Source organism: Hippichthys cyanospilos, chromosome 5 (assembly GCF_059441005.1).
Source record: "Hippichthys cyanospilos isolate Australia breed blue-spotted pipefish chromosome 5, RoL_Hcya_1.0, whole genome shotgun sequence".
Lineage (NCBI taxonomy): Eukaryota > Metazoa > Chordata > Actinopteri > Syngnathiformes > Syngnathidae > Hippichthys > Hippichthys cyanospilos.
Genome location: NC_142373.1, coordinates 16,102,893 through 16,167,654, shown reverse-complemented (window position 1 = coordinate 16,167,654; position 64,762 = coordinate 16,102,893). Strand labels below are relative to the sequence as shown.

Sequence of the window (64,762 nt, the reverse complement as noted above, 5' to 3'; positions counted from 1 at the left end):
TGTTTAGTTTGGCCATTTTTAGAGCATCGCTTAGCCCAGCACTTGAAAATTTTTGAAAAAATACAATTCCAACTCGTACAGTTGGATGAGTTAATCGTCCATACTTTGCCTTTTTGCTTTCTTCTATGTGTGTCTTTTGTTGTGGTGTTTTTTTTTTATTATTTGTTGTTAATAAGTCATACTAAAGCCCAGAGCAAACGAGCAGCACCTGTTCATACATCACACTGACACAAGAGGAAAATAGCAGGCGCTGCAACATCAATCATAAAGATATGCTTTGATAAATCATAGCGCGCTTGTTCCGGTTGCAGCGTTGAGGCTCTGCTCAATATTTAGAGCAGCTCCTGACACGCAAAAAAAAAAAAAAAAAAAGGAAGCTGCACGTTTTTATGCTAGCAGGCACATTTAATGCCTGCCTGACTGTAAGCCAGCGCCATATGAGAAAAAAAGAAAGAATTGAGTGCTTTTTTTCTTTGTCATTGTGCCCCACTTTTTTCTTCTGTTGTCTTAAGGCGGACATGAGAGCGTAGAGCCTCATCTTGCAGTAGCATTGTCTTCTGCGCCACTATTAAATGCCTCGGCGCCATGGAGCGACTTGAACAAATAAATGCCTCACCTCAAATAACCATCCAAGAGAGCAACAGGCTTCTTCTGCCTCTACCTCTGTGACAAATGTTGTGACAGTCATTTTTTCAACTATGAATTACTTCCGGACGCTTTAATATTAATATTTTTTAATATTTCCCACAATACTTTGCAATTAACATGGCGGAAATTGTCCTTTTTTTCCACTTTTACAGAGCCACGGCCTTGTAACTGAAATGAAAAGTCCGTTGTCAAATATCTACTGACAGAGGATAAATTTGCATGTAAGTAATCAACATTCATTTTTTTTCTTTTTTTTCTTACCAAAGGGAATAAATGCCTCGCCTCAAATTAAAGCCTGCGTGTCTCCACTGAAGCAATCAGTCTAACTCAATCTCTGTAAATGGACATGAACTCCAGCAAATAATGCCTCACCTTGAATAAACGTCAACATCCCTCAATTTTATATTTGATGTAATGTCAAGAGTTATGTGTTCCGCTATAATATTATTGATGTTTTTTTATATGTCGCGTAAAGTGCTTTGTTACAAGCTGTTGTGAAAGCACTCTATAAATAAACATTGGCCAACATCTCCCATTAAAGCGTGACAAAAATTGTTAAAGATTGTTAAATGCCTCGCCTCAAATAACCTCAATAAATGTGACTAATGCCACCCTTTGATGCCACGATAATAAATTACATCCTTTGATTAATCCCTTTTTACAAAAAAAAAATCAAATAAACACCTCACCCCAAATACACATATACAGAGCTCCACTTTGTACCGATGATCAACAATAATGTTAAATTTATTAAGTGAAAAATTATTCAGCATGGTACCTAATTGTCTCCACTTTGGAGACAATTAGTACTTAAGTACCTAAAGCGATTGATGACATTTCATATTTTAGTACCTAAAGTAATCAATTACCAAGCATCGAGTAGTTCATTACTTTAGTACCTAATTGATCACCTAAAGTACTTAGTTTCTTTCATCATTTCATACTAAAGTCAATCACTTTCGGGTTAGCAATCGATTGCTTTTGTACCTAAAGTCATCAATTTCTTAACCAGTTTAGTTCTGAAAGTAATCAATTTCGTACTTAATTAGCTAAAGAAATTCATGACTTGGTTAACTAAATTGTTCAATTACTTATCGACTTGATTACCTAAATTAAACAATTACTGTAGCACTTATTCACCTAATGTAGTTACTCAATTTCTAAAGTCAATTACTTTTGGGTTAATTGCTTCAGTACCTAAAATAATCAATTAGTAAACCTAGAGTAATTGATTTCTTCAGCGGTTGATTACTGAAGATTACTGAAAGTAATCATTCGCAATTAGTACTTCATTTCATAAAGTATTCAATTCCTTTGATTACCTAAAGTAATCAATTAGTAACCCTAAAGTAATAATTTTCCTTCACAATTATGGAAAGTAAGCCATTTTGTATTTCATTAGCCAAAGAAATCAATGACTTAGTTACATCTTTTTTTTCCATGTTTTGAAACTTAAAAAAATATAGTTATTGAATTTCAAGTGAATTGAAATGGATTTTCATTACATTACAGTACAAACATTATATTCATGCAATTAAAATTTAATATAATTATTGACCATTGTAATTACAGCCCAATTGTCACCCTAAAATATGAAAATTCAATTTTTGAACTTATTTTAGCCCAAGCCAACAGAATAACCACCTTGTATTGTATTGTCATGCATTTCCCAATCAGGACTAGCAAAACGGAGCCGGCGTATCCCAAGGTCAAAGCTATTCCCCACATCTCCACTTATTGCATCAACAAAATCCCCCACATCGTCAGCCTCTTCCAAAAATGCGCACTTTCAGTCGAACCCCCCCCCCCAAAAAAAAAAAAAAAAAAAAAAAACCAGAGCGCTCCAGCTTTGCTCTCAGCTGCGTCTGACTTTCAAACAACAACAAAAAACATCAATGGTCTCCCAGCATCTTTTATGCATTCAAAACATGCACAAACATGCAACATTTACCAACAAACTAAAACACTCTCTCTCCATTCATAATTGATAGCGCTAAATATGCTTGTGTGTACGTCGGAGAGGGATTAACCTGCCAAGGTTGTGACATTTACCCCCCCCTCACCCCCCCACCCCACCTGTGTTCCCCGAAGTCTCTCGATTGAGCTGTAGAGCTAATTAACTTCCAGGCTTTCAATGTTCTTTTTGCTTTGAGGACACACAAAGGCTCCATAGCAGCTAATAGGTGAAATTACCTCAGAGAGCACAATGTCATTTATTTAGATGAGGCTTTTTTTCAGGAGGGGGGAGGAGGGGGGTGTCACTTGATAAACAAACAGGGAGAAAAAAATCACTTTGTGGATTTTTGATTGCTACATAAAACATCTGCAGTTACGGTCCACTTGCGTCATTGGCCATCCGGCTACCAATTTGCGGTACAAGCGAGGAAAATATAGCTTCAAAGATACTGCTGTTTTGGTTAGCAAAGAAAAGGTTTTACTATTCAGAATTGACTGTTAAATGTATGGGCCGCGGGCCGGATGCGGCCCGCAAGGAGGTGCAATTCGGCCCTCGAAATATTTTTGTGAAGCAACAAAAAACATGAATAGGACCAAAATCATTAGTCTATAAACAGACAAAAACTCTTGGCCAGATGAGCATTTTATTTTACAAGCGTAATTTGACACAAAGCGGAACATTAACATTAGCATTGTTGGGCTACTGCCCAGCGCAGCTAAAATCCTTTGATCGCCCCAAGAGATTCACAATGGGTACAGATCGACATTAGGGCTGATGTCCAATATTTGGCTTTGCTCCAACTTGGAGCCTCCATTTTGGATTACAATCATTCACATTTTTTTTTTTCACAATTTACACCTCAGCAGTTAGCTGTTAGCTACGGGCGGGGGGTGTGATGCGAACCCAGGTAACAGGCATTATTTTTGTGTATAGTGTAATTGCACAACAATGGCACAAGGTGGTGCAGCTGTCAAAGTTTGTGCAGGAATTAAACTTCTTGCTGTCGACATCGTGTTCTTTCAAAATCACATGTGATTTAGACAACGATCAACACAATGTTTTATACCTTTTTCGTCAAGTTAAAATGTTTAAGATATTGGTGCTCCTGTGTTGAAGTTCCTGATCAATTTACAATAATTACTATTCAGCATTTTTTTTTCAGCATCAAACAGTTAAGTTGGTCAAAAAGATTTTCTAGCTTAGATACAAAATGGATTCTTAATTTCAGGCACTGATGCACTTTTTAAGTTTTTTTTCTGCTTCAGACTAACTTGTAACCCTGTAAAAAACGCATTTCTTTTGTAAAGAATTTGAAGTATATACTGATAATGATCTTATTTATAGTCGCTGCTGCAAGTGGGGGGGTTGAAATGTTTTCTCTTTCCTGAGAAAGGGGGGGGGGGCATTGCAAAAATCACTGCTGTCATACAATTACACAATCCATGGCAGATTTCATCGCTTCCACCATTTCTCGGCCTCGGGGCGAGAGAACGGGTCGTTTGTCGTGAATTATGAGCGCCTGGTATTTTGATGGTTAATACGCAACAAGCGACAACAACGAGGGCGGCGGCGGCGGCCCGTCGCCTCCTCTGGGAGTCCAAGTAATTATGACGGAGAAAGCCGAGGCAAAGACTCGCCTGATGTTCTTTTAGCGCTGGAGAAGCCCGTATTTCATAGAACGGCGGAACGAAATGAAGACGGCTGAAAGGGAACGCACGCGAGAGGGAATTGAAACGAAAAGTGTCAGAGAGCAAAGAGAAGACGAAGATGCAGTGAGTCTTTCCTCCTGGGAGGCCACGCTACTTCAAACCGCCTCCTTTCTATAGTGCGCTCGTAATTTGGCGAATCGCCTTTGATTGCGCAGGTCAATTGCGCTGGTGCGTTTGCAAGTTCGACGGACTCGCTTGTTTTTCGGGATCACACGAGGAGATTTTCGCCGCCATTGATTTATTATTCAAAGACTTGATGTAGGAGGACACGAGCCACTGGCGTTTCGTAGAACGGCGCATCCTGAGGGACGCAATCAAATTCGAGTGACGTCATCTTCTGCATTGTTTGACACAACAAAATCGCAATAAAAGATGAATTCTAACACTTAAAAAAAAGTAATTCAGTGTATGCATTTAATAAGAAATGAAGACCTTTTTTCATTGTTCATTATTTTTTAAGGCTTTTTTTTTTTTACCTCAGTTACATCGTACATACTTAATTGGTAATTACACTACCAGGCCACTAGTTCAACAAGTTTAAAAATAATATCATCTTAAAATAGGCCAATGTTGTATATCTATTTCAAGAACCTGTTTATTTATTGTTGCATACCTGTGTTCTGTTATATAATATCAACAGAAAAATATCAACAGTAATGTTTATATAAGATTTATTAGACTTTACACGATCAGACTGTTTTGGGGCTGTCGCAATCCATTATTAGTGGGTTTAACCCTTGTGGCATTATGTTCAAAATTATGGAAATTCCTTTGATATTTTTGTATCATAAACAAATTTAAAAAAAACACTGGGGAGCTGAAAATTACAGCAGATGAATACAAATTTAACATTTAAAAGTGCACAATTCTGACATTTCTATGCGATTGCAGCTGGACGTGCGAGATTCTGTGTACAAAAATAACCATTGTCCAAATTTTGGACCATATCAAATCATTATGATTACAATTTTTGAGATGCATTTTATTAGGATGTATGACATTGATTTTCTTGCAATTTTTGCAACATTCCATTGAGCGGAAGTAAAACTATGTCAGCAAACAGCAAACTCTGATGACTTATGTTTCACATCAAGACAGTAGGTGGCGGTAGAGAGCAGTTAATGGCTATGTCTTAAAAGTTTCATCATCACGTGACAGACTACGAAGACACCATACCATTTTTCAATTTTTTTGTGGGTGTTAGTAAATTGAACCTACATATGTATGGAATGATCCCGATCACAGATCGAGTTTAACGATAACCCGCCCGATTGCAAGATGGCGCAATAATTACTGCATGTATTATGTATTATTCATTAGACTTGTCATTTTTTCATTCTAACAAAGAGGCACTTACAGTTTTGTCTTTTGTACAGAAAATATGGATTATAATGATTTAAAAAAAAAAGTTTTTCTGCCAGTTTTTCTGTGGTATGACTCATGAAGAATCAATACTTGTGTCTCTGGCTTGGAAGCACATTTCTTTCCAGTAAAGGCACTCTAACTGAGAGTCGTCGGAGTAATATCATTCATAATATAATGGCGCTAAGCAGAGAGCGTCATTAGCAAACTTTTCCACTGTGTCTCTTTCTCATCAAACTTGGTGTGGCAGCTCTTTTTTGCGAGGCCCACTCTGCCAGACTCCATTAAGTGACACGCATTGAGACGTGCCACTAAATCCGTCCGCGCGGCCGTGCGCCGACATTAGCAGCGCCGTTACGTGACGGAATAAGGCTCCTACTTTATGTGAGGTTTTTTTTGGGGGGGTTGGGGGGTAGACCTCTGACGACCTCTGCCAAACTCTTGAAAAAAATCTGTCAAAAATTTGTGCGTAGTCCTATTTGTGTTGCTGAACATAAGCCGCCGCCTACTTCCTGTTTGACAAAAAACAATAAATTCCCTGATCCAGATCCACACTTAAACCGCGCGGAACCGCTTTCCAACAGTTTGATGGCTAATGTTGTCTCGTGGCTTTATTCCAGTAAAGGAATAACTTAATTCTTGTAAAAATTACGACTGACTCATCAAATTATGATTTGATCCTGAAGAAAATTAGATCTCATGCTTGTAAAATTCTGGCTAGCCTCGTATATAATCAGATTGTTTTTTTTTTAAATGGTATTCTCATAAAAGATTTAATTTTATAGTTGTCCAAACTTTTTAATTTGGAAACATTTTTAACTTTCATAGGAAAAATTCAATACATAGAAGCTTCACGAAACACTTGTGATATTTTTGATTCCTCCAGAGGGCACTTTTGATTAAAAGTTGTAATTCAATAAAGTTCCTCTTTGCTAGTTTTTATCTTTAAACCAATTCCATCTAGAGAGGTGAAAAAACATCACAAGTGCTTCATGAAGCTTCATTATACCTTCGCTGGTGTCTTTATTGACTGTGGAAAATTAAAGTGCTGGATGTATGTGCAAAAAACGGAAACTGTGGATGCGGTTGCCATGGCAGCCGAGCAGGATTTTTTTTTTTTCTGCGACTCCCAGGTCCAAGTGTGACTCGGTCGGGCTGTTGACATTTGCATGCGCGTCAGTAGCGATCAAGAAAGGAAGCAGCCATGTTAGCTGAACTCGAGCGGACGTATGCATGTAAATGATGGAAGGAGTTTGTGTAGGCGCCGACGGCCGCTTCGCCGCCTGCGCTTTCCGAACATGCATCGCCATGCATTAGTCACGCGCTCGCCGGCGTGCCAATTCTACTTGAAATATTCACAAACGTAACGTACAAATATGTAATGACGAGGAACACTTTCAGCTGATGGCATGTGACTAAGACAAGAAGAAAAAAAAAGATTTAAGCATCAATAATTGAAAGGTCTGTGATTTGCCTCACAGAAGCCTCGTTGCATTATTGAGCGCCAGCTTGAAATGCGTCGCCGGTGATTCTCATTGACAGGCACCACGCAAAGCTCATATAGGCTCAAAAGTTTGGCACTTGAAGAAAATCCAAATTGAAACTGAGAATCGATATATATATATATATATATATATATATATATATATATATATATATATATATATATGTATGTATATATACATGTATATATATATATATATATATATATATATATATATATATATATATATATATATATATATATATATATATATATATATTAGGCCAATTATGACATTTATGCAGGGGCGAAAAAAGCCAATTATTACATTTATGCAGCAGGGAGAAAAAAAATTCTCAAGTCATATTTCTTTGGAACTTGTGACTATTATGCCTTTTTTTTCTCCCTAATTTGCCATCGCTTGTATGCAAATGGGCTGTGTTTTTGTTTGAATGGCTTCTTTGCTGTGGATTTAAAACACTGCTGTCAAATTCCACAAGGAAAAAAAAAAAAACAACGCACACATGAAAATGACATTTAAGGGTTTTTAATGAACAAAAGCAACTCCCACAGATGTCTGCCCGAATGTGTGTGCGTAATATACACAGTATATAGAAAAAGCTTTTTGGATCATTTCCTTTCCGAGTAGGAAAACGATTTTCAGGAATGTTTTGGCGTCCGGCTTCTCGCGCGTCATTGCGACGTCGGCTCTCAGGTGGTGAAAAGGTCACCTCAGCGGTCCAGCGAGCGTTTCTGGATGGCTTCGGCCACCACGGTGCGCAGGAGGGCGATGACGGAACGCGGGTCGTCACTGCCGATCACGGCGCTGCCCGACACGATCATGTTGGCGCCGGCCTGCGAGCGGCGGCGCGCCGTTAAGATTCGGGATTCTTGGGGTCGGGGGTGCGCTCGCTCACCTCGGCACACTTGTAAATGGAGTCGGGGCCGACGCCGCCGTCGACCTCGATGTCCAGCGAGGGGAATTGACGCCTCAGCGTGCTCACCTGTGCATACGCATTTTTTTCCCCCAAATGGTGAGACAATAACTGTATGTTTTTTTTCTGTGTTGCTGAAGTTACCTTGGGCATCATGTCCTCCATAAACTTCTGTCCTCCAAAGCCAGGTTCAACGGTCATGACCAGAGCCATGTCAATCTGGTTGGCCCACGGCGCCAGCATTTCAACAGTAGTACCAGGCTTTATGGCTAAACCCACCTACACATAGTCACCAACACATATTAATTTTTTGATTTTTTGTCCTAGCTTTGCCACATTGTTGCCTCTCACCTTCATGCCACTCTCACGGATGAGTTTGATGAGGTTGCCAGGGTTGCTAGTGGCCTCCAGATGGAAGGTGTACTGGTTAGCTCCTGCAGCAGCCATAGACATCACCCACTGCTCAGGTCTTGAGACCATCATGTGCATGTCTGCACACAATTAGGATCATGCGCTTACAAGATGAATGAACGATGAGAGTTAAAAGATTTAAAGGGATAATCTGCTTATTCGGACATTTTAGCGGTAAAAAATGTTATTGTCTATGATTAATTTGACGACTAAATTTACTTGGATGCGCAATTAAAAATACAAACAAAATCAACACGCATTTGCTGCGTGGTGACGACTGAAATTTATCACGTGACCAACAGGCGAGCCGTCATGAGTTGCTACACAAGTCTTGAGCACAGTAAGTGGAAAAATCTTTTATAAGGTATTCCGTTCATTACAAACAAAACTTTTTACTTCTCCTTTTCAAATATTCTTACCAAAGAAAGGGTCTTTGCCGACTGATTTTCGCAAGCATTTCACCATGGGGTGCCCAAACGTTATGTTGGGGACAAAATGCCTGCAAAAAAGAGAAGTTAAAAAGACAATTAAAAAGGAAACAAAGACTAAACAAATAAACGTGAGGATTATTTTTTATTGAGAAAAACATTTCTTTAAAAAAACATTAATTTGTTGGATGTTGCTCACAAGAGGCGAGTTCACTTTTTATTTCGCATCTGTTGCCCTCGTGCAATGGACTTCGGGTTAGCTGTTAGCATGCTAGCCAAACTGGAAGTAAACAAGTAAAAAAGCTGACCCGTCCATGACGTCGAGGTGCAAATAGTCTGCGCCACACTCCATCATTCGCACACACTCGCTGCCCAGACATGACAGATCGCTGCTGAGGATGGACGGCCCGATTTTAGCACTGTACGACATGATAACACTAAGCGTCACCGATCACAGGCTCACACGCTGGTGAGTTGAAAAGATTTGCTCGCACACGATCAAAAGCTACTTCCGGTTGTGCCCTTTTAATACGTTTGTAGTTTATTTTTTGCCCCAAGATTTTCCATTTTTTTAAATAATTGTCAATGAAATAATTACCTTGTATGTTTTTAAAAGTTATATTATTTCATATGTAGAAAATGAAAACAAATATGTCGCGCAGAAAGACTTTTATTTTTACTTTACAAAGCAAATGCTCCCAAAGCAGGAAATGCAAGTTAGTGTCAATGGGTAACTTGAGAAACCAAAACAGAACCCGGCCACAGTGCTTTACTTCCGTCTTCAAAATAAGATAGTAACAGTTTCTTGACGCTTGAGGGCGCATTATTCCTGAGGAAAAATATAAATAGACCTCATGCATGGTCAGTGTCATGTTTATAGTAGCCTTTGAATCTACATTTATTTGTTTATTTATTCGTTTTTAAGGTCAGATCAAACCATCATTCGTAAAGCGATGCCATACCAGTTCGAGACAGATTATTCATGGTCTAATCAAAAATTATAGTACACTTTCCACACTCTATTATTTGTGTTGTTATAATTATTATTTGTTTTTGTAGGGGCCAGCTAATGTGCATGAAAACAGGCACTCCATGACAACAAACAAATCAAATTTGCCATAATATGTTCCCTTCTGGTCTTATCTGCATCAGAAATAACTGTTATTTCAAATAGGCATGGATTGATTTAATTAATCCCCTTCTAGAGAAAGACTCCACTAGCTTTTTCTCTTTTTTGAAGCATTTGAATTCATCTCCAAAACACATGTTGTCTGTTTTGATTCAGACAGAAAGCTGCTGAGCCTTTTCAGTTTTGTTTTGTTGTTGATTTATTTATTTTTTTAGAACGCCTTCATGCTCTTTCCCATGCTGGATAAACACAATGTGACATTTATGAGTTTTACCCGCCTTTTGCATTACCGCCGCAGTGGTGGGAAACACACGGTGGCACGCGAGAGGGGATCTTTCAAACTGGGCGAGAGCAGAATTGGGATAGGTTGGCGACAACCAAGATGGGCCTCAAGAGTCATAAATAACCCGCATTGGGGAACTGTTGAGGGCGTTTTAAGCACAGGACAAACAAAGAAAAAAGCTTCCATGGAAGGTTTTACACTAGATGTTTGGAGATGTGGAAATTTTCCTCCGCCGGTGAAATCAGAGGTCACTAATGTTGAGCTTGACTCACCATCTCTATTCCGGTTCATCCTAAAGGTGTGTCTCGTTCGGTTCCTCTGCACCAAAGGGATTTCCAACAATGCATGATGCACATTAGAAATGAAGAATTTTAGACGGGCATATCATTCTGAACCATGTTTGTTGACTGAAAGCTAGTTTTTATTTCTCAAGATGCTGCACCTCGCCTGAAGACCTCGAGTAGCCTGTGTCCCAATACTTTTGCCCATTCGTCTATTTTCCGCAACACTTTTCTGGTCACATTGAAAGAAAAATCAAATAAACAGCGCCAATCAGCTGAGTAGTCCCAAAAAATGCATCGGATTGCATGTAAGCATTGCAAGCCTTTTATCTAATCTTAACACATTCCTCACCTTTTACACACAATATCCGCAATCTAATTCAAACTTTTTCCTTTGCCTTTAACTCATTCACTCCCAAAGACGCATTTTGTTTATCTTTTTTTCAAGCATTTTCAGGTTTTGGCTAAAGGAGCATCCTAAAATGCCTGCTACTAATTTAAGTACTACTAATGATTTAAGTAATCAATTACTTTATGACTAATGTACTTAAAGTAACTGATTACCTATAGTGTTAAATACTTGATTACTAAAGTAATCAATTACTATTGATTGATTTTTACGACTAAAAAAATATATCTCTTTGAGTTCATCTTATATTCGCACTTTCTTTCCTTTTTATCCCCTTTCTATTATTATGATTATTGTTACTGTCTGTATTATTATTATTATTTTTATTATTATTATTATTATTATCATCATCATCATAATAAGGAAGGAGGTTAGAGCAGGACACAAAGCGGCGCTTTCAGGATGCGGACAGCCTATTTTTTATTGCTCATTGTTAAATGCGATTTCCTGCGGAGACTGTACGCTCAACATTGAAAAAATACACAGACGCAAAATGTGATTGAAAGTTTAAACACATGTAATAAACTTGAAAGTGCGCAATATGCACACACGCATAATTCACATTGCCATTGGTGTGATTTACAAGGTTAGCGTTGTGAAATGAGATGTTGACTTTGTAATAAAAAAAAAATGCAGGAGAATTAAGAGGTCAGGCGGGCTCGGTGCAAATGGAAGATCGGAATTTATTTGCTTCATTAAGGTGCGCAGGAGTTTGAATGTTAGGTGTAAATTCTCCTTTTCACGCCTTGTGAAATATATAGACGCTCGGATTGATCCTAATGAGCCGACGGATGAAAGATTTCTCGTTAAATGTGTGCCTGCTACTCGGTCATCTGAACAGGTCGTTTCTTTGAGTTCTTTTCAATGAGTCATACCCTAGCAGATGAGTATTTTTTTCCACTTTTTTTTTTTGGTTAAATATATATTATTTGATGGAGTAAGACATATTGTGGCAGCCCAATGAAACTCTTGCTTATATGTTTTTGAAACACTTCTCTGAGGAGTTCTTTGTCCACGAGTTGCTATCGAAAATTCGAGTTCTTGAGTTGCTAACAGGAGTTAGCTAGCTTGCTAGCTAACTCGTAAATCAAGGCAAAGAAATCATCTTGAAAACAAGAATTTCACTGCTATTGTTACTGTCTCATAACTGGCTAGCTGTGTTGACTGCTAATTTCACAAAAAGAAGCAGTTTGTCTAATACAGTAAAGAACAAGTCTGTAAAAATTTAACACTTGCGTACTATGAAATAACTGGATAAACTAGATAAAAAGAATAAAAAAAATCAGTGTTGAGCAACTTAAAGTTACAGGTTTCTGAGAGATTTCTTTGTCTTGAGTTGCTAACAGAAAAGTTTGCTTGCTAGCTAACACAAAATGGTGTTAGCAAATCAAGGGATCATCTTAAAAACAAATTGCTCTCAGCTAATTATTATTAGTATTATTATTATCTGGCTGGCTAGCTATGGTGATAACCTCACAAAAAGAAGCAGCTTAGCATACAAAGGTAAGAAAACATCTTTAAAAATGTAAAGTTGCATATTATAAAGAAAATGGACAAAATAGAAGTTAAAAACAATAAATCAGCGTGGAGCAACCTAAAAAAGTAAACCAGTTTACAATTTTTGAGACATGGATCATTTCTTTGTCTTGAGTTGCTAGCAGAAATTAGCTTGCTAGCTAACTTAAAATTTGTCAGTAAATCAAGGCAAAGAAATTACATAAAAAACAAGTTGCTCACAACTAATTATTATTATTATTGTTATTTTTATTAATATTTACTGGCTAGCTATGGTGACGGCTAAACCTCACAAAAAGAAGCAGTTTGGTATACATGGTATAGAACAGGTCTAAAAATGTAACACTTCTGTATTATGACTATAACAGGACAAAATAGAAGTTATAAAAATGAATTAGTGGTGAGTAACTTAAAAGAGTAACCCAGTTTACCGGTTTTTGAGAAATGAACGATTTTTTTTTTTTTTTTTTGCTAACAAAAATCCAGAGTTCTTGAGTTTAAATTAGCATTAGCTAGCTAGCTAACTCTAACTTTTGTAAACAAATCAAGACAAATAAATAATCCGAGCAGCATTTGTATCTCAAAAACTTATACCATCGTCAAACATCATTCTTTGCAACATGAAAGACGATTTGAAATAGGAGTCTTCACAATGAGGTCGCGAGAAATCTAAACTTATATTACAAAATATTTTGACGAGCGGAAAAATCGCGCGAGATATTTTTGACGCTTTTCTTTGCAATTCTGCAATGAGCAATTCTTTTTTTCATGCATAAAAAACCTTGTGTGGTTTACCACGATCAGGGGACAGAAAAATAGGACAGTAAGAGCAAGTACTTTAATTTCCCTGCTATGTGACCCTCCATTTTTTTTATAATGTCGCTTTTCCTTCTATAGAAGTAAATGAGTGGTCAATCGATGGCAGGCTGAGTTCCTTCTCAAAAAAAAAAACGTCAAGCAATCAATTGCAGCTTCGCTGATTCCACGGAGGAAGGAATTCCTTTGTACGGCAAGCGCGCATTTGACCCGTCACCTTCGCAGTAGAAGGACAGGACACCGTTGTTTTCTCCTTCCTGCAACGGGCGATTATGAAGAGTTTGGTCCGGTTCCAACTCGGGACGCATTATCTTGACGAGTGTTTTCACCTGTTTCCTGCCTCCGAGCCAAAGCTCGGTGCTTGTGATGCTCGCAACGTGTGTCCTTGCAGCGTTGAACTTCCTGGCTCTTAGATGTCACATACTTGAATGGGGAACGATGGGAAAAGGTGTGTGTGTGTGTGTGCGTGTGTGTGTGCGCAATGTGGAGACTCCTTCGGGATGCGTTTGAGTCACGGCAAATGTTCAAGACGATTACGTTTGAAAAATGACAGGTGGGAATCAGAAATGAAAATAATGAACGTGGATCAGTGTCCTTCACCCTTGTATGACTTTTGACTTGGAGCCTTCTGCCTCAGGTTGCCATGGAAACCGCAGATTGGGCGTGGATTGCATTTTTTTTTTCCATGACTGTCTGGTTTACTTCATTTAGGTTCGAGCGGAAAGGACATCACCGGTAGAGCTCTTGCTATTGAATATTTTTTAGAATCCATTATTCCATCGATTATTCCATCGATGAATCGAAGAAGATCGTAAGTTGTATAAGAGTGTATGAAAAACATTTTTAGATTCCTGTAAATTTGGTACTATACATTTCAAATTTTCTGATGAATATAAATTGTTGAATTGATGATTTCTTCGATTAACGGAATAAAATTGTAAGCTGTATGAATGAATGTATTTTTTTTCATATTTTTTGCTTCAATTCAATCACCGCTTTTGGTGTGCGTGCCTCTGTCGTAATGAGTAACAAATTGCAGAAGATAATAACTAAATGCTCGTCAGTATTTTATGTTAAGTGTTAAATGTTAAGTCTACATGTGTTGCTCCACCATTTGTGCACGGAATATAATATCGTTTATTCCACAATACAGGTTTTTTTTTACCTTTTTCTGCGGTCAATGTGGTGACTTTTTCTTTACTACTTTTTCTTGCTCCTTATGCTTTTACTTGTCTTTGTCACGACAGTGACCACAGCGCACTTCAGGGGCCGCCAAACAACGAGGATTTCCTGCAAAAGGCCTCAAGGGGCCCATTTCAGCCTTTCTGGCTCATTATTTATCAGGAGGAGAACACTTGAGTCACCGGAGAGGGCGGAGCCACGAAAACACGCCACCCGTGACGTTCCCAAGTCGGCGTGCTGGCGGGTTGCGTGTCTGGAGGTAAACGCGGCCCGCCGTTTCAGGTGATTTCATTCCTGAGCTAAGCTTCATTTCTCGACTTCATAACAATTGAAATCCGCGCAGATTAGACTTTTAATATTTTGTTGATGCAAAGGAGATTGCAGGATGAAAAGAAAAAACAAGCCGATTTAATATTTTCCTCACAACGTGCACATTCTCGGAGACTGCAGGGGCTCGGTTTAGGAAAACAGCGAGCTCAGCTCTATGAAATTATTATTACGGGTCAGATGGAGACATGTTTTCATCTACTTTATTTATGGCTCCCTTATATTTATATTTTTAAACCTGTGTGGTATTTCTGCTTGTTTTTGAATATTTCATAACCTACGAAACTATTGCACATGCTATAAATATATTTGACCAAGAGCAAAAAAAAAGGCAATGTATGTTTATGGACGCAGACCTTCTCAAATAGAGCACGATGGGGGGGGTTATAGGGAAAAGTTTTTGAAGTTTAATTGCAATAAAAAAGTGTTGGCATTTTGTTTTCCAGGCACTGTAATGATTTTTTTCAGTTTTAGACTAACCTGTAACCTATGTAAACACCGTGGTGAAATTGGTGAAAAGATTTCCGTATATTGCTTTATTCTTTTGTTAATATTAAAAGAATAGTGTTTTAGGTATGCTTATACCATTTTTGACAATCTTATTTTCTTATTTATGGTCAGCTCAGTGAGTGGGGGGGCGAAAGGTTTTCTTTTTCCTCGTGGGGGCTTTGAAAAATCTTGCAAGAAAAAGGATTGCAAGATAACTGCTTTTTAGGCGTACTCTGGGTTCCTTTCATGTTCCAAAGACATGCATGATAGGTCAACTGAAGACTCCAAATTGTCTGTGGGTTTGAGCGTTTTTTTTTTTGTTTTTGTTTTTTTTCTCCATTTATACCCTGTGATTGGCTGGCAAAAAGTTCAGGAAGTACCCCTCCAGGCCCCCTCTTTTTTACAATTAGACATAAATTTTGCGGTCCCACACCATTTTTTTTTGTTTTTGGTCCAACAGGGCCCAGCTCATGGAAGCACCATCATTTTCAGTGTTTCCTGAGAAAATATCACAATAAAATTTGACGACATCCTCCACATTGCTCGTCTTTATACAGGCAGAAAACGGCTCCTCTGATATCATCCCTTCACCTTCCCTTGTAAAAATATGACTTTATTCTCATGATATTATGACTCAGGTCTGGAAATGTGAAACATTTTATCTGGACAATATCAAAAATGGTTCTCAAAATAGGGAGGTTTCATTCAAAATATAGGACTTTTTATTTTGAAAATGATGAAATTTGGCAAATATTTTTTTATAATATTCTACAAATTTGACTTAGATTTGCTACATATACCAATCGGATAATGAATACTTTTTTCTTACAATTTTGCTAAAATAAAAATCGTCTAGAAAAAAATCTGAAAAATAAATGACTTGATTTTCAAGATATGATCACAGTTCAGAAAATATATTTTTTTTTAGTCTTGGAATTATCATAAAGGTCTTTCAAAATATGTAGCTTTAACCCCCCCCCCAAAAAAAATGACAGTTCATCTAAAAAAAAGATCAAATCTGGCTAAACATTGTTTTGTAAAACAAAAAAAAAATACAATCTTTCACCTTTTAAATTACAAAGATTCTTAGAATTTAAATCTTGAACACAAAAACAGATCTATTTTTTCATTAACCTAAAATGACTAATACATGACTAATTTAAAATATATTTTTCTTGAGAGTAAGTAGAAATAAATCGTGAATTAGAATATATATATATATATATATATATATATATATATATATATATATATATATATATATATATATATATATACACACATATCTGAAATGTACAATTTTGATCTCACAAAATATTATGTTGGTATTTTTAGTATGTAACATCCTAATTCCAAAACTTTAAAGCATGTACTTTTTTTTCTGAAAAAATATTCATTGTCGACTACTTTTTCTGACTTTAATACACTTTTCTTTAAAAGATACAACACTATCCTCATGACATTCTTTCATGTAAAAAATATACAGCTCTTCCTTTTGAAATTCTGAAATGAAACAATGTAAAAAAACAAATGGCTTTCCAAAACGTGTGAATATTCTTCTGAAAAACATGATTGTGTTCACATAGTCACAGTTTTACTCTCAGACTAACTGTATGTTTTTTTTTTTTTTTAAGTTTAGCTTTCCTACTACTAAATCAAACCTGCAGCTCCCAATCGATTGGGAGATATGTAACAAACTAAAAAAAAAAAAATAATAATACTATCATTGGGTGAATATGCAGTTTGAATATGGTGTTTGAACAGTGCTTCCCATCACTGTGTGCGGCATTATCGTGCCACAGTGCTGCAGGAAGTGACCAATTTTTACTTAAGTCGACCACAAACAATCATTTCTGATAAATAATACATGCTTTTCTGACTATAACGGCGACATATATTGACAAGCAGAAGAGGTCAATTAACCTCCTTTTTGTTTGCCTGTGTGAGAAGCTTTTTTTAAGTGAAATATGTGCCTTGGCTCAACGAAGATTGGGAATCGGTTTTAGACAACAATGAATAACACTTTTTTTTTTTTCATTGGAAATCAAGTTCTGCAAAATACCACAGAGGACTTTGAATCAAGTGTGCCGGAGAGGGAATTATTCAAACTGAATGGTGACTTTGTGGGGACAATTTATCACGCGTGCTAAGACATTCTTCATGCAAAATCTATTAGGCACTAAAAGAAATAAAACGGGAATAATATATTTCGCCCGAGCATGTGGTCCAAGGTCGCCTCTTGACCCCGTCTGCTGTTTCCAACAGCTGTCGGACCCACTGCGGAGAGCGCTAAAAGTGCAGAGGAGGATCAGCAAATTCCCTCAACTCCTCAAACGGAGTGAAAAGCAGTTATGGATTTCACTTGCCGCATAAATGCATATCTGAAAATTGGAATCCACTCTCATGCGGAAAAACATGAATGTCAACTCCAGGCTTGGAGGAAAAAAAAAATGACACAGTAACTCTTGTTGACATTTTGTCCTTACGTCTGCGGGGTTAAAGGACCTCCTGATGAGAGTCGACAAGAGCGTTTCTCCAGGAAGGAAGGGAGTATGCGAAACCTTACCGCCGTGCAGTGAATGATGCAAAAGCTGATTTTATCTGGCAACGGAGAAGCTTGTCAAGGCGCTGACGAACGGCGGTGAAAATTATTTATGCTGTTAAGTATACCAATCTGTTCGAAAAATCTAAATCAATCATGTCTTGCCTTCAACTCGCTGTTCCGAATCATTAGAGAAGCGGCACGTCAACCAAGACTCCGTCGCATATTCAAATAAACATTTTACTGCTAGCAGAGTAAAAATAAACATACTCTACTGGATATTAGCTGGAACCCAAGCTAAAACTCAAGATTCAAGAAATTACGCTGAGCGAATGATGCCAAAACAGCTGTCATGCAAATTGATGGCGATAACCAAAATAATATCAATAATAATCAATAATAATGTGAAAACAGGGTACAGGGTTCCCTTGATTATCGTGGGGTTACGTTCTCAAAAGTACCAAGTGACCGTAATCGACCCTATCTAGTAAATAGTGCTCAGCAAAACCTTGCTTTTTACTTGTAGCGTGACAGATGTGAATTTTGGTGTATGCAAGTTTCTGTAAATGCCTTTTGAAAGAATGACTAGAGGTTGTAAACTATATGAAACACAATGATGCGCCCTAGTGGATGTGATTGCTTACTGCCAGGGGAACGCGTTCAACCAGTGCTTCTAAATTATATTTTGTAAAGCCCCACCTAGAAAAGAGAACATCTTTTGGGCCACCCACCACTCACTACGCCGACTATTATTAAGATGGTTATTTATAAAGTTTTATAACTATACCAAAAACTATCTTTTTTTTTATATTAACAAACAGAAAAAAGCAAGATAAATGGACTTTTTCCAGCATTTTCATGGGTTACAGGTTAGTCTAATACAAAAAACGAGCATCAAAGTTACGTATTAAAAAAGGTCAATCCTTATTTTATTACAATTACACTTTACATGGCAAAAACAAAGCCTTTTTCCTGAGGTCGTCTGCGCCCAGAGCCCCCACCCTCCCAATGTACAGCTTACATGTGTTGCATGCACACTAGGCATTGTGATGTGTGTTTAGTGTGTTTAGGTTTAGCTTTGACTCTTGTTTTAGAATTGCTCTTGTTTACTTGGGCACTTTTTTTCAGGGGGACTTTGGCGACAGAAGCCAAGACCAAAGCGTCATTAACACTTGCCCGACGGACCGACGATTAAGGTTTGAGTAAACTTCCAAAAATGACACAGAAAATGCCACCCTCTGGTTGTTAGTACTGTATTTTCAAGCCAAACTATTCATGTGCTGTTGCTTGACATTTCTGAAAGACACCCATTCTGACCTTGGGTCGCACTACTGGCAATTAACCTCCCACAGAGAATGGGCGGAAGTCAGAGCAGTGGAGTGATGGGTTACAGCCCTCTCGAGATGAGTGGACCTAGCGGACTGCACTCCCAGTTTTTATTGCGGGGCACCAAGCTTTAAGTGTTTTCGTTTAGCCTTTAGTATCCCTTTGAGGCATTTTCCAACTCTTTTATTCCTTCGTTTCTGCAGGTTGGCAGTGTAAAAAGGCTAATATTGACTTTGCAGATGCTTTTTTTGTTTAGCACTTGAGGCTTTAGTGGACGTTGGCCTCTTTTGAGCGGCCCAGCAGTGGATCCTGGCAGACGGCCCGGTTTGCGTCAACGGACATAGAGCTCATCACATAGACAAGGCGGGGAGTGGAAAAGGTTATCCGACGCAGAGATGCTGTATATTTTGGGGTCAAAGTGCATGCTTAGCCCAATGCTGTGAAATGATGATGTCATGCATCACGCTATCTGTGAAAGGCAAATAAAAGACATCTCGGGGATTAATCCCGCTTCTCACTTGGCCTCTTTCCGCAGTGGAGAGGAAAGTACAAAAGGGAGGGGAAGAATATGGATCGCCATCGAAAATCCTCACCAACACCCAACTAATCTCTCTTTAAGAAATACAAAAGCGTTGCTTCCCAGGCTGGGTGTTTCCTAACCGGCTTACGTCAGGTCAGCGCCGGAGCTTGTTGGCGGTTCATCAGGGTGTCGTTTTTATGCCTGCACTCATTGGTTACCAAAAAGAGATACAATGAACGCGTGATGCAGAAAATCTTGATGAATTGCTCTCATTCGCCCGCCAAGTGTTCGGGTGGACGGATACAATTCTCATCCGTCTTAACTTGGCCGCAAATGCTGCAAAAAGAGCGGGCGACCCCGCAGTGTCCTGAGGTGAAAACATTTGCCAACTAGACCAAGGAAAGCTCATTAATTAGCAGATTATAGCTGGCCTATTTCATCGGTACAAAAACACCGCAATTCACATAGCAAAGCGGACACGAACAATGATTTCACTGTCGTCAATGCAACCATCCTAGCAACCTGTCTCACAGGCCAAAGAAAGAATTCAGAAATATTTGGATTTTTATTGAACGTATTGAACTTGAAAAGTTTTTTTCATTTGTTTATAATAACAATAATATAACATTATGCCTTTTTTATTTGCACTGATGTGACTGATTGTATAACGTCATTTTGCATGGGGTGCACATTTTTTGTGGGTTACTCAAGACACAATAATTGATTCGCACATCTTTCATCCTGTCTTCCTCAAAATTATTTTCTTTTATATTAGTCCATCAGTTATGGTTTGCCAAGTTCATTCGGGATCCAATTTAAATTTGTTCAAGGCCTGGAGTTTGTCTTGCCACCTAGCATGATGGCGATTAACCATTGCTTCTCAACTAGCTTGCATACCTTGTCAAGTTGTACGAGATCTGCGCAATTCGTACAAGTGGAAACACTTTTTTAAGCATGTACGCCTTACCTCGCGATTTGTTTAGCCGGGCATTTTTCGATGTATGCAGGTATAACTGATTATGTTAGCCCTCACAAAATAAAAGCCTGATAATAAAATACTTGTTAAGAAAATACATTAGCTGTAAATACTAAACCCATCAGCACAACTCAAAAACATGTCAAAAGATCAAATCCTTGTAAATTAATTTGGTGTTATATTTTTTTTAATCATTGAAAATTATCAACGTATATATCTGAAATCTTGTTTTGAAAAGCTGGTAGCAGGTAACACTTTGGACACTTGACCACAAATGCGAACGTGCATTTTTCTATGTATGCAAGTATAACTCTGATTACGTTAGCCCTAACAAAATAAAAGTATTTAAATAAAATACGTATTAAAAAAAATACATTAGTTGTAAATACTAAACCGATCAGCACAACTCAAACACATGTCAAAAGATCAAAATCTTACAAATTAATTTGGTGTTATAATTTTTTAATAATTTAAAATGATTAAAGTATATATCTGAACTCTTGTTTTGAAAGGCTGGTAGGGAGGTAACACCTGTGACGCTTGACCACTAATCGCACTTGACTTTTTCTTTCTTGTCTTGTTGAAGAAAACCAGTTGAGCAGTTAGAGGGAGAACATTTTCTGGAAAATATTGTTCTAAACTATGAAGGTTTGTCCTCATTTGTTTGGTGCTGAAAAGTAATTTAATTACAATACAGCAGTTCAAAAAAAAAAAAAAATCGCTCAGTGGAGTACTGAAGTGCGATAACCTCAACCTGACATTACCTATACTTGGAAGTCAGGAATAATTTTGGACCATTCCTCTTTACCAAAAAATGTTTTGGCTCAGCAATATTCTTGGGATGCCTGGAGTGAGTCGCTCTCTTGAGGTCATGTCACAGCATGGCCGGGGTGATGATTTGCATTCCCCATCTTCTATTTTGCTTGCGTCAACTGGCAGGCAGTTGGTTTTAAGTTCTCTTGAAAAATACCCTGATAGACTTTGGAGTTAAAGTGGCCAAGAAGTCCCAAAACCACGATGCTTTAACAGTTGGGATAAGGTTTACTGTAGATTTCGTTTTGCCACACATAGCACTGTGTTCCTTTGAAACAACTCAACTTTGGTTTCATCTGTCCACTCATTAGTTTGCAATGACACTGTGTAACATCCAGGAAGGATTTTGCAAACTTCAAACATGTCGCAATGTGTTTTGTAAAGACAGTTAATAAAGTACAGATCTACAGTAAATGCAGTCTAGGGGCACACTACGGGAGATACAAAATCGGTGTGGAATTCATAAAGTACAGCGCTAAATAATGAGTAAGATTCTCTTAAAGGGGCAATCTCATGATATTTTAAACCCTCCATCATGAAATATACACATATAAATTATAATCGGCACATTGGCAATTTAATTATGAGTTTTATGGGTTTTCTAACTGTGAGGTGAAAGGTCTTGTTTACTGAAGCCGCACCTCTCACCGTTTGGCTGCCTCAACCCTTTCATCCATCCATCAGCCATATATATATATATATATATATATATATATATATATATATATATATATATATATATATATATATATATATATATATATATATATATATATATATATATATATATATATATGCATATGCTAGAGCCTACACCAGCTGAGTGAATGAAGGGGCAAAAACAGGCGTTTTACAGAAATCAAAATGCAAAACAGTGTCAAGAGGCCACACTCACTAAGAATTGTAAAATCGCTCCTCCTCAACTCCCGAAACAAAACAAAACTAAAAGATGTGGATAAGGTTGGCGTGTATTTACTCTTGCACAGGTGGAAGTAGGGCTTGCTATGTATATCAGGCCTCACACAAGTCACGTTCATCTGCTTGGGCGGGGCAGGTGCTGAATGTGCAGAATAGGCAAGGAATGGTGAAGGGAAATAACACTTCCAGGTGAGAAATCAACATTTTAACATGGTTAAAATCTCGACATCGCGACATTAACTGATCACGATCTAGATACAGGATCTATCTAAAAGTTTTAAAAGACAGGCTCGCTGTGGGATTGAGATATGATAGCTACCTAGCATGCTACACTATCGATAAATAAATCAAATGTATTTATAAAACAAGCGTTTAAAAACAACAGCTGCAGAACAAAATGTTGTACAAGATGAACTTAATGTGATTACACAAAACATGAGGAACAAAATCATCTATAAATAAATAAAAGCGCACAGAAAAAAAAAACATCTCATGCAAGGTTCAAAGCCAAAGAATAACAATGTGAAATTTTAATGAGGGAGTCTGGTATTAATAAAGAACATATTTACGGACGGAGGTATCCATCAATCTCGTGAATAAGTTAGCTAAAACTTGGGTGCAGCTTCATAACAACAGATTGTTTTTGAAGTCGTGTATTTCCAAAGGCATTTGCATCTGGCCTGTTTAGTAACACGTGTCACGCATCATCGGCAGAACATGGATCTCCTCCGTCTCCGCTGCGTCTGCACCTCACCCATAACGAGAGCATAATCAGGAGCACAACACGATCTGGCATGACGCGCGCTAAAGTCTTTTGACGGTCACCAAATTGTACTCGCGCATTCTTGCACTATTGAGACACTGACGGATCCCCGGCAGGAATTCCCCTTCCTTCACTCACTGTCTGTTTTCTTGGGGAGGTGAGGAGAAGTTCAACAACGTCACGGAGAATTGTGTTCATTATTTCATTAGGGTAATTATTTCATACAGGATTAACGATTTTAAATGTGTAAAGACTGTTTGCAGAAACGTAATTGTAATTTCATTTTTTTAAGGCGGCGCCTTTGCGCTCTTTGTTAATATAACAAATGCCAGATGGGAAAAGGAATTTATTTGCCGTTCAAGCCAAGTTATCGTCAGTTTGTTTTTGTTTCCAGGTGGATTTACAGATTATAGTGGCATTTTTATGAGAAATATGAATAATGGTGTGGCACCTACCACGTACCAGGGAAAGTATAGTGCCGCCCAACACTGTATGGCTTGACAACAATTTACTTATCATTTTTCTTAAGATAAAAGAGAACAAAGGTATGCACAATGAATAATAATAAATAATATTGAATTCCATATTAAACGTTACTACTGCAATATATTCCCTCGGTTATTGCGGCTTTATTGCGGATTTTCACTTATGACTATAAATTTTTCTAATGGAAGTTTATGTTCCTATTTTTCCTGCAATTTTTCCTTCCTTTTGCATCAGACCAGCAAAGTTTCATTTATTAAAAAAAAATAATAATCAATTTCTACTACATGGATTTTCATTTATGACTTACTGCAGGTTTCCTTTGGTATTTTTCATGACTTTTTTGGACATTTTTACACCTTCCAAGGCAAACCAAAGATAAAATTAGGTATTGTGCATGATTTTATGTTTTAAAAAATGAAACAACCTAAAAGAATGGGGAACCAAAAAAAAAAAAAAAAAATCTACCTTGCGGATTTCAGTTATAGCGGGTATTTTGAGGAATGTAACCCTTGCGACAAGGGAAAAACTGTTTACATAGCTAAAAGACAGCACTGAACATAACGCAACTAGCCTCCATTTTAAAATAGAATTTGGTTGATTACTTAATTCATTTCACTCTTGTTGGATGCGCAATTGTGCGAGACCTCACTGTCGGTAGAACATTTCAAAAGACACATTTGTATCGTACGATACAGTTTTGTCCTAAACAATACCAGCGAGTTTTTAAGATATAGATTTGGGCGGAATCCAAAAAGTTAGTGATGTCAGGGGAGTGCAGGTGCGGGGGTCACAGGGGTGTCCCTCCTGCTTTTCATCATCAGTCATTTCTGAGGCGCACATCACGTCCAGATGTTCCTGCACGTAAGGGCGCATATCATACTATCTACCTTTCTTCTGCTGTTCTGGTATAGGGTTCACCGTCAGTTAGCTGGACCTCAACGCACCATTCAGATTTATAAATATACATTCTCCATATGAAGTCCTCGGCAAGGCCGCCATGTTATGACTCTCCGTCTGAAAATCAGCCTTGACCTCCACGCCTGTTGAGTTATTCGAGCACTTCTAACTTTTACAAGTCGTCCCAGCAGAGCAAGGCACTAAGGCCGGTCTACCACGTAAACACAACAAAAACATCAAGTCGTGTGACCCTGATGCCGGAGGGACGAAAAGACAAGTTTGTACAGAGCTGCTGAGCCGCTATTTTACTTGGCGAGTCCCGCATGTCGAATCTGAGTTAGCGGTTATGACACAACGACCAAATACTGAAACCCAAACTGCTGTCCTCCTTATCCTAATTAACCATTTATACAAAACAGGGAAAAGGAGGCTAAAAAGGTGACAAAGTCTTCTTACGTCACCTGTGTCCTCACTCTTCCTCTCTTTTCCTGGACCAACCTCCACCACTCAAGCTTCTCCTCCACCTTTTTCCCCCCACTCTCGCTACTAAGCAGCATTACTTATAAGCAATTCCAGTCGAGGATTAATTGCATATTTTATTTTCAGTGAACTTGTTGTGTCTCAGTTTTTATACTATTAAATACAGCGGGCCCCCGTGTTACGAACTTAATCCGTTCAGCGGCAAGGCTCGTAACTCGAATTCGCCGTATGACGGGCAATCCAAACCTATGTTAATTAGTGAATGCGTGCAACGCATGCAAAAACCTTTAAAACGACTTTATACACAGTAAAAATTAGTAATAATCTACTGTACAGTTAAATTAAATAATAAAAATACAAAGGAAAAATGACATTTACCTTTGGGGCGTCGTGCCTTGAGCTGGTGGTGGGTGACGGCGGAGGGGAGCAGAGACCAACCCGCAGAATTTTTTTTTTTTTTCTTAAACGAGAACATATCACCGGCGATTTCCTTCTCTTTAATCCGTAAAAGAAGAAGCCTTTCCATTTTGTTGTTGACCGAGGTCTGTCCCCTGGCAAGGAAAGTCTTGCCCTTAGAAGATTGCCAAGCGGTTACGGCCATACTCACGAGCAAGGTTAACCATGCGTGCGCCTCCTTCGTATTTTTTTTTTTTTTTATCTCCTGCTTGGTTTCTATTGTCATCATCCTCTTACTTCTTCCTTTACCGCCACTAGCAATTTTAGAAGCCATGTCTAACAGATAAAGTTTGCAAAGTCTTCACAACACACCGACCAGCTCGTGCCATCAAACTAGATGAGGGCGTTCGGCCAATAGCATATCAGCATTTCTGTGACTGACGTGACGCCGGCCAATAGCATATCCGCATCTCCGTGACTGTGACCGTGACTGTGACCTTCATCGACCAATAGCCTATCGGCATCTCCGTGACTGAGACCGTGACCGTGACCTTAATCGACCAATAGCATATCGGCATTTCCGTGACATGTGAGAAAAGTTGTTTTTGTTGACGCAGCAAAGCGAAAAAAATAGTGCCGATACATTGACCGGCATGTTGGATGGTTCGTAAGACGAAAGGTTTGTGCGTAAGAGGGGGACAAAAAAACGCCGCGGTCCACGTCGTAAGATGAAAAGTACGTAAGACAGGGGGTTCGTTAACCGGGTGCTCACTGTATTCCCCTGGGCCCAGAGAATAGGTTTAATACAATTAAACTTCAGGTGAAATACATTATGATATGCTTTGCTTTGCTAAGCTATGCAAAACTAAGCAACACAAGATTAGGCTGAAGTATTTTTTACAGGAAATTTCCAATGCTATGACTTCAAAGAATGTTAACGTTAGAAGTTCGACTGTGCAGTACTGTAGTTTTCGTCTAGGTGTTTTTTTGTGTGTCTCCCCATCTTTTTCATATAAAATAACCGCAGTGAAATGGCATTTACAACAATATGAAAAGAATAAGAATTTACAGTGATGTTCACACTGTTACACACGTAGTATATCATGAGTCCTTTTCTTTAGGGCTCTTTTACAAATCAGCCAAAGGGGTTGCGTGGAAACACCAAACCTGATTAATTATTCACCTAAATGAGGCCTCCTGAAGATTTTACAGTGCGGTTTGAGAAGATCTGAAACTACCTTGTCACCCGCTGACATCGCATGCACGGCACTTGCACGCATCGCCCCGACACGCGCGGTGTGAACGCTTCCACGGAAAACCTTGTGGACACCATCTGCGCCACACAAGTCTTGAATCACGAACGAAGAATTTGCAAGAAAATCTTGAGGTGAGATCTGCGTTTGCATTTACTAGGCCACCTACTCAGCTCTATTTATACCAATGTAATCCTCATTGTGGGAACAGGCTTGGAGCAAAGTAGAGGGAGATTTTTATTAAGAAGTTGGATTAAAAGTGAAAAATAATTAAACGGTGTGCAGACTATGCAAAACGGAACCTGCTCTTTCCTGTGAGTGACTTTAATGCTGCTATTCATGTCAGCAAGTTTTCCACCAGTTGTGGAAAGTAAAGAAGGAAAGATTACCGTATTTTCCGCACTATAAGGCGCGCCCTCAATGACATATTTTAAAACTTTTTCCATATATAAGGCGCACCGGATTATAAAGCGCACCCTCAATTAATTACATATTTTAAAACGTTTTCAGTCACAATATAGTAATACTCAAAGTAATAACAATAATAACTCAAATAATAACTCAAAACTCTCAATAGCATAATAACTCAATGTCAATATGACCAACCTTGTTCAACAACAAACACACAAAAAACAGATAAAGCTTACTTATTCCCCATCTACGAATCCCAATCTCAATATTGATCCATATACAAGGCGCACCAGATTATAAGGCGCACCATCAGCTTTTCTTTAAAAAAAAATAAGGCTTTTAGGTGTGCCTTATAGTGCAGAAAATATTGGTAGTTTTGGAATTTACAGTGGTCTCCATTTTTTGCGGTAAATATGTATCGGAAAACCCATTCGATAAGTGAATTCCACAAAGTATGATCCTCTTCTTCGATGGACAATATACATACATTAATAAAGCGTATGAAATGTGTTAAATGAAACCATCGCTTACTTTCTTGGAAATGCCCAGTGATCTCCTAACCGTAGTTCAGAGGCCGAACAGGCACGCGTCCCTTTTTGGGCACAAGCTTTATTTTCTTTTACAACACGCAGTACATCAGAACGCGGGGATCAGATGCTAACTTTACCCGCAGCCTCGAGTACTACCCCCATATTCACCCCACCTATTCCCCACAATGCAGTGCCTGTTTTCTTCATCTCACAGTCATTTCCTCATGCATCAGCTCACACTGCACCCCCCTTCCCTATATACTGTTCTGTATATGTCTCTCACGGCCACAAGCGCACTGTTTGAAAAGAGTCGTGAAAAGTTGTTGCTAAATCACCCTTATATAGTGCTATGACTATGTCCATGTAGAACGATGAGTGGTTTCGTTTTAAACTAAAAGGCCTTTGCGGCTGAACAAGATCGAGTATTAACAGGCTGTTAGACTTCTTCAGACTCCATGTTAAGCCTGAATATGGGAGTGTTATTTTCAAGACATTAGGTAGGTGCGTAAAGTGATGGGGGGGAAGAACCTGCAAAAAGTGAAGTGGTGAAGGAACACTAGTTTTCATTGGCTATTTTGTTTCTTAGTCAAATCACTGTAACAGTTAATGAAAAAGGGAATGATTTTTGGTGGACTTTTTGGTTATCAAAATGTGTTTTGTATAAACATTCACCTTTACTTGCACTTGAGTACGTTTCAGAAGAAAAATACAGGCGGCAAACCCATTGTGTGTTTGAACATACTTGGCCAGTGAAGGTTCTGAAAAGGAGCTGACTACGTACATCTATGTTTACCTGAATATTTTTAATTCACACAAGTACCATATCTGTAAATCTACTTAGGTCCAGAGTGTGACTCCTTTTTTCACCTTTAGTTTCCACCTTCTCAAATCACAGTGTTCGCCTTTGCGGCCTGGTGTGGATCAGGCTCGCTGTATGTGGGTGTCCCAGTTATGGACCCCCGCACCCTTTTAGTGGGCCTAGGTGATGGATGACGACTGGAAGCCGTAGAGCTGTAGTTTACTCTGTTGGAGCAGCTACCATACTGTTAGCGATGATGGATGTTTGAGAGTGTGTGTGTGAAGATAACGTCTGGAGAGAATGAGTGACGGCTTGCCTGTGTGCGCCGCGTTCCAGATGTTAATCCGGCGTTATTGATTACAAGGTGACTGGCTAGTGGGGGCGGGTTATTTAATACTGTAGCAAAAAAGAGGTGAAGCGCGCACCGACACACATAGCCTAACTTAAATGTGTGTTTGTTCGACCCCCACCCCGCTCGTCTAAAATTACAGGAGCATGCACCAAGTCTAAGGTCAGGATGGAGAGCCTAGTTCAGGTTGCAGCCTTTCGCTGTGCCGCTTCGACCTCAATGAAAATAATCATCCATCAGTCTACAGGTAAGAGAAACACATTGTGAGGCCGCCAACAAAAGAGGATTCAGGGGAAAAACGGGACAATATTTCAAGATTACTCACGGATGAGGCTGAAAATGTTTACATTTTTGAGAGTAGGGGTTCACATTTCATTTGCAAAGCCACTTCACGATTTGAAGTCGGGGATTTAAAATGATTCTCGTTGCCCTTGTGAGGATTAACCTCAGTATTGAAGTAGACTTCAATGTCTGAGAGGAGCAATTTTAAGTGGCGCTTAAATTAATTAACTTTCAAAGTCATTTTTTTTCTGGTCCACTATCACACATAGACCTCAAGAACACTGCTGCGCTGACCTTTGACCTTTGACCAGAGTATAATTAGCAAGCTTACCATTGAGCATTTAAAGAGAGGCTCTCACTTTCACACCAAGTTAAGTGGAATTTAGAAATTCATCTGATAGATTCCCCATAACCAACTAAAGAGAAAATAATCATGATCATTTATAATAGAATTTCTTCTACATTTTATTGCCTTGCAGATCTGATATTTTGAGGTGTTAGAATCTTAACTAGCATCTGTGGCAGCTTTTATGCAGTTAATAAATGTTTTACCAGCGAAATGTTGGCAGCACAGGGGCTTCTAAACTCACTATAACCCGAAAAAGCTCATATTCGGGTTTTTAAAAACCCGAATATGATCCCTGAGTTGACCCTGTTCTGACCCAAATATGTGGTCTTGTAAACACATTTTTTTGACATTGTTTTTTGTCCTAGCGCATGCACTAATTGCAAAGAAAATAGGTCTTTTCAATACAGAAGTATTTAAATATGCGCCGTGATGCTGTTTAAGCGTCAGTTTAGGGAGCAAGAGGAATAAAAAAGGTGGTAGGCAGGATTAATACCACCAATATTACTTGCTTGGTATTGATTTCTCTGGGCATTAAACAAACACGGGAAAATACAAACACTACAAAGAGCCACACTTTGGGAGCGAGCAGGAAATCGATTAAGTACTTTGTTATCATGGTGAGTTGTCATGAATTTAATGTGTTTTACTGAAAGTAGAAATTATGAAGCTGAAATCGTGTCTATTTGCTTCATAGTGTTAGAAATAAATTGTTGATTAATCGGGGCTAACAAAACATAATCACCTAGCTATGTAAACAGATATGTTTGGTTATGGGCCTATGGGAGGGCACCACTTGGTGAAAACACAAATTTTACTGGGAAGCAGGAAGAGGATGAAAAATTGAGTATGGTGCAACTGGGTGAAAAGAAACGTATCCTGGGGTGGAGCATTGACGGAAAGTTCTACTTGGTGAAAGACATTTTCTTGTTGTTTCCCGTCGTATCAGTGAACAGAAATGATAGGACTCTCTGTGTTTTGATTTTTTCCGAATTTCTTTTGCATTTATCTCAAAACGGAGCTATGGAGTTCAAAAATTTGTAGAAAAAAGTGAAACGAGATTTCAACCACAGGTTTCCGGCACATTGGATCTCTTCGTACACCAAAAAAAGTACCTAAAAAAAAAACGAAAAACCAAACTTTTAGAAGGAAGTTCCTTTCTAAACAGTCACTGTGAGTAGTGCAAATCTGGGAAAGGGGTAAGAAGTCCGATATTGAGTTTACTCGCCCTTCATGTGAAAAGAAATAGCGATGGTCTATCAAGTCTTATATATCACACTCGTTTCTGGCACCGATGTCATCAATCAACAATTGAACGGATGGCGGGCTGCCAAGTTGCTTTTTGAAAGTATGCCCTCTGTCAAAGGTGAATAAATGCCGGTCAACCGTGAAATCTCTTTTGAAGGCTTTTTGTGTCAAAGAAAGTATGAACCGGCCCTCAACCAGGGTGCAGTCCAGCTATCACACAAATTCAGCCGTGACAGACAAAAGCAGCAGGATACGCAGTATAGAAAATGTATAAATGAACCGCAGCCATTGTTTTATTTTGTCTCGCTATTGCCGCCGCATGGGGAAAAGGGTCACTCTTAGGACAATAAAGTTCTTAATCTTGATTTTGAAACGCAAACATCTGAACCGAAATCTGACTTGCGTTTCCATCTTAGGGTACATGCGTCATCGCAGCGTGAAACGACGTAAACCGCCGAGGCGGTAAACAAAGAAGAAGAATGCAACAATAAAGGATAACATTAGCGATAGACAACTCTCTACGTATTGGCCAGACACAGAATTGTATAGTCTCACTCAAATGATATAGCCTGGTTGAGATTAGTACTCTGATGGCGAGGATACCAAAGTGGATACGTTATTTTGGTAGCTGTGCAAAAATTGATGCGGTTCGGGGACCTCAGCCTATTCCTTCAGGTCAGAGGGGCTGCGATGACAACGACTGTCAATCAATCACAGGGCACATTTGAGGGATAGACTATTTACATATTAGGCATTTTGACAACCGATGGCATTTTTGAAAATCTGATGGCCGGTAATAAACCAATGTAAAACTGTAGTTTAGTTTAGTTTAAAATTAACACATGAATTTCTCTTACATTCAAATTTGAGTAAACTTAATTACTGTAAGCTTGTAATATACAGTGTGTGCATAAAGTCTCTTTACCAAGAATGTATTACGAAATGCAGTTGATTAGATATTTTATTCAGATTGCACAGATTTGTTCACTGAAATTAGTTAAAAATGAATAAATCAATAAAGCAACACGACGCAAATGTGAAAAGTTTTTAATAATCATATTTTTTCACGGTGGCAAACCGGTTTGCGCGTCCACTTTAAAGGTCAGAGGTCGTGGGTTCACTTCTAGCTCCGCTCTTTCCGTGAGGAGTTTGCATGTTCTCCCCATGCTTGCAATGGTTTTTCTCCGGGTACCCCAGTTTCGCCCCACATTCCAAAATTATGGATGGTAGGTAAAGTAAATTGGCCACTTTAATTGCCTTGAGATTATGGTTGTGTGTCTTGGAACAGGCAACAATTGTCAAGTGCATGAAACTCCATCGGAATGCACTTACACACACCTACACAAATCCAATACAATTGACACGGACTGAGACAAGCGAATCTAAAAAAAAAAATGCCGTGTGGATTCTTCCGAGCAAAAGATGACATCTGCTCACTTGGAGTTTATTGGATCAATTGCGCCTCAATTAAGCAAAACACCGGAGCGATCCATTTCTCTCCCCCCACCTTCGTCAAATATGTGCAGTCCCATGGCGAAGCGGCTCGGTGCTAATCACTATATTAGCTGTTCAAAGTGACCTGTGCGGCTGGGTTAATCCTACATCTTTCTGCTATTTGCGAACAATGAAATAGCTGCAGCTGTGACAACACTGACAACCGAAAGCAAATAAAGGCGGTAATTGATATGCGGCGGAGACTCAACACCACGGTGGGGGTGACGAGCGGACGGCGGAGGACGAACGCCCCGGTTCAGCTTCTGGAAATCTATTCATAACCAAAAAAGAGCCCGGGGGGGGGGGGAATACAAACCTCGGGGTGTTTGTATTTGCTCAATTGTGCGGGTGAACGCTGAGACTGGGTGTCACACGCACACAGATTGGGCGTGTTGCCCCCCGGCTCCCCCCCAGCATCAGCGCCCCCACGCCCGGAAATGACAGCTTCCTCCCCCCATTCATCTGGCGCTGATTTGTTTTATTTCTCAGGAGCTGTTTTACAAACTCATTTGTCAAGGCCTGTGAAACCATGCCTAGCAAAACAGCGAAGAGGAAACTCTCGTCGGTGGGCCCAAACGGATCAGAGGAACATCAGAGGCGTGGAACCACTGGGGCCAAATTCGGCGGTGGCGGCGAGCAGGTCTTATTGGCCTCACGATGTAAAGCGGACGGTCAAATGTAGTTCAACGTGCGTGTGTTTGGGTAGGATATCCACAAGCATGCTCCTTGTTGAATTCTCAATGCATAACATCATTCCGACATGAGTAAAAGCTCAAGGAAGGAGTTTCAATTTCAGGGCTTCTATAAAGAGCAAGATGAGCACCTCTTGTTCGTTGAAGGACATACACTCATTTTTGCCTCAGGGTGTGACTTGTGTCCAATTCTCTGTGTGAGAAAACACCCAGTAACGTGATACTACTACAAACTTCCAAAAAGTGAAAGCCAACAAGACATATACTTGTATGTATTCCTTTTTTGTGAGCATCTTCACATCATTTAAGTTTAGCCAAACTGTTAGAATCGCAATGAAAAACAGAGAAATGTCTCAATTCAAAATACATATAAAAGCAACAGGTACAATTCAGATGTTTTTACCAAGTAAATCTGAAATTAATAAAACAAAAATTGATACAGTGTGTTTAGCATTTTGCTAACACAAACAAGTGCAATTGACTGGCCAAATGCAACAATTTTATAAACATTTTGAATGAGAAATGAAGTGTCTTGCACTTAATGTATATCATCTATCCGTCCATCCATTATCTGAAATGTTTTTCCCCCATGAAGGTCGCCAGTTCACTGAAGCCTATCCCAGCTGTCGGGGTAACCCGAAACTGGTCGCCGACCAATCGCAGGCCACACAAAGACAAAGAAGTATTCACTCTCACAAACACACCCAAGGACAACTTAAAATGCCCAATATACATAACAAGCAATGAGATGTGAGAGGGAACCGGCGTACCCGGAAAAAACGGCACGGGGAGAACATGCAAACCCCACGCAGGAGGGCCAAAGCCAGAAGCGAACCCATGAACCCTGAACTGTGTGGCAGATCTGCTAACCAGTCTGGTAGCCTGCCACCCTGATGTATTTTATTAATATATTTATACTCAAGCCTCAATCAAAGAAGATGTATACTTACAGGTAAAATTTTGAATTTGACTTATCAGAGCAACAAAAGAAAACAATTGGAAAATTTCTCACTTCTTGGACAGATAAACTTTTTGTGAATTCAGAGCCCTTAGCGAGTGAAAGCCGTTGTATGGACTTTATTTTAAAGACTATTTACATTGTAAATTCTCATGGAAGCATCAAACCTATGGACAAACACATATTGTTATATACTTAAAAATGAAAACATGTTTGATATTCAAGTTCCTTCCAAATAGCCACCCTTTTCTCTGATTACTCTGAAAATAATCCCACTCTCTCCTTATTCTCGCCTCTTTCCTCTTCTTTGCGGCTATCCGCGTTTTCCTCGACAATCGTGCCAGGTTTCTGCGGTTCAATAAAAAATTCAAGCAATGTATACAGTTTGCGGACCCCCAAAACCTGATACGGGACCACAGTTTTTCCGCTGCGGCATGCGGGTTGTTGTTTACCGCTTTGCAAGCGACCAAGTGTCGCCGACTGTCATTTTTTTGCGATAGCTTACCCCACTCGCTTTTGGATGCGTCGCACACAGCGCGGTTAGTCAAAGACGCCTCGGAAATCTTTGTTGTCAAAAAAAGACCTATATTTCTCTTTTAGAATAAAATGAATGTGAATTGGGAACGTGCCGAATGTTTTGTCCAGAGATTTCTTCTTAATCAAAACCTGCTTGGTGTTGGATTTCACAAGAGCAATGCTTCTTGGGAAGTGTGATAAATGTGTCATTGCTTACAAAGGACAAAATACTTCCAAGGCAAGAGTGTTTACGAAGCTTATTAAAACGGGTTCACGTACCCGGTTTTTCTCTGAATGAACAAGCGTGAGTTTTTGCTCCCCCCAGTGAAATTCCAGAGTGTGACCCCAGACTTGAACCAAGAAGTACATTTGTCTGTGTTAGACTTAATCGCAGACAAAACAGCTCTTGCAGTCAAAAGGTTGATGGTGTTTTCATCACGTTAGGAAAACATATCAATCTTTTGCTGGAGTTTAAAAAAAACAAAACAGAAAGCATTGTCGTTCTGTCATTATGTTACTGCAGACAAAATATTAAACTTAACATTACGTTAGCGAAAAAGCTACACGTGGGCTAGGAGATATTACAGCCGACTCGAGTCTTTGTGTGGAGCAATTCATCTCCCACTTTTCAATCACTTCTGCAGAGAAAAATATTAGCATATTAGTGCCATACATGCATACTGGAGCAAGCGCAAAAAACAAAAAAACGCACAGGGACCAAGTGGAGAAGGAAGGGAGGGGCAGAAGTGGAGCGGAGGAGCTGCCGAAGAAGTCATGCGGACCTGCGTGATTACAGATTAAATTTGATAGATGTGATCACTTTTGTCAAACATTTTAGCTGCAGTAAACAAAAGTATACTAACCAATGTCTGAAAAGTGTTCCGCGTCTTTATATTTACTCACGTTCTAAAGAGAATAATAACGTTTCCTTATGTCAAAATGTAGAAATGGTTGGCACAGTTCTCAACATGCCTAAATGTACTTAACACTTAAAATATTTTAGAGGAAGACAAGACAAAAAGTCCAATCCTTTTAACACTTAGCGTATGACATGAATTGCAATGTACTTTTACTGTATGACTAATCCTAATGATTATTTTAATAGTAAAACATTGTTATTTTAAGATAAACTAAAAAAGACAAGGGCAAGCCTTTTCAGCATTCTTTAGTTTTGGTGAATGGTTCGTGAATGAACCCTCCTTTTAGAGACCCAAATGTTTCATCGCTACCAGAAATATAAGAATATATATATATATATATATATATATATATATATATATATATATATATATATATATATATATATATATATATATATATATAGATAGATAGATAGATAGATAGATAGATAGATAGATAGATAGATAGATAGATAGATAGATAGATAGATAGATAGAGAGAGAGAGAGAGAGACTTTTTGATCAATTACAGTATTAAAAAAATACAAATACAAATATAGAAATATAGAAATACAAATATAGAAAAGGTTCAGAGATCTTTTTGAGATTTTTTCAGTTGTGCAGAAGTTTTACTTCAGTGAATATTCACTGTTCAAATAATGTTAATTATTGCTGCCCTTAATGTTTTTTTTTTATTGCCTACCTTATTATTTGCTCGATTATGGAATGTAGTCTGCTCGGGGAAGCGAACAGAATAAAAATTTCACTGTGTGGCATTATTACGCGTAAGACAATAAAACTCTCAAATCTTGAATGTAAATGAATGAAAGCTCAATAGGAGTACTTCAAGTCGTGTAAATGAATAAAAGCTCAGTAGACAACCACCTCAATAATGTTTCAAGGATGTGCCTTTTTTTGGCAAACACTTTTCAGACGTTTGATCATCTTCACGGACACCAGCCGAGCTGATCACAAGATCACAGCGTGCGAGGAAACGCTGGATGAACGCGGAGCAGTGTAATCTAAACACTGTGCCGGCAACTTTGGCAAGAAATGGGAAATGAATCAGCACCCCTGTGTGGAAACCTTTGACGCTCAGGTAGGTCCATCCGCACTATACAGTTACATTTTGGAAATCTGGAAAAGATTAAGAGCGTTCGCACTCTCCAAAAAGTCACGGGACGGTTTTACGAGGTCTTGAACCCCACCATCGTACGGTTAAGCATCAGAGAAAACAGCAGGAATCCGTATTCAACGAGTGAGGGTTGATTTTGGAACACGGTGTGTCTGTTTTGACTGGAGATGGGAGGATTGTCCACAAGGGATGCGAATGCCTAAAGTCGCAACACAGGCTATATTTTCATCTTGGACTGTTACTCAGGTTAAAGTGAACAAAAATATACAGGAACAAATTTTGTTTTGGCTCCTGTTTATCATGAAGTTAAATCAACGAGCAAAGACGTTTTTTTTATACACAAAAGGCCGATTCGTCTTGAATTTTGTATACACATCTGTTAAAAAAGGAAGTTAAAAAAAAAAATCTTTACAATATGCTCAATGCGGCCACACTTGTTTAAGCTTGTGCAGTATTTATGACCATTTTTTTGTAATTTTCTTCTGCAACATTCTCACAGTATTTTAGCCGAGGGTTGGCAAACTCCGAGTAGTGTGATAACTAAGTGGTTGTGCCAAAACACGGCACAAGGATTATACACTGAATAATAGTGCATTTCAGGAATATGAATTACGCAGTAAAATCCACCTGCTTTTATCCATCTCAAGACCAACCATTTCGCCACTTGCTCTCAACTGAAAAAGATCAAAGGGGGAGGGGGGGGGGGGGGGCTGCACTATTAATTGAATTTTAATCGCAATCACAATATTGGCTGCCACGATTAATTCGGTTGATCCTCGGCGATATTAACATTTAAAAAGCCGGCTACATGTCAAATGAAGCACTTTGTCCTCCTACCACCAGGGGGCAATTTTACTCTGCTTATCTCACCCTAATATATTATTTACCTGTATGAAATGGTGTTGAGTTTCTCACCAGATTCTTAATATAGACTGTGCTAGCTTTCAATTGGAGACCCATTTTGAAAAAACAGATTGCAATAAATTTGGTTTATGGCATTTTGACTGCTAATTAATTCAAATTTGCATAAACGTAAAGAATGTTCTTGGTTTTAAGTGGGCCTCAACAATAATCTTGGTGGACCAGTCCACAATATACCCTCTCACCTAAAATAACTGAAAGAGTCCACGGTTCATCCACTTTAATGAGGAAAAGATACAGACCATCAAACGTTATCTTTTTCAGCTGGTAAGTTATGCCATAATACACTAAATGTGCCCTCCACTGTCAATATCTTTGGCTTTGCTCAATAGGCATCAGCAGGGGTCGTAGCCGTTGCCACGGCCACCGGGAAGCATTCACTAGGTCCCCAGGTGTAAACAATGAGACTGCGGATTTGCTGAGCAAAGGCATTCACTTCCAAATAGCGGATGAATTGAAAAAGGTAAAAAACCACGGTGAAGAACAGAATGGAATTTGGTCTGTTTGACGCTTCCAAATACAGTAGCAAGCTACTTCAAATATACGAAAAGTCAAGCCTGACTAAGCCCCTATCCCGCTGAGATGTCAACATTAGCATGTGTTGACCGAGGTAGTGAAAAGCCATTTCAGAATGTTTTACGAATGTCTAAGAAAACTGACGACACCGAATGAAACCTAACCGAACCACGGCCGACATTCGCCAATGTTCGCCCCTCAGTGCGATAGGAACTTTTGATCGCATCAGGGTTGTGTTCAAGGTTGCAATTGTTCTCAAGACATTCGAAAACAATCCTCAATGTTCTGAAACAGCATTACTTGTTTTTCGTGCAATTGGGAATTTTTTAACATGCACTGTATGTTGAACATGTTGAAAACACTAGCTGGGGTTGAAAGTCTCAACTTATCAGAAAAAAAAGTTACAATATGCCTTTGGAATATAATGATTGTTTTTCGTGTCACCAGAAATGTTTTGAACACGTATGTATGTTAAACATGTTCAAAACCTTCTGGCAACATGAAAAACAATGAACTCATGAAATTATATTTAAACGTGTGTGTTATCTGACTACCTCTTAACAATGTTTACCAATGTTGATCCTATACAGGTATGTGTGTGTATATATATATATATATATATATATATATATATATATATATATATATATATATATATATATATATATATATATATATATATATATATATATGTATATATATATATATATGTGTATTATTTTGTGTTATCAAAAAGCTGTTACCTAATTCTTCCCTCTGGTTTCACCTACGCATAGTAACCCGTCAAAAATCCATTAACATGTGATTGACGTGTTTCATTTTAGCTCCAATGTGCCTCTGTGTGCCAAAAAGGTTTTATGCAAGCCCGCAGCCTGTTTGTTAAAAAAAAAAAAAAAAAAGGAAATGCGGTAAGAGTCTTGTAAAAACATCATTTGAAGTAGCTGTTCTTTGCATGCAATGTGCAATTAATTCCACCATGCTGCCTTATTGTCATCAAAGTAAAAAGCTACAGTATGTTTAGGACTGTAATCAAAAAGTGGCAACAAAGTGCCAAAAGTACATTATGTTCTATGTTCTATTTTTTTTTCTTTTTTAATATGAATACTACTTTTCAACAAAACATTTCCTAATTGTCTAAATCATATTTGTCTAGTTATCCATCTGCGGTGGCATTATTAAGACAAAAAAATACACCAAAGATAATTTAGGATTTAGAGTAATTTATGTGAGGTTTCACGATACACAACCTGTGCAATTAACGTGTCTGTGTACTTTTGACTAAAGAATACGAATTGCATTGACAATGTCAAGTGACTCATGTTCCCATAAATCAAAGAGGCAAAACGTGTAGGTACCACCACAGGGAGCATTTTTGAAACAACTCTTTAAAAACACATTAGCTTTGCACCCTAGAGGGTACTTTGCTTGTCTGGAGCAGATAATATAGTGTGCATGCACTGCTGGTTCTCAAATTCCCGCAAAATATTGTCAAATAAGTATTTAAGTTCATTTTTCACCCTTTCAAAGTTGTGATGGTTTGGAAAACTATTGCAAGGAGGCCGACCCCCCCCAAAAAAACAAAAAAAACGGAAACATAAACTGAACTATCCCATAGACATATTTTTATGTTTTCTTATGAGGCCAAGCATTCAATCCCAGATTTTTCTTTCAAGCATTTTCTAATGTAGGCCCCAAAATAACTGTTACAAAACAACACAATTAAGTATTCAATTCTTCATAAACATGTGTGAATTACTGGTATTATATTTGTACTTAATTAATTCAGTCCGGACATTCAATTCCAGGTACCTTTTTTTCCAAGTGTTTGGCTAATAACCTTAAGGAGGCTGTTTTTATAGAAATAAAAATGAATTAAATAGAAATTAAAATGAATGAATGAATAGAATTAATCAACAAATTATTCAAGAAAATTTATACTCTTGTAAATTACAAAAACTGCGTAATTTTGTGGAAATTATATATATATATATATATATATATATATATATATATATATATATATATATATATATATATATATATATATATATACATATATATATATATATATATATATATATATATATATATATATATATATATATATATATATATATATATATATATATATACACACACATATACACACACACACACATATATATATAATATATATATATATATATATATATATATATATATATATATATATATATATACATTCATCCATTCATCCATTCATTTATCCATCCAGCCAGCCATACATCGTTCTATCTTGTATATATACATATATTTGTATTTTTATACTTAAAATCTTCCTGATATGTGCGCCTCACTTTTGCTCTTGTGCTGGTAACTTCCTTCCTTGATTTTTCCCAAACTTCCTTCCCAAGTCTTCATCATTAATTCAAGAGTTTATAATTTGCTCGAAGTGGCAGCAGAGCGAGCCTGAAAGTTTGGATATGCGCCAGCAACAATAAATAAATTACAGCTTCACATGTATACGTTCGCCTGCGCTAAAACACAGACGGTTTAAATTACTCCATCGTTCATACACACTATCAGTGAGCCGTGAAGCCACGGCCCATTAACGGGTTTCATCCCCGGCCAATTAACCCCTCCCGTTAAATCTTGCCCAAACACGCAGGATCATTAAGAATGTCATCAAAGTATATAAAAGTAGCTGCTACATAAAATATCTATCGTCTGGATTTCAGTGTTGGTCCAGAAACCACAAAAGTCAGTTCGGATCAAGCAGTCGGAAAATGGATTCAAACAATATCCGTGCGCCAGACATTTCCTCGCTTTCTTCAGTCGTATTTTCACACTAAAGCCTCTCGCCATCTGCCTGCGCAAGCTATAAAAATAGCACATTTACAAGTCCTGTTGGGTTAGAAAACAACATTTACATACAAGGAAGGAAGCATTAACATAAAGTGGCCAGATAATGGCACTTTCCCTCTTCTTCCTGAAGTCCTTCTTTGCTGGTGGAAACCTCTGTGAATTAAACAATTGTACTGACCTAATTTGCTGTCAAATTAACTGGTTTCTTCTTTAAACCAATGCTAGTTCGAAATTGTTCTCCAATGTTGTGTAAAACTGTGCATCTTAAAAAACAAACTGAAAAATACAATGAGCTAAAACACTGATAGACAATTGTTGAAGGCTGTTTGATATGGTTCAGGTTTTCAGGGCTTCCCTCTAGTGGTAAGGAGGACTTCATGCAGCCACTCGAATGGGATTTTTCTGGTTTCACTTACTTGGTATGGATAAATTAAAAAAAAAACATTTAACTGTTTCATGGAGGAATTATATATATATATATATATATATATATCTTCAGTATTGCTTGGCATATTTAATTACTAAAGTTGCAATGGCAAAACTCCACATTTTTGTGACCTGTGATCTGTTTTTTCTTTTATTCTTGTTTGTCCCTGGTGTTTTTGTCACTTAGGGACACATAACTGTGACATACTGTATGTGCATCCAGTTCTTTTTAAGTCGAAAAAATCATCATTCTTGAGTTGTTTAACACCAAGCAGGAACATCCGTTTCCACATTGCTCCCGTGCAGAATATACACACCCACATTGACTATATCTACTTCCGACTTTTACAATGAATCGACCGAGTAAACAACATTTAATTTATTAGTTGAAAGTGATGAAAATGTTTGTTTGAGAGCAGGTGGCTGGACGACCAGCAGGCGTTTGTAATGTCAATACAGTGTTTTTGCTGGAAAATTCCACGTTAGCTCAATTTTATAGAAATGAACCATGAATTAATCGTGACTGCTAATTTATGGGACATTTTTCTTCTGCTAATAACATCTTCACATCTACATTTGAGTTTCTTGACCTTGTCATATCACAGTTTTGTACATACACATTAATTTAAGTGTGTAAAGTTTAAAATTCCACAATCAGGGCCCTTTAAGAAAACCGAAGACAGGACCTTGTCACATCCACTTGAATGCGGTGAAAACAAAGTCTTAAAAGCGTGAGAGTGAATCAGCGTGCACAAAACAAAGAAAAGAACGGTTAGAAGACGCTAACGCATGAGGTCAAAGCAGCAGGTGGTGTCTGGTCTGCTTTTGAAAATATCACATGGGCTGAGGAGGTGAGGAAGTGGTGACCCCCACACAGTAGGAGCGCTGAAGGCCAGGAGGGAGACGCAGAGAGGAAAGAAGCCGGACAAGGTAAGAAAGGCATCCTCCACACAACGCTTCCATGCGTCTTCCTCCACACGAGGACCACCGCTGGTGCTAACAGCAGCTGGTGATGCCGGCAACGCACCAAGAACCCGCTGAGCGCATTTCTGAAAGCACCTCCGAGGCTTCAAAGAGGAAGGTCTTTGTGGAATTTCCTCCTTCAAGTCATTCCAAGAGGAATAATTTGCCGACGGTCTAATCATACGAAACGGAACAACACAAAAGTCTCACAAATTTTTAAAAGTTCTTGACAACTTGCAAATTCAAAGCACAAAAAAATGACGTGGCGGGTGGGATCTGGCCCCCGGGCCTGGAGTTTGACACCTGTGCTTTAACACAAGGATGTCAAACTGGTTTTCATTGCGCGCCGCATCACGGTTATGGTTGCTCTCAGGGAGTTTGTTAAAAACCGTGAAACCACATACATACAGGAAATCCATAATCGCTGGTGGTGGAATGCCAAAAATCACAGTTCAGTATGAACCGATTTGAAGGTCGCGGTTTCGTTCACATTCCGTGCAGAAAGGGAACAAAATCCAAAAGGAAGTGCTTATTTTTTTGGTGAACATGGACATCCATCTGTCCATTTTCTAGAGCCGGTTATCCTCGCGACATGGATTTGAACGCGGGTCCCTGAACTGTGAGGCGAACGTGCCAACCACTGCACCACCGAGCCGCCTAAACATGGACAAATTTCGCTTTTTTTTTTTTTTTTAATTACGAATAAGTTCTAGTATCTTGCATATGTTTTTCTTCTTAAATTGAATTTGCAATCCACTATGTTTAATTTGACCTTAACATGACAACTAGCCAGAAGCTGAGCAGCACTGTGGTTGTTTTCAGAATAGGTTTGTGGCTTGGAACTCTGCAACATTTGTAAAGCTTTTGATCTTTCAAAGTGTATTATGATTTTCCCTCATGATGAAAACTTAACAAAAATTAGCAAGCTTTTGTGGGCCACAAAAATGCTCGCAAAAGGGCCGGAGCGATCCCATGAGCCTTGGATTTGACACCAGTGCATGGTATGTTCAAAATGGATGAAAAGATTTAAAACAATATGTTAAAAGGCCCAAATTTTGCTCCAGCTGCTTAACAGACAACGCACGTGTGTTTAATCAGTCAATTTCCATTACGCAATTAGTGCATAGTCCTCTCAACAATCTTCTTCCTTACTGAACTTTCCATCAAAGTGGGGAGTCTAGGGGGAGCAGGGGCGGGGGTCCACGCTGCTGATTAGCGGAAAGACTGAAGCACTCTGGACAGGGATGATTGCTCGGAGGTCGTCTGCAGGGTTATCACATATCCTGAGGACAACAGGCAGGGGGTTGACACCATGAGGTTAAAGAAACATCAGGGAGGAGAGCAGGAGAGTCTCGGCAAAGTCAATGTCGCAAGTTATACGCACCTTGGAATTCTTCTTCAGTTCCTCCCTTCTTGAGGGTATGCGGTATTTATTGATGTATTTTTCTTTATGCAAGATGATGGATGTTTGTTGTTGGAAAAGGCCCCATCAGGTTTTGCTTTCCCATGCAGCCCGCTTTTGTTGTTCAGGCAGCATTTAGCAAGGGAGACATTCGCAGGCCCCCCTCATAATTCTAACAAAGAATACATTCAGTTAAGCGGTGATAAATGGATTCTAAATTGGACATCAAACAGAAGAGTCTGAACAACAACCATGCTAAATGTTAACTCATTCAATTTTTTTTATGTTATTTATAAGAGTCCAAACTTTCAGTCCCGAGTTAATAAATATTTGTGTGTTTATTTATTTCCAAATAATGTTTGTCTGAAGAAGGGTCTAAAAACAGCAGGTATTAAATGAGTTAAAATAATGGATTACTGTAGGTAATTAGTACTAAAGTAATCCATTATTAATTACTAAAGTAACCTCAAGTATCCAATTTAGTAGGAGGCATTTTTAGATCCTCCTCTCGTCAAACTTGGGGGAGAAACACAAATAAGTAGCTCACTTGAAAAACGTGTCTTCCTGATATCACTTTTTGGTGCCTGTAAATATAATGTATTTACATTGCGTACCAGTATATAAAATAAATTAAAATGCTGCATACTTTTGAAATAAATTTCTGAAAAACACTTGCAATGCTAGCGAAAAAATATAAGAACATTTTGTCATATTTGTTCATGAAAAAGTTATATTTACACAACATATTCTTCCAGTTCTAAAACTGCAATTGATTTTATTTCCGTTAAACTCTAAAATATTAATTTTAGTCAGAGTTTAACAAGGGAATAAAATCATTCAGTTTTAAATACATTATTCTAGTATCACACCTTTTTAAAAGAATGCTATAGTTAGAAAAATAGAATGTGTTTTATAAAAATTGCATTATTTGTACTCCACCTTTGTAAGGAAAAAAAACTTTTAAATTATACATTTAATCAACCATTGATTCATTTACTTCCATATTTATTTATTAATAAAACATTTAATTACTGACAGTTTTAATTATTTAATGAAACATTTATTTAATTCTGGCACTTTTGGTCCTCCATATTTAGTTGGGCCAATGCTAGGAATTAAAATGTTTTTTCATATGTTTTATCTGCACACCAGTTCTCTTTTGTTGTGTATTTTCCTTAAAAAAAAAAATAAGTATATAAGATATGTTGCAAATTATTTGTAAGAACCCCAGTATGAGAACCACTGCCTTACAGAAGACATGTGAAGATAGATTATTATGACAGGAGACAGGAAGTAAGGAGACAAAATATTTTCACTGTTTAATATATTTGACAAAAAAAGAAGAAAAAAAAAAGCAAAGGGATGCCTGCGCCGTCGCAGATACGTTCCTTTTCCAATCACAATCACATGACAATGTCAGCATAATTATAAAATGTGCCCTCACATTAGAGGGCAACTAAAACAAAAACAAACCAAAAAAAAGCCACGTCACGCACACACATGAAAACAAACCGCATTCATTTGGTCCTCGAATCAACACGCAAGCAGTAAAGCTATTGTTTAAATTATTTGGTTGTAAGTGTGCAAGTGTGGCCCTGATGTGCTGATGCAGCAGGATTAATTCCACAAATGTAACATACACCGTCACAGGCAGATTTTGTCGCACTCAGTTGACCTGCAGTTGAAGGCTTTGGATGATGTGAAACAAAAGAGATAATTGGTTTATTACGCCCCGCGTTTCCAAGCCAGTAGCGCTCTTTAAAAAGTGGCTTTTGACTCCTGTGAGAAAAGGGTCAAAGGATGGTATTTAATGGCTACGTCTTGAATGGGAAGTGTTGGGAACGTGACTCACTTTATGACCTTTTCTCCAAACAAGACAAGATTGCTTTGCCAAAGATGGCTCTAAGAATAAACTCACCTGCCTAGCAGCCATATCAAGCCAGATAATTTGTGTGCAATGTGGGAACGAGGTCATTTTAAAGACTATATAGCCTCACAAATCATGGCCCGACTATGCCGAAGTCCCAATCTAGCGAGGAGAAAAAAAAGCTAGCAGATGCTAACTTCAATTTTTCATACTAAGCTAAATGTGTAATCCTTTCATATTAATACACGTGACAGAAAGGCAATGCTAGCAAACAAAAAATGAACATATCTTAGTAGCTGTTTGTAGCACTTGAAGTCTGATAAGCTTTTTCTCACGCTAACTATGAACACATGTATATCACAAAGTGGCCATAAAATGCAAGCTAGTGGACAAAGGTTAGTGAGCGGTTAGCAGCTGTTAAGGTCTGATAAGTGCTTCATAAGCTTTATATGAACACGTGTAATGGTTTAATTTCAACACAAATGACAACTTAGCAACACCACAAACAGGCTAGCAAAGCAGGCTAACTAGCGGTGAATAAGACATCATAAGGCAACTATGAGCAAGGATTGTTTTCATTTTAACATGCATATCAGAGCGCAGCAATGATAAAGACAAATGGCTTATGGGAATTTAAAAAAAAGCTAGCAAAGCCGGCTGGCAGCAGGCATTTATGTCCAATTAGAAGTTTTAAACTTACTGTGAACACGTGGAATGGTTTCAATTATTCCACACATCACAGTATGACAATGCTAAAGATGAAGTCTAACTAGCATCTTAGCAGAGGCTGCAAAACAACAGAAAAAGCAGGCTAGCTAATGGTTAGCAACCTTTTATGTTAAAGAGGCGCCATAAGGTAATTATAACATATCCTATGGTTTCACTTTAGTACACTTCGCAGTGAGGCAATGCTAAAATGGAGGCTAATTAGTAGTTAGCAGCCTAGCGCACACCACAATGCAACAATGGTACAAAGTCCTTAACAAAACCTTACCATACCGAAGACCTCAGGTTTATGAATAGTAACGTAGGATTACTAGAAGCAACTATCCTTTTGAGATAAGAGGCTTAATTAGTAAGTGTATACATACGCTATGTTTTGTACATATACAACAGCACAACATGCTAAATAATCGCAGTCTGACGTCAAAGCAGAGCAACTTCGGCATTCAAAAATAGCTAACGAAGCACACTTACATTTAGGTCTGATGAGGTTTCATCATGTACATTTGAATAAGAGATGGTACAGTTTTAGAACTTGACTCATTACCGATTGTATCAATTGTAACAGCAAGCCCTAACAGATACGAACGAACAAATGGGATCAAACGCGTTTCTTCTTTGGTTGAAGGATTCAACTGAGGTGACGGCATGATCATTTTCATACCTAACGTGTGACAGCAGGACTTGAAGGAGTCAGTGGGCAAACTGAAAAGACGAACATGAGGCAGATATGAGTGCGGAAGAGCAGTGTGTGAGTGACAATATTGAACAATTCAAGTGAGTATAAATAGATTGATTGAACATGCCCTAGCAATGCCCACGTGATTCTCTCAACACACACGCACACGAACACAAAGACACACTAATGCAGTGATTCCCACCCACTGAGCCTCGGCACATTAGTGCCTAAAATATTTCTTTATGAATAACATGTCTTTTGATCATTACATTGACTACTTAATACTGACAGGTAGAGCAATTATAGGGCCTATATCATAATAGTACTTTCCACAGTTAAAAAATAAAGGATGGAACCTTAAATCGAATTCCTTATGAAATATGTTTTTTTTTTTTTTGGGGGGGGGGTGGTTGTACCTAAACCGTAAGTAAAAAAAAAAAATTGGTAATAATAATACGGGAAATAATGTCTCCTTGGATAACGTGGGTGTGTATTTACTCTTGCATGGGCGGTACTGGGCGGTGTAGAACAGGAAAAGCAAAGAAATCTTTGAAATACAACAATGAAGGATAATAAAATTTTGGGGTGTTTTAGATGAGAACATGGTAACATGGTTAAAAACATTGAATTTCCATAATACGGGCCCTTAAATGTTCACCATTTCTTAGCTGTAAAAATGTAAAATGTAAAAATGTGCCTTGGCCCAATAAATGGTGGGAAACACTACATTTATCAACCTTATTCATAAATATAAGGTTTAAATACACATTTGGCTTTACAAAGAACTAACCATATATATGATTGAACTAAAACAGCTTTCTAAGTGCTTTTTTATGCAGTCAGTCCATCGAGAGTGATACGCTCCCGTCCACAGGATTTCTCGACATAGCTGCAGAAAACGTCTGCAAATGTCATTTAAAGTCAAATATGACGTCGGTTGGCGGCGGACGGAATTTCAGTCGCAAAGCTTTTAGACTGGACTCCTCATATCTGTGGCGGATTATCAACGGCGACGGCGGAGTACTCCGCGTCAGATACGTTGGAAGTGTCGATGAGGCGTGCCAGGCCAGTTCGCGTGGAGTACTTGAAGATGAAGGCTTTCATGAGGTCGTAGCGGTAGTTCCGGTTGATGAAATTGTAGAGGATGGGGTTGAAGCAGCAGTGCAGCAAGGATAGGCACTGAGTGAGGTGCATGGCCACGTACAGAAAATTCTCCAGGCCGCAGGTCAGAGGCAGCATACCCAGCAGGGAGAGCGAGTCGGCCAGCAGCACAGAGTGATACGGTCCCCAGCAACCCAGGAACACCACGATGTAGGCCAGGATCACCCTGCGGCTGACGCGACGCTCCTGCTCAACCGTAGTGGACGAAGGCGAGGACGTGCAAGCGAAGGCTCTGGCCAGCAGCGCGTAAAAAAATGCGATGACAGGGAAGGGGAGGACAAACCCCAAGAGAATGAAGCTTAGTTGGACGCCCACCATCCACTCTCTTGGGTGTTCCTCCGGATACACGGGTCTACAGAGTATGCTGTCCCCGTGCGAGGCCTTCACTGTACGTAGGAAGTAAGTATCTGGCAAAGATGCCACCAGGGCCAGAAGCCAGACCCCGATACAGATCACTCGGCGCGTCAACTTCCTGCGCACGCCACCCTGGTTCTCCCTGTGGCGTTTCACGCTCAGATAACGATCCACGCTCATGCACGCCAGGAAGAAGATGCTCCCGAAGAGGTTGACGGAGAAGAGGAGGTGCGTGAGTTTGCACGCCACCTCGCCAAATGGCCAGTGGCCATGCTGGGCCAGTGAGCTCACCCATATGGGCAGGGTGGCGCATACGCACAGGTCAGCCACCGCCAGGTGGGCGATGTAAGTGTGGGTCTCGTGGCGAGGGGTGGAGTCCCGCTGAGCTCGAACATTCACCCACAGGACGAGAGCGTTGGCCGCCAGACCCACGACAAAGATGAAAGTATAGAGGACGCACATGGAGTGGAGCAGGACGCTGCGGTTGAAGGCCGTGGCGCACACCGTGGTGTCCACGGCGGAAATGTTGGAAAAGGTCTCGGAGAAGTTGAGGTAGCCCAGGGACTCCCACAGGTCCTCCATCTCGCTGGTGCTCAGACTCATCTCAGCAATCGCAGGGAGTCGACACAGACCGCAGATAGAAATCCTGCAAGAAGAAGACATCAACTTATCATTCATTGCACCGGTCTTAAAAATATCTCTGTCAATACGGTCTGAGTTCAAAAACTCTATTTGGAGATCATGAAGGTCATCGTGGAAGGTCCAGAGGAAGGACAGCTTTACAGAAGGTCCTTGGTTTACAACTGGCGCAAAATGTTTTGACATACCGCACATACTGCGGGTATGTCATCAATCATTTGGTTTAAATTACCCGATTCAGATATAAATATATTCTCCCATTTCAACTAGGTTAGATCTGTGGACAAACAAAATTTGCATAATAACGGCATACATAAAGGCTCAGTATTCTTTGAGATATAGTTCTTGAGATTGTTATCTATTCCAAGACCAGTCCCAAGATCACTTTTTAAGTTTCGTCTCATCTCGGAATCAAAGGCATTTTTACTGTCTTTTCGTGATGTCGGACGGGGTGGACTCAATATTTTTGATCAAGACCAGCTCAAGAACAATTGAAACCAGGCGTGTACTAGTGGAATCAATAACGGAACGCCCACTTTTGATGAGCACAGTCTATACAATCTTGATAATAACAACATCTTGCTCTTGATTGGCGTAGTCTTGACGACAACACGTGTCTATTCAGAACATCATATCAGCAATATGTACACCTAATGAGCTATGGATCAGAACAGCTGCACAGAAGATTGTTTGTCCGCAAAATAACACCGCTCAAACAAAGCGTTCAGACTTTAAACGTCCACTATCATGTCTGCTGTCAATATGATTGATGCGCGGTCAAGGCGAGCGAGAACGTGCGGTTCCAAACAAGTGTTGACATTAGCGCCTCCAGCACAGTGCAGATTAGCCATAAGGAAGCAGCACGGAGAAACCCAAACAGTGTATTTCCGGAGCGTTCCCGGCATTCCAAAATAAAGCACTTTGGTGGGAAACCCGACGCCACTTTAAAGAATGTTTTCCCATAACGCGCCGAACGAGAAGAAATCCTGTTTCTTTTTATTCTCCCCGCAAGGTCGCAAAGGAGCTGTCGCAATGCAGATGATCAAAGGAAAGGCAGCACATGACCTCCAAGGCGTCATTTTTACAACATCTGAAGGTAATCGCAAGGGAGTGCTTGCACGACATTTCAAATGGTCGCATAACTACAGAAATGGAAGCGACAAGCAGTATGTTCCTGTCCTCTGTAGTTGGCCTTGTCCAAACTGATTACTTACATTTCAAAACTCACACAAAACGTTGACTGTTAAACGGAATCTGTCCACGTGAAAACCATTCATGAGCACTCGTAGGAGAAAACCAGGGGTGTCTAATCTCAATCTCCGAGGGCCGACGTCCCGCATGTTTTTCAGGTTTCTTTCATGAGCAAGCCCAGCAGAAGCCTGATAACGATCTTGATCATTAGAATCGGGTGTGTCGGAGAAAGAAACCTGGAAAACTTGCAGGATACCGGCCCTCGAGGATCAGGTTTGGACACAACTGGAGTAAATGTTTTAAAAGGCAAACTCATTGTATTTAATGAATGTATTTACAAATATGTCTAAAAGTATGTCTAAAAGTATTTTAAAACATTTGAATGTACTTGTAAATACGTTTGAACGTATTTGTACACAAAATGCTAATCACATAGAATGTTTCCTATACTGCTATGTGCCGTATAAATTTAATACATTTTGTGTTTCTAGCATTTAGCTCAAAAGTATGTTCTGATGTATCCTAAGTATTTGCAAGTACTTGCAAATTACATGAAAGTATGTTTGAATGTACTTGCAAGGACATTCAAAATATATTCAAACGTACAGTACTTGCACAAACTGGCTTCATCGGTCAAAAATGTTTACTCCACATTGGCAGCTTCATGTTTCTGCACATAAGGTGTCTAAGGCACATTAAAGTTTTCCATAATCTGGAAAAATATTGTAACATACTGTTGCATTGTGTAGTACTGAATTTACATCACATATTAATTTGGCCAATTAATTGTCATCATTTTCCCCTCCCAAATGTCGTCATCAGTATATGCCTTAAAAAAAAAACATATCAGTCTGTACCCATCTCAATAATAAAATTTTAACACAGTAGACCTCTGAGATCTGCATGCTCTAGTAAATTCATGGAGCACATCAGTCTAAGCAAACATGGTGAAGCAGCGTTTCGCTGTTATGCTGCACACAAATGGAATAACCTGCCACGAGAAGTGAAGTCAGCCTCAAGTACCACAATACTTAGAATTGTTTTGTAAAATAATTCCTACCGCCACTAAAAAGAGCAGTGGATTATAAACTGCACCTTCAACGAATGGCTTATTTTAAAACCGTTTTTATAAATGTGGCACGCTGCATTATAAGGCGCACAGAATAGAAGCTACAGTAGTGACTAGCGAAAACCCGCGGTTTACGCACGGTATAAGGCGCACCGTCAGGTTTTGAGAACATTGAAGACGTTTAGGTGCGCCTTATAGTGCGGAAAATACGGTCTGCGCAAAAACTTGAATGCAGGTTGCAGTTGTCAAAACACCCGAATTTTGGGGGGCTTGGAATGGGCAGGAAACGAGAGCTCACGGGTGGCACACCAGGCAGTGTGGTATGCTGATAATTTGACAGCGTCATTCAGAATGAAACAGTGACATTATTAGCCCACGTTGCTGCATCGGCTTCACGGTGGGCTGCCATGTCGCTTTCGGCTCCTGCGACCAGCCGCCCGCTGCGATGTTGAGAGGTCGGCCTGGGAGCGGGTGGAGGTTTTGTAGAAGGGGAGGCAGATCAAAACCAGAGCATGGCTGCCTTAACCCTGCTTAATGCCCCAAAGTGACCTATACACCCACGGAGGCCGAGATCAGTGGGAGGCTTGACAACACGCAAAATCCACACTTCTTTTTGTTAACTAAATAACAACATTCCACAGCTCGAGGAGACATTTTAGGATCACTTCGCACTCAGTAATAATGACTTTTTAGCGATTAACTCTTTCCTTGCCATGGACGAGAATTCTCGTCATGTAAAATAGGTACGTGAGGTGAATTATCGTATACTATGTGGTTTTTGTGTGTGTGTTGGCATCCAGGAGAATGTGTCACATTTCATGCAAAAATCCAGTACCGTACCACAATATTCTGTCAGCCTTGAAAAAAAAGTGAAAATGCTCGAAGCTGACTGGCACTCTATGGGTTGCCTTTTTGCATATGGTAACTTTTGGCAATGAAAGAGTTAATATGCATTCTCTAATCAGTTCCAGCAGTTTCGTGTCATTCAAAGCACCTATTTGCCAATCGCGCAGCTGCAAGTATTTTTGCTTTTTTAAATGATTAGCTACTTCCCGTTAAAATGTGTCTAGTCACATTTGCCCTAAATCCTTCAGTAGTAAAGTACGAAAATAAAACTGGCAGTCGCTAGCTGGGTAATATAACATCGGGGATAATGTTACAAATCACTAACCGGGACTGCTGTCGGCATAAAATGTTTACTACTATCATTATAGAGGATTTGGGTGTTATTAGGCTTGTAAATCATGGAAGAATTCACATTTGATCATTAACTCAATCAATCCCAAAGACTTACAGTATTTTTACTTTTTTTTTTTTTATGAGGCCAAACATTTAATTTCAGGTACATATTTTTCCCTTTCTTCACGTGTTAAGTAAAGAGCTAAACAGAGCTGGTACTTACTCTAGTACTTAAGTAATAAAAGTAATCAATTGCATTAGGAACTTACTTACTAGGTAATTAAATACTAAAGTAATAAATTATGTAGGGCATTCAAGTAGTAAAGTGAGTGTAGTTAGGTAAGTAATTATGTATTTAGGGGCTAAAGTAACAAGGTATTTGATTCCATTAAGGAGGCTAGTACTTAAACTAATCAAAGTAATCAATTACTTCAGGTACTTGCGTTAGGTAAGTAATATATTACCTGGACATTCAAGTAGTAAAGTGAGCGAGTATATATTTAGGTGCTAAAGTAAGTGAAAGTATTTGATTACCTCAAGTACTTTAGTACCTAGGGTAATCCAAGTAACATATTACTCTCAGTGATCAAATACTAAAGTAATTTATTACTCTAGGTACTCACTTTAGGCAATTAAGTACTAAATATGTTACTTTAGGCTATCCAGTAGTAAAGTTAGTAATTATGTTTTTAGGGGCTAAAGTAAATGAAATTATTTGATTCTTTTAAGTATGTTAGTACTTAAAAGTAATCAAAGTAATCAATTACTTCAAGTGCTTGCTTTATGTAATAAATACTAACGTGATATACTACTTTAGGCAATCAAGTAGTAACCCTTTTGATTACTTTTAGTACTTTTGTATCTTAAAGTAATCATTTTTAACACTCGATTACCTAAGGTGACAAATTACTTTAGTAATCGATTACTTTAGTACTTAAATCTCAGTACCAGCCATTTTTAGACTATCTTTGAACCAAACAAAAAAAATGGTCAAAAATACAAATCTGCAACTGCCTGGGATTGAATGTCTGGACTCGTAAAATGTAAAAATGCGTCTTTGGCATTGAATGAGTTAACTAAATTCTTCTCCTCTGATACAATGTTGTTTCTCCGTTCTTAGCCTTTTAATTTGACTTGACAGGAGATAGGGCTTTTCTTTGCAACAGAGGGATTTTCAACCAAGATAATCTCTCACAATGACCTCCGATTCCCACATATTATATGGAAAATACCTGAGCCAGGTAGCTCGGCTGGCTTCAAGCTAATTAGCCCCTTAACACCCACTGCCATCAGATAAAACACACACACACACAAACACGTGTTGAAGAATCTTTAGTTTTGAACCATTGAAGCTTTTCATTTCTTTAATAAGGAAAAAAGAAATACTTGGGTCAAATAAAAAATAAAAAAAATTAAAAAATATAATGAATTGTGCTGGAAGACTTGAATTCGGCAAACGTATTCAACACTATACAGTATCTGTTTAATTAACCAAAAAACAACGGGAATGTGACAGAGATAAATAAAATCGTGTTTAAGCTTTTATTTAATTAATCACGTCAAGCTGCAGATAAATTGTGCCCGTGATTACCATAAACATCTAATTTTGTGTGTGGAGGGTTTTTTTTCCCCTAAATGACGTAAATAGGAGGTATATTTACTTAATTAAGCAAAAAGAAGAGAGAATAAATTCAAGAGGGATTTATGGTTAAGGCAAGGATGTTTATGCTAGTGCAGGAGAATAAATCGTCGCCAAATTAAGTTTAGAGGTAAATTGGCGAGAAGTAAAGATATAACATGAAATACTTAATGCAGAAATAGGTAAATAAACGCATTTTTACTTGTCTGAATGCGTTATTCCTTCTTTAACATAATAAACATGGACCCAATAGTGTTGTTGGATCTCTTTCACTGACTCAGCCCCCCTGCGAGCATCCAGTTACAAATTAGCCCAAAACGACGCTTTTGTCTCTCAATACACAGACAGTAAACCGTCAATGAAGGAGTTTCATGTGCAAATGTCTTCCCGCAACGAGTTTGGCGCAGGTGCAACATTTTTGTTGTTTTGCCACAAGTTTCTGTCGTCACTACTATTGCACTATTTTGTCGCTGGTATCGTTCTAAATACGACACGATGTAATTTGGGAGTATTGTTGATTTGTATCAGCGCAACGGAGACAGGGTACTCTTATCAGATGCAATTTACAATTCAATAGATAGGGGAAAGAAGGAAAAGATGAACATGGAGATCATGCAAAGTCAAAATCGTGCAAACGGACTTTTTTTTACGGTTTCGTTTTTCGTTACGTGTGGGGGCAAATGCTCAAACTGTCATAACAGTGGACATAATAACAGTAAACTGATCAAAACGGCTTCAAAAGTCTCATTTCTCACTTCTCCCGTAGCACGTGAACTCATCATTGCGGCTTACCTCTTTTCTGGTAAGCCTTTCGCAGATTCTCTGCACGATTCTCCGCTTTTCTCTTAGTTTTGCATCAAGTCCGCGAAAGTGCACTTCGGGGTCTCCCCTCTGAGTCCTCGCGCGAGAGTGGCTCGATGACTCGTTGTGCACTTGCTGATACTGACAGGGAGAGCAACGCCTCCAAGGCTGGACGTTGTCGAGGCGGGGGCATGGACTTAGTCGTCATGGCCCGGTTTCGGCCGGGAAAGGGTCGAGAAACGTGCTTGTCCTGCTTCGGAAGAGGAAAACTACTAGTACAGTAGCACAAGCAGTCACATGCAAAATTGCAAGTCTTAAATTCATGAGCACCTACCTGAGAAGCGCTCCCTCGCTACATCGCGTGTTCAATCATTGCGGCTTCACTCTATCGAGGATTTTCATTGAAGGCACCATCGCTTTTTCTATTGCACGTTTACCTTGCTATTTTTCTTCCATTTAGGTCGGACCAGTCAAAACAATATCAATTATTGTTATTATTATCATGATCCATAGTAGGCTCACAGGTAAGGCTGGCCAATAAACAAAATAAATAATACACAGGTAGGGAAACTCGCTGGCAATTTGGAGCATACATTTTCAGACCTAAGATGAAATGCAAAATTCCACCAATCTATTTTTTTTCCACCATGTTGCATATGCATGCCAGAGATTTGATCATACTTCATTCATACATGCTCTGTAATTATAACAAAAACATACTGGGAAAGCATTTGCGCACCATCCGCTCTCTGACATTTTGGGTTGAAGGGCCCCGTCCCGGGAGTGCCTCGCCCCGCCGTTATTTCAGAGTGAAACCAGACTCAGTCAACCACATCCACAGTTGATCGGCTTCCACCCAAAACCAACCAACTCAGCAGAGCGAGCAACTGAAACGCCCTCTGAATAACGAACAGGATGGGGTCAAAGTCATGTGCGAGTTTTGATTTTAATCAGGGGTTTGTTATTTCAAGTCAAGCACAACAGTACGTCTCTGAAATTAATAGAGCCACAGGAGGGATTTTACTGTTACCCTTTGATCTTTGCTGGGTGTGAGCGGGGGATTGCATGTCCATCCACATGTGGCGTTGTTGCATATGACTGTCATGTGCATGCCAAAGCAACAGGTGGCACTATAACCTATACCTATACGCACAAAGTACCGTAATTCCCGAAATATATATATTTTTTTTTTGTCCAAAAAATGAAGGCCAAATTTAAGGATGTGCCCGATGAACCGTAACTATATAAAAAAATTTTGTTTGTTAATTCAACAGCATTAGAAACGTTGGAACCTTCAGCCACATAAAGCAAGTTTTGATGCACAGATGTGCATATTTATACCAGCTGTATTCTTACTCACAATAAGTACCGTAATTGGACGAACTAGAAGGGTTAAAGTTGGCAGTTAGCAGCTAGTGCCTGTTGCAGCCAACAGCAGCTTGTGTTAGCTGAGGTTGTTACGGCATTATTTTTCATAAAAGAAGCGAGCAGACCGAACCAACGTCCGAGTCCATCCTTGTTCGCAGACACAGGAATATTACTAAAACACAGAGAATCATGCTTTACATAACATATCTCATTCAATTAGAAGTGCACCGGTTAGAGAACACAGAAAGGTATTCCATTTGACACAAACACACTTAATATAATATGAACACAAGAAAATATGAAGGATTTACAAGTAGTAGGAATTTACCAATTATTGATTTGTGTGATTGACATCCACATGGCTTTGCTGATTAAAAAAAAAAAAAAAGATGTCTGGACAATACCTGCATAAAAACAGGTCCATGAATGTCCTAGTTAAACTTAGATGTCCGGCCACACTATCCGAGTCCAAACGTCACGGTTCTTAGTTTCTGTACGGACATAAAGATGACATGGCGTCATTTTTGTACCGCCCGCTTGTTTCTTCAAGCCCGGCAATTAACCCCGAGTTCCAAGCGATATTAGATAAGCCTGATTAATATTGTTTGCCTTGCCGTGCAGCGATAAGGAGCTCACTGGTGAATATTTTAATGTTTGAAGTGTTATCTTGGCCAGGTGCGCACCGTCCAACTTGTTTGCCCAAGAAAGAAGTTATCGCAAAGTGGTACAGGTCACTCGGCTTGAGTTTATCATGGCTGAGCGCGGCGATGAAATACAGCCAGCAGCCCGCCTGCTCGCTGACCTCATTAAAGAGCGCTGAAGTGAATTCAAGATTCAATGAAGCTTTTAAAGAGAGCCCCCAGCTCGGCGCGCATAGCCCATTGTCCTTCGTATCGGGAGCATCGGGGGGGATTTAGGAGCCTCTCGCGGAAACATCCGCAGCCCCGCACGCCGCTGCCAACCTCTGTTCTTCACACATTGGGAAAGCAGGTGTGTGTGCGGGTGCGTAGTGTGAAGCCTGGGAGAGAAAAAAAACAAACAAAAAAAAACATTCCGGGTCTTTGTAAGGAAAATGAACACAGCGGAAGATCAGGAGATTATTTCGTATGATACACATAAAGTAGCCAATGAAAGCATTTGAATAGGAACAAGATTTAAATTCCTAAAGGTTATTTTAACTCAGGTAATCCCAAAATCTATTCCCAAGTGGACCATGGTAAATATAACTTTAAAATAGCAACTTCAGATTTGTTGTTCTTTTTCAAGTACAACGTTGCAATTAATTAGAAAACATAAATCATAAAAAATCTCAAGTTGCTCATCTATTGAAAAAAAATTCAGCTCACTTTTATACTTTACATGACAAAATCCTCTCCTGGGCCGGTTAAAACCAATCCGTGGGCCAGAACCGGCCCACGGGCCATATGTTTGACACCACTGGAATAACGTAATAGGGTATGGAAAATAGTGATTAATTTGTTTGAAATTAAAAAAAAAAAATCCCATGACAGCGCTGATGTAAATACATTAAAATGCATTATTATTAGATGTTTTAATAACACTTTTTTAAACGTCATTTTGTCACTGACGGGGCTCTCCCTAGTGACTTGAGATGTAATCACTCATGTGATTTAATTTGTTGAAATAATAATAAAAAAAAAGACACTCTGATGTAAGTGATTCATTAATTTAATTCATTCATTTAAGTGAGTGAAATTTAAAAAATAAAAAAATCCCATGTCAGTGCTGATGTAAATACATTAACCGTGTTATTATTGTTATTTTAGCAAGACTCTTTTTAAACGTCATTTTGACACTGACGGGGCTCTCCCCAGTGACTTGAGATGTAATCAGACCCATGTCGATGGGGTCGCCTTGGGTCAAACGTCACATCAGTACATGCTACCTTGTCAGCACTCTGCAAGCGGCAGTTTTCAACAAATTCCTTTCAGGCATTTAAGGATGATCTCATATGGTTGATAAGCAAGCATTTTTTCTTGAGTTCAAATTTCAGGCTCATTTCTTCAATGTAAATGAAGTTTGGAGATATTCAATGGCTAAATGACTCGGTTGTCTCAATTAGTGGCCCTGGTAATTTTTTTTTTCAACGGCGGAGCGTGTGAGTGTTTTATTTGAATTTACCATATGTAAGAGTGGAAAGGAACAAGTTGTTACTCGTACTTGCTTCCCCGCCATCACAAAACATCCATGTATACCTGCCTAAGCAGTCGGCCAAATTTTCCATCAACATTCAAAAAAAAAAGGCTTACAGCAATAATCACTCGTCACACGCCGCCTCAAATCACTTGGCTTTGTTGGTGCTCGGAGTATGGGCTTTTGTTACCGTGGCAACGGCCAACATGCCAATTTAGTGACTCCAACTTTTAATGTTCACACCTGCCAAGCACAGACTGCAAATCAATGGCCAAAAAGTTAAATATTCATAATATCAGCGCTTCAAGTGGAAAAAGTCAGACGGTTTATTCCCCTTCGTCATCGGTTGCCAGGTAAATTAGGCCGTGGGTGACAACAGGTCATCAAGTTAATTCATTAATAAATCTAGAATAGAAAATAGGCAATAATAAAACAGATAACTCATACAAACCCAAAGACATATTTTCACTTTTTTTTTCTTTTTTTAAAGAAACCAGACAGTCAATGTCAGGTACTTGTCATTGGCTAAAAGAAGGACTAGATCAGACCAGACTATGTCTGGTTTTAAAGGATTTAAAAACAAAAGTAATCAATTACTTTAAGTTATTGGGTACTAATTACTTTAGGTAACTAAGTACTAAAGTAAATAAGTACTTCCTGTATTGAAGCAAGTACTACAGTAATTAATTACTTTAGTATCTAGTTCATAAATACTCTAAATGGATAAATAAACTCTTCCTGAATGTGAAATGTCCAAATGCATTTGAATGCACCTCATGTGTTGTGTGTATCACGTGATATCATTACTCTCATTAGCGGCTAGCGCCAACGCCGAGACTTGTGCCATATCCTACAATGATCTAATTAACTTGTTTTTGTTTTTAATCTATTTCTTTCAATTTGTATATATATATATATATATATATATATATATATATACTTTTTTTTTTTTTTTTTTTTGGTGCAACTGTGCCACTACTGTCCAAAACAACTGTAATACTTGGTGGAATCTTTTGTTTGTTTTTGGAGGAGGGGGTATAATTTGAGGGAAGGCATGTACTAGAGTGTAGGCCACCAAGTACTCTCCCAGTACTAGCATGAGTACATTTATACAAACAACAGAAGGAAATCCCATTGCTTGTCTGCCAGAGGAGTCTTTCTTCCGTTTAGTCCAGATAAGATTTCAAGTGTTTGTGTCGCATTTTATGGCAGATTTCGCCCACGCCGTTAAGCGCAAAACCCCTGGGACCGCGTCGTTCAATTTGAACACAATCGGGTTTGCTATTCTTATGTGTCGACCCTCAAAATAACACTGGCTGACCTTTTTGCCCCATTATTACGACGTGTTTTTCTCGAGTCACAATTTCTTTCGGCCGACGGTATTTAAGCTCATTACGCACATTCATAAACGGAGCGATCCCGAGATAAGGAGAAGGAAAAGGGTGGGCGACATCCAGCGGGGGGGTCCGTGGCCACGTCATAGAAAGAGGAGAGTGTGGGAGAGCCGTTTGAGGCCAGCAGAGGAAAAAAGATTGAGTGACTTATAGCTAATGACTTCTCTTTCCATTGTAGTCTAGGCCCCACGTCGATTGTGGGGGGTCCGATAGACTCTTGCTATTTTTGTGCAAATCTCTATTCACTGGATCCCCTTCTCAAACACGTCTTCTATAATCTACCTCCTCTGCATTTTCTCCCTCACATAGCTCCCATACTTCCTTCTTTTTCTTTCTACCCATCCATACATTCATTTTCTAAAGGCGTTGTCCTCATTAGGGTTGCTGGTGGGCTGGCGTGAAGGGGTCCACGCAAAGCCCACACAGAAAAGCCGGGGCTGGCATTCTCCAACTCTAATTTTTCAACTGTCACGCAAGTGTAAAAAGAAGTTAACCGCTGTGTTGCTATGCAGGTGCTGCGGTCGTGTGTTTGATACTTTTGTTGTTTTATGTATGCTTTTTGTCATGCAAGATCCTGTATTTACTGCTGTGACTGGTGGAAACTGGTTTGTTTCTTCAAGTGTCAGTTGCTATAGCCGTTAGTTTGATTTATTATGTCTTAAAGGATTGACTTCTGATCGTATTTAAGCTCTCGGTTCTCAGTAGGGTTCCGATACAACTTTTTTCACCACCGATACAACAGCAGTATTGTGGCTATCGATCCAATATCAGCTGATTATACTTGCTTTATTTTACCTTTTATTATTAAATTTCAAACAAGAGTTCTGTGCACTAGTCTCCGATGCTTGCTGTGGTTACGTTGGATTTTTGCGTATGGCTTTTCTAGGTTTGGTCACGTGACATCCGCAAGCTGAGCCGTGATTGGTGGTTATCTAAACCCTGAGCATCCTTCAGTTGATATTGCAAGTGCAAAATGATTGCAAAATGCCACACGAGATGGATAAATCAATACACTGGTATTTATGAAATTAATTCATTCCGGAAGTAATTTTGTAATGCGAATCTTTCACAAGTAGAGCCGCTTTTTAACATGTGAATAGCCTGATCTATTCCAAGCCCCTCAAAATGCTTCTAAATCCTTTAAATGAATATTAATAAATTACAAAAATGCATCCAAAATGGTAGCAAAACATATTAGAATTACATTAGTGCCCAATAATCAAAATATATCACGTAAAGAATCATTGAAAAAAACTCATAAACCTTCTAAATTAATTATATTAGTGGTAGCATTTGACAATATGAATGCAGTTCACTTGTTTGCCTTGAGATGACGCTGGTGTGTTATTTTGAGCATGTGAGCTTACTTAAATTTAATTTGGGGTCATGCGAAGTGCTCCCTGTGTGATGTCATTGCTTAGGTGCTAACAACATGCTAACAACGCTAACATCAACCCCAAAGCGCTATGTATTTTTATGCGAATAAGTACAATGTTAGCCATAGCTAATGTCAATTTTATGTTAGTTAGTTCTACGGTGTAAATTGTTGTTGGGAAGTGTGGATGAAATGAGTAAAGTTGAAAAGTGGAAGGTCACAGTAAACATCAATGCAAAAAAAAACAACTGTTGCGTTTGAGGGCAATTGGGCATGTTTAAGAAAAAAAACCTCTTACAGTCCATCGGCCTGGACTTTTGGGTTGTTGTTGTCATGTTAAGTTCTGTTCATCACTGGTGACGACCTGCATGCTATAGACACGGCGACCTTTTGTGTTCCTTGAGGATTTGTTCATGCAGGTGCATGCTCAGCAGCGAGGCCCCGTCTCGTTTGAGAAATGAAGCTGTCAGGACCTTCTTGACATTGACAGAGCATTTCTCCATCCCACTAATGTCTGTGTGAAACACTTGGTTGTCAAAACATGGAGAGCATATGAGCGATTATCTCCACGCTGTATCTCAGGAAAATGCGCCGAAAGAAGACAGGTCCTATAATCAAGTGTCTTTACGATATTACCATAAAGAAAAGTTCTTTATTCTTTTGTAGGAGAGGTCATTTCGCAGAATGGTCACTGAGGAGGAGGGGAACATCAAACAAGGAAGAAGCCATAAATTGCAAAGGCCCTTGTCTCTTTAGGAACACACTAAACTACTTAAAGTTTTTTGGGGTTTTTTTTGCATGGTGGACTTTTCATCGTAAAATAGCTTCCTGCTGCTGTGCTTAAAACCCATTAGCGTGAACTTGGCTCACTAATGAGCTGGAACACATTGTAACATGTAAAAGTGCAAAGGGGAACAAAAAGGTTGGTAATTGGATCTCACCAGAGTACACATTGGATTCATAGCCATATACCACCAGAGATTTTCATTTTGGAAGCGCAAATGATGCAGGCTATTCGATCCTGAAATATCAATACAAGCCTTTCAGAACGATCGACGTCTTGGAAGGAAATATCCCTATTAGATCATCCTGAAGAGGGACATATACATTATATTTAAAACACAGTTGAAACAAGGACATTTCATGCATATATATATATATATATATATATATATATATATATATATATAAACAACTAGTTGAGAGGCCAAGAGTTCCTTTTTTAACCTCTGTTGAGTACTTCGTCCATCTTTTGATTTTTACAAAGGCATTCCATGAAAAAGCGAGCTTGGGAGTTGCAGTTTCACCGAGATGGTGACAACACGAAAAAGTTCAACATGGCAAGGCCCCTTAGTTGTCACACTACCAGGAGTGTGACATCCCTTGGATAAAATATTGTCATAATTGTCAAAACATTGCATAAGAGTTTAGCATTTACTACTCCATGAAGGCATTTTTTGGAGCGTAACCATCTACTCACAGCCAAACTTCCTGATCCAATGGGCCCTGTAAGGACCCGTGGTATGCCATGAAGCTGCCTGCCAAAAAAAAAAAAAGAAAGAAATAAGAATGAAAACAATAAGAATGTCAACAAAAGTATTTGAGATTTAACTATAGGCTAAAAAAAATTCTCATTCCATGCATATTTTCAATTTGAACAACTCCTATTGTGGTCATTTACCACTGTGAATTCGCACTTAATCATCAGCGGCTGCAAGACCGACGACTCCCGGCATAAAGGTGAATTATTTTTCTCCCGTAATCATGCAGATGCTCTTTTTCTGTGACCTCAATGAATCTGTCAGTGCCTTCCTGCTACGCCGTTGACCATGACCAGCTGTGGCGCACTCCATTGACTATGTCTGTCATCTGTGAGGGCAGCAGTAACTCATCGAAGAACCCAAGCTCTGTTTTTCCTCAACCGTACCGGTTGCATGCATTTGTTCACGCACATCATGTCATAGAAGGATTGTACCAAAACAAAACAAAAAAAAGAAAAAGCTGACAGCCAAGTAGACGTCTCGCTTTGGGGGACGTGAGAGCGTCCAATATGAATTTGTGAATGACAGTATCTATCCACGGGCTACAAAACGGACAAGTCATTCATCTCATTTGGTTTCCCGCAGGTGATGTGAGGCCAAATTAGTAATCCTATCCGCACATACCAGATGTGTGCTAGTTGACATAAAGTTCACAGGTAAGGTTGCTCACTTTCACCCCTATTGTCTTGTCATGTGTTGGAAGAGGGGAAAAAAGAAAAATGGTCCGTCATGCATTGGAATGCACTCGTGTTTTGGAGACTTTAAGACGCTACTAGCCTTACTTGCTGGTGTTAACTTTCTCACCTTTGGCTGTTTTATTTCTGACTGCCTTTTGGACGATAAGCAGCACAATCTCATCTTTTAAGCAGCAGAAAATGGAAAGCTCCTCTGTGAAGGTTAATGATGAGCATGTAATGGCCTTGGGACGCAATTGATCATTGCAAACCATTAAGTCAGACAAAAGTGCTGGGGGTCGCCATATTTATTGACAAGACCGTAAAATGTCTCCATTTGGGACGTCGGGTCATCATCTGCTCCTGTCAGAAATGGTGTTCCCCAGGGGGCCATATTAGGGTTATTGAGATTGTCCTTAGAAACGCTGCCCCGAGGGGGAGTAATGTTAGACCTGACGTTTCTTTGTCAATATCTGACTAATGTTCCGTTCACAATTCAAAATGTGCATCTCACTGTTTTTGCTGGAGTAGATTTTTTAAGCTGCTAATTTCTGTTTTTACTCTATTTATTCAATAAATAGAGAAATACCATTTCCTTTAGACTGTCTAGTCACAGAAGGTCTACTTTGTTACAGTCTCCTTCCAGACTTTTAAATACACCTCATGTAAGCCTATTATTTCATACACCCCCATTAGTTTGATCAATCTTTGTCTATTAGTGTGTTGAAAGTTTTAGAAGCAAAAAAAAAAAAAATCCCAGCCACATTTGTCACACACTCATTGAATCACTGTTAAGACTGTGTCAAGGCTTAACAAGTGACTTCAAAGTAAACAAAATGGAATTCCATTTGTAAACGAGAAAATGCCGTGCTTCCCGAGAGCTGAGCTTGCAAGGAAAACCAAACACCGCAGGCCTTCTCGGACGTAAACACGACTCGCAAGGCTCTCAAACGAGTCGGTGGAATATATATGCTTATGGAATCACTTGAGAAGGAATCTAAACTGTGATGTTCGGCGAGCACCCATTCAGAACTACCCTGAAGCTGAAAATTAAGACAAAAAAATAAAAGGCAAAGCAGGTGGTTCCTATTGGCGGTCTCACAGCTTTGCAGCAGTCAGGATGTGACGACCCGGGAAGCATCTGGAATTTAGGCCTGCGTTCGCCTCGAGCTTCGACAGTGGGGCGCTTGCTCTTAAACGCGGTTTCCACTAAGTCAATCAATCAAACTTTATTTATATAGCTCATGCGCACACGGACGCAGCTTTTCAGAACTGCTGGATCACACGGCAAGACAAAGCTGTCAGGAAATACCAACATCAATGAGGCAGCACTAGAGGCGGAGTAAGAACAGACAATATCACAAGCTGAACTGGTAAAAAAGGAGATGCCAAATTATAATCAGGCAGACGGACAGACAGATTTAATAGACATGTCCATCCAGTCACAATCCAACCAGTCATTGAACGCATCGTTCATCCATCCATCAGA

At 39.0% G+C, this 64,762-nt stretch overlaps 2 protein-coding genes and 1 long non-coding RNA gene across 5 annotated transcripts; 1 reads left to right on the top strand and 2 right to left on the bottom strand.

Annotated features, from left to right (window-relative positions):
- Window positions 1–7,690: 7,690 nt before the first annotated feature.
- On the bottom strand, window positions 7,691–9,420 carry rpe (ribulose-5-phosphate-3-epimerase). Its single transcript, XM_088415424.1, has 6 exons — window positions 9,242–9,420; window positions 8,925–9,004; window positions 8,446–8,585; window positions 8,239–8,373; window positions 8,077–8,163; window positions 7,691–8,014 (listed from the first exon to the last, which is right to left on the bottom strand). Exons 1-6 carry the CDS (start codon window positions 9,361–9,363, stop codon window positions 7,892–7,894), a joined length of 687 nt encoding a protein of 228 aa, XP_088271550.1. The 5' UTR covers window positions 9,364–9,420; the 3' UTR covers window positions 7,691–7,891.
- Window positions 8,804–31,230, top strand: LOC148423769 (uncharacterized). Of its 3 annotated transcripts, none has more exons than XR_015865657.1 (5): window positions 8,804–8,845; window positions 14,614–14,807; window positions 19,035–19,102; window positions 28,966–29,070; window positions 31,116–31,230. It is a non-coding gene; the product is annotated as an uncharacterized LOC148423769 (long non-coding RNA). The 3 variants fall into 3 exon arrangements; XR_015865658.1 differs by having other exon boundaries at window positions 14,614–14,830; XR_015865659.1 differs by lacking the exons at window positions 28,966–29,070; window positions 31,116–31,230 and adding an exon at window positions 19,489–19,608 and having other exon boundaries at window positions 14,614–14,830.
- A 13,529-nt stretch (window positions 31,231–44,759) lies between these two features.
- On the bottom strand, window positions 44,760–55,536 carry ackr3a (atypical chemokine receptor 3a). The gene is made up of 2 exons (XM_088414374.1): window positions 54,759–55,536; window positions 44,760–48,895 (listed from the first exon to the last, which is right to left on the bottom strand). The coding sequence occupies exon 2, from the start codon at window positions 48,850–48,852 to the stop codon at window positions 47,719–47,721; it is 1,134 nt and encodes a 377-aa protein (XP_088270500.1). The 5' UTR covers window positions 48,853–48,895; window positions 54,759–55,536; the 3' UTR covers window positions 44,760–47,718.
- Between the last annotated feature and the right edge of the window lie 9,226 nt (window positions 55,537–64,762).

What these genes read in the sequence shown, in the direction of transcription:
- rpe (XM_088415424.1), bottom strand. Translation starts at nt 9,363, where the DNA reads ATGTCGTACAGTGCTAAAATCGGGCCGTCCATCCTCAGCAGCGATCTG. An exon ending in CACCTCGACGTCATGGACGG is followed by an intron (nt 9,005 to 9,241) that starts GTCAGCTTTTTT and finishes TCTTTTTTGCAG; the next exon opens with GCATTTTGTCCCCAACATAA. An exon ending in CCATTTACAAGTGTGCCGAG is followed by an intron (nt 8,015 to 8,076) that starts GTGAGCGAGCGC and finishes CGCCGCTCGCAG; the next exon opens with GCCGGCGCCAACATGATCGT.
- ackr3a (XM_088414374.1), bottom strand. Translation starts at nt 48,852, where the DNA reads ATGAGTCTGAGCACCAGCGAGATGGAGGACCTGTGGGAGTCCCTGGGC.